The sequence below is a fragment of the Culex quinquefasciatus genome, chromosome 1 (assembly GCF_015732765.1).
Source record: "Culex quinquefasciatus strain JHB chromosome 1, VPISU_Cqui_1.0_pri_paternal, whole genome shotgun sequence".
Classification (NCBI taxonomy): domain Eukaryota; kingdom Metazoa; phylum Arthropoda; class Insecta; order Diptera; family Culicidae; genus Culex; species Culex quinquefasciatus.
In genome coordinates, this window is record NC_051861.1 from 110,307,850 (window position 1) to 110,379,938 (window position 72,089).

General features: G+C 36.2%; 1 protein-coding gene across 1 annotated transcript; it reads right to left on the minus strand.

Annotated features, from left to right (window-relative positions):
- Positions 1 to 9,494: 9,494 nt before the first annotated feature.
- On the minus strand, positions 9,495 to 37,692 carry LOC6051486 (probable ATP-dependent RNA helicase CG8611). Its single transcript, XM_001867886.2, has 4 exons — positions 37,529 to 37,692; positions 35,698 to 37,474; positions 9,881 to 10,109; positions 9,495 to 9,819 (listed from the first exon to the last, which is right to left on the minus strand). The coding sequence occupies exons 1-4, from the start codon at positions 37,580 to 37,582 to the stop codon at positions 9,633 to 9,635; spliced, it is 2,247 nt and encodes a 748-aa protein (XP_001867921.2). The 5' UTR covers positions 37,583 to 37,692; the 3' UTR covers positions 9,495 to 9,632.
- Positions 37,693 to 72,089: the final 34,397 nt, after the last annotated feature.

Consider the following 72,089-nt stretch of genomic DNA (forward strand, 5'->3'; position numbering starts at 1 on the left):
CTAAAAATCTAAAAATCTAAAAATCTAAAAATCTAAAAATCTAAAAATCTAAAAATCTAAAAATCTAAAAATCTAAAAATCTAAAAATCTAAAAATCTAAAAATCTAAAAATCTAAAAATCTAAAAATCTAAAAATCTAAAAATCTAAAAATCTAAAATCTAAAAATCTAAAAATCTAAAAATCTAAAAATCTAAAAATCTAAAAATCTAAAAATCTAAAAATCTAAAAATCTAAAATCTAAAAATCTAAAAATCTAAAAATCTAAAAATCTAAAAATCTAAAAATCTAAAAATCTAAAAATCTAAAAATCTAAAAATCTAAAAATCTAAAAATCTAAAAATCTAAAAATCTAAAAATCTAAAAATCTAAAAATCTAAAAATCTAAAATCTAAAAATCTAAAAATCTAAAAATCTAAAAATCTAAAAATCTAAAAATCTAAAAATCTAAAAATCTAAAAATCTAAAAATCTAAAAATCTAAAAATCTAAAAATCTAAAAATCTAAAAATCTAAAAATCTAAAAATCTAAAAATCTAAAAATCTAAAAATCTAAAAATCTAAAAATCTAAAAATCTAAAAATCTAAAAATCTAAAAATCTAAAAATCTAAAAATCTAAAAATCTAAAAATCTAAAAATCTAAAAATCTAAAAATCTAAAAATCTAAAAATCTAAAAATCTAAAAATCTAAAAATCTAAAAATCTAAAAATCTAAAAATCTAAAAATCTAAAAATCTAAAAATCTGAAAATCTAAAAATCTAAAAATCTAAAAAATCTAAAAATCTTAAAAAAAAATTGTTAAAATGTTAAAATGTTAAAATGTTAAAATCTTAAAATCTTAAAATGTTAAAATGTTAAAATGTTAAAATGTTAAAATGTTAAAATGTTAAAATGTTAAAATGTTAAAATGTTAAAATGTTAAAATGTTAAAATGTTAAAATGTTAAAATGTTAAAATGTTAAAATGTTAAAATGTTAAAATGTTAAAATGTTAAAATGTTAAAATGTTAAAATGTTAAAATGTTAAAATGTTAAAATGTTAAAATGTTAAAATGTTAAAATGTTAAAATGTTAAAATGTTAAAATGTTAAAATGTTAAAATGTTAAAATGTTAAAATGTTAAAATGTTAAAATGTTAAAATGTTAAAATGTTAAAATCTTAAAATCTTAAAATCTTAAAATGTTAAAATGTTAAAATGTTAAAATGTTAAAATGTTAAAATGTTAAAATGTTAAAATGTTAAAATGTTAAAATGTTAAAATGTTAAAATGTTAAAATGTTAAAATGTTAAAATGTTAAAATGTTAAAATGTTAAAATGTTAAAATGTTAAAATGTTAAAATGTTAAAATGTTAAAATGTTAAAATGTTAAAATGTTAAAATGTTAAAATGTTAAAATGTTAAAATGTTAAAATGTTAAAATGTTAAAATGTTAAAATGTTAAAATGTTAAAATGTTAAAATGTTAAAATGTTAAAATGTTAAAATGTTAAAATGTTAAAATGTTAAAATGTTAAAATGTTAAAATGTTAAAATGTTAAAATGTTAAAATGTTAAAATGTTAAAATGATAAAATGTTAAAATGTTAAAATGTTAAAATGTTAAAATGTTAAAATGTTAAAATGTTAAAATGTTAAAATGTTAAAATGTTAAAATGTTAAAATGTTAAAATGTTAAAATGTTAAAATGTTAAAATGTTAAAATGTTAAAATGTTAAAATGTTAAAATGTTAAAATGTTAAAATGTTAAAATGTTAAAATGTTAAAATGTTAAAATGTTAAAATGTTAAAATGTTAAAATGTTAAAATGTTAAAATGTTAAAATGTTAAAATGTTAAAATGTTAAAATGATAAAATGATAAAATGTTAAAATGTTAAAATGTTAAAATGTTAAAATGTTAAAATGTTAAAATGTTAAAATGTTAAAATGTTAAAATGTTAAAATGTTAAAATGTTAAAATGTTAAAATGTTAAAATGTTAAAATGTTAAAATGTTAAAATGTTAAAATGTTAAAATGTTAAAATTTTAAAATTTAACTTTGTAAATTAAATTTTCCCCCAAATTTTTCTTCAAAGGGTCATCAACAAAATCCAGCACACGCATGTGGAACCAAAGTGAAATCGAATGGAATCGAAAATGCCTAGAATTCCTCTGTTGTCCATTTTTTCTTCTTTTTTGAGGAATCAGCAGACCCATAGAAAAAAGAAAGGCAAGATCCGGAGAACAAGTCGGAAGCAAATTGACCACTCATTAACCGCTTTCAATTGAAAATTAAGAATTGGCCGCTGGCCACTCTCCAAGGAGAGAAGAGAAGAGAAGAAACCATGTGGAAGTTGGAAGTTTGAGGCTGATGAGCTTGGATTGATTGAGTTCTGGCCGGGGCTGGCCTTTTCGGGATATCACTTTGGATGTGGCGCCAGGCAACGTTCCCGAATGGATGATGATGCTGAAGATGATGATGCTGCTGCGGTCCATCACAGAGAGACAAAAGAAGCGAGCAAAAGAAAAGTTTACGCAAATTGAAGAAAAACAGCTTTTTCCGATATAATGACGATGGCGGTGGCGCCGGTCCCGGGGAAGCTGGATGGCCACTAAATCGAGATTGTGCGGGTACGGAAAACTGGAGCTAATTTCAAGAAGACGCCGCCACCACCACGATACTATGCGGTTTGTACAACTTGGAAGCAATTTGAAGAGATTTGATTTGCTATTTTTAATTTTTTTTATGAAAAACGTCAATTTCTTATTTTTTTATTAAACAAAAGTGGAAATACTTTTACAATTTCTTTTTTAGAAAATTTTGTAGTTAATTTAGCATTCTTTTCAGCTATTATTCCCAATCTGACATTCCACTCTATGGAAGTAATCTAGAGGGAGAGCAAAATAAATTAAACAAACCGCTAATAATGATTTGTTTTTCCATCGAAAAAAGCCAATAAACCGACAAAGTAAGTACCTGACGGTGCGCGGCCTAATCAAGCTGTTAAACTCATATTCTCACTTACGCGTAACTACTCGCCGTATAACCGTCGAACCCCTCGGTCTGGGCCCACTTCAAAGGCTTTCAACTGGAGCCCTGTCCAATTAGCAGACAGCCAGGCCACATAACGCCATTTGGTGGGTGCGTAAATAACCTTTTTCTTTTCAATTTTCTTCTCCTCTCTATCATCGGCGAAAGCAAAAATTCTCATTATTAACTTCAATTCGAGCCAATTTCCTATGAGCTCTTTCCTTCCTTCCGACTTGTTCTTCCCTCTAAGCAACTTTCAATTTTTCAACGATCGATTTTTTTTCGTTTGTTCTCACAGACATCGGACGCAGATATCGATCACTACTCTGGCGAGGTCGAACAGTTTAGAATTCTTTCACCTGAAAATATCTTGATTGAGCGGCCGACCAGATCGGTACACGTCCAGCTTTTTTTTTCTTTCATGAAATTGATTTCGGATGAAGGATATGCTCCAATAATGGCTGAAAATTAAGTTCAAATTATTGAGATCGTTTGAGAAGATTTTACTCACTTTCAATAAAATCAATTCTCACAGTTTAGATGCACTTATTTTTATTTTAATGTTTTTTTGCCCCCTGGTTTTTCGAACCGATTTTGAAGGGGGGAGGCGACATAAACTTTGAAAAATATTTGCAATGGCCTAATGTTAAATTTTCAATGCTTTCTCTAAGAATATATTTTTTGAAATCGCCGTACTTTTTCGAAAACACTAAAATTTTCAAAATGCGAAATGTTCATACATACATTCTAAATGCCTAAAAACATTTTGAGTCTTTTAATACCCATATTGCATTTTTTTACAATTTGAGTAGGTAATTTCCAAAAAAAAAACAGTGAATTGTAAAAAAAAATTGTAATATTGAAAAAAAATACGGTAATTGTGGAAAATTTTGTATATTCAAAAATAAACACGTTATATGCGAAAAACCAAATTTGACTTCATTTGACACCCTTATTGCAAATTATGAAAAATTTCGAAAAAAGGTATTTTGTGAACAATTTTGAAACTTATTAGATTTTCAAAAATATAATCTTAGTGAAAGCATTGAAAATTTTACATGATATGGTTGAATCAGTCAATAATCAATTTTAGAAAGATTTTAACGTCCATGAACGGCGATAACATTATCGCCGATGGAATTATCTAAATAACGATAACGATAACAATAGATTATCGTTATCGTCCCGATAATTTGATGTATGTGTTTATTTTACATGATTATTAGGCTTAGTGGTTTTTCACGATCAAAAATTGGAAATTTCACGAGGACCTTAATTTCAAAACATTAAAAAAATTTAAAATATTTTTATTTTTTATTTTTTTTATTACAGAAACTCCTTTTTATGTTTCATAGTAGGGGAACAGCATCTAATTCCAGCGTGCCTCTAATGTTGGCAGGTCAGAACTTTGACATTAAATTAAAGCTAATTAAAAGCGTTTTCAACTGAACTCGAGTGATAAATAGCTCTATGAGGAAGTGAGCAAGCAAGTTTCTATCAAAAGTTTTGTAAAACTAGTTGTTTGAATAGTTAAAATCAGCAAATTGGATGGAGTTAGGAGCGAGTGCTTAACCTGCCAAACATACGAGAATATCCCCCCCCCCCCCTATTTTATTTTTCAATAAACAAAAATAAAATAAAATAAAAATTTAAATTACAAGCCATGGTATCAACATTTCAATGAAAATAGTAATTTATGCAACAAGTTGCAAAAAGAAGATTTTTTTAGCACGAGTCGTACATTTATCCAACGAGGTTTACCGAGTTGGATACATTTGACGAGTGCTGAAATAATCATGTTTTGCGACAAGTTGCTTACAACATTTTTTTGCAATTTCGAAAAACGCTTCTTGAATGGAATTTTATGTCAAACGTTAATGTGTTTAGTAAATTCACCATTCAAAACAAAAAAATATTGAAAAATATTACTTTTCGTTACCAGTGTTGAAAAGTTCAACTTTTCAGCACCCATTTCAGTAAACGACATAAACTTTGAAAAATATTTGCAACGGCCAGTACCTTTCAGATAAAATAGTAGTCAAATTACAACGAATGAAAATTTCACTTCATTTAGTTAGTTTAATAAGAAAAACTGTTTAGTTTTTATTTACACTCTTGTTTACAAAAGTTATGTGCCCTTTTGAAATGTTAGGCTCCAATTCTTCAAATGGTTCATATCACACATACATGTAAAAACTAATAACATTTACTCAAAAAGTCTTTATATAAATATTTATTTACAAAGAATTGACTTGAGCAATTTCACGAATTTAAGCTGTCCGCGACATCGTGAAAATTCACTAACCGTAATAATTATGTAAGGGAATAATGAAGTAAGAGAAATCACAAATTTACATAACTTATTTCAAGATTGGTCAGGTGAACACCAAAAATGCGATCAAAAATTAAAGTAAGCTCCAAAACTTAACATTTTTTTTTTTTTTCGAAAACCCATTTCCACTTAATTTTGCGTTCTGGACCACTGTGCAGTGGTGTTCAACCCTAGTTGTACATCTGTTCTCTGTGCCAAAGCGTTCTCCGTCTCAGATAGTAGTCCCAGATGTCACCTTTTCAACCAATTTTTGATCTTTAAAAAGCATTGGAAAGAAGATCTCTTAAAATTTTAGAAAATTTCTGGGTTGGAAGTTTTAGTTACTTGTTTACTGTGACTTGCGAATGTTTTTAAAAATGACATTTTCTTAGGGGTCAACTTTGGCTGTGTTTTTTACAAACATCTTCTTCTTCTATCTATCTATATATATATATATAAAAAATTTCGACGGTTTTGATCGAACGCGAATCAGTTCAATACGGAGCGTCGGATCGAGGTGCTTTTTGTTGCGTTGGGTTCGTATAAGCCCAAGGAAGGTTCTTACGCTAACTAGGGGAAATCTACCCTTTCCAATCAAACACCTATCTTCGTCATATGGAGAGTTTGATGCTCGATTAAAGCTCCAAAAATACTATTTGGGCTATAAACTTACCAGCAACAGCACCGCCTCGAGTAAGCACGCAAATGTATGCCACTTACTGGCCAAAAAGATCACATTTAATGCACTTTTGATCATAATTTGTATTTTGCGAGACCACTTCTCATCATTTTGTTGGCACACACAGTGACACACACGAGAATCCCTCAAACGCTTAATGAATATCGCCAAAATTACCTTTTCACTTTCGCTTACTTTTTCACGGCGCTTAAGATATGAAATTGCTTCCAACTACCGGCAACATGTTCTTTTGATCATTAGTAAGGCACTCACTTGAAGAATAATCCCGAAAAATGTAATAAATTAGCAAGCGCCATCAAAAACAAACGCGTCAAGTCGTTTGACGTTTCAATTTTCACTTTGCATTCCAACCGAAGGCTGAAGAAAACCGAGCGAGAGACGAAGGCAAAAAAGAACAAAGGCTGGCCGTCAACACCACCAGCAGCACAGCCAGCGATGCCAGGAAACTTTCCCTATAAATGCCACTTTTCGTGAGTGTTCGTTTGAACTGTCAGCGCAAATGGCAACACTCGACAGAGTGTTGGAAGAAAAAAGAACTAAGCCGATATTAGAAAAATGGGCGTGGCCCAATGCATTCGCCTCGATTAGAATACCCTTGAGGATTTTTTTTTGTTAAATGCTTGGTAAAGAAATAGAATAACTTTTAGTGAAAGTGAAAATAAACAGAAATGTTCACAAAAACTTGCTCTACTCGTTGGTGTACTTGGTTTTAGTAAAATTCAAAGGGAGACTAGATCAGTGTTTCTCAACCTTTTTCGTTCCATTCCCCCCTTGACTAACTTTCATGAACTTCATTCCCCCCTTAAATTTGGAATAAATTTAAAACATCATATCATAAATTCCCATTATGATAAGACTGAAGTTTCAATAAAAAAAAAAATAAAAATCATGTAAAACATACAAATATGCAGTTTGCGAAATAAACTACAATTGGTAGTCCAAAATTGTTTGAACTTTCTTCCAGAGATATTTTATCAAATATAGTTAAATTAATTTGGCTGTGAAAGAAACGTTTAAAAAGTAAAAACAATGATTTGAGCAAACTGGAATTAACTGATCATATGTATGATTATGAAAAAAAAATTAAAGACATTAGCGGTATCTTCAAAAATTGTATTTTTTATAATCTAACTGTTCCTGATTGAATTATTGCAAATTTACATTTATGTTTCCCTGAAGAAAAAAAATCCAGCAATTTCGTGTATGAATTTATATAAAACTGGCGATAATCAAAATACTTGCAAAGAGATGAGAAAATTCACAAATAAAATCTGCTTCTAAAATTCAATGCAAAAGCATCCACAATTTTTAAGTTCAATTTAGTTTTTCAAAGAACTCTTGAATTTTAGGAGAGTTTATGAATCTCTTGTAAATAGAGCAAAAACTAATAAAAATGTGTTAAAAAAACATTGCTTTTTTAAAAATAGCTGATGTTTGAAAGGGTATAAAAACTTAAAGGACTTTTATTTTTAAAGTTGAAATTATTTTTCCAATTCGATAGATTGAATGAAAGTTTCAGACATGGATTATTTTTACAAGCTTGTTCAAAGGCATTACATTTCTATTGCATCCTCATTCCCCCCCAAGAATGGCCAAATTCCCCCCCAGGGGGGAATTCCTCACCGGTTGAGAAACACTGTTATAGGTCCTAACCAACTCTGAAAATTTCAGGCTGATTGGGGAGGTCCAAACGACGTTCCATGAAAAGGGGCAGGCCCTTGTTCTTAGATTTGTTTTTGTTGAACATCTCTGCGATAAACTTGACGCAGTAGGCCTGACTGCTTTGACGTTTGTGACTTGTCAATGCATTGTAATGCAATGGCACACGGAAAATATTTATAGGTAAATGACAAGAAGAATCTAAGGTATCGTCCAAGATTTTGATTACGATTTTTCTTGAAAATCTTTTTTATTAATTTTGTAATTGACTCAATTATTTTTTTCAAAATTAAGAAAGCACTTGAAATGACAGAAGAATCTTCAAAATAAGATTTTCAATTAGCATTTTATTCGAATTTGGGTGAACAATTTTGATTTTAAAATAAATGTCCAAAAGACTTTGAAAATCCCTGGGCCTTGTAAAGTCAAGGGGCATGATTTGATCCTAGTGCATTAGTTAAAATTTGGGTATTCATTCTTTTTTATAAGCACTATGGACACCACTTCATGCTACGAGAACTCGCTTTGGCGTAGCCCCAGGGCTTAAGCGTTGACCGATAAGCTGTCTTCGTGAACTAGGTAGTCCTCCGATAGTGAAAATATCACAATTGCACAAGACACCGCTACTTCTGTGACTTTTTCACTATCACAATGTGGGATTTAGGTTGGTACTTCAGGATAGTACAATTGATTTGTTGCTTAGCATTAGCATTTAAAATAAATCTGTATGCTTTCCAAATCTATGTGATGATAAATTTAGTTGCAATTGTTAAGTTAGAGTAATGCTGTCAATAAACTTTGATTGATGTAGAATACTAGGCATTCTTTTATGTCAAATTGTCCATAGAGTCTCGATCAATCAATAATGTAATGATATCGGACAAAATTCGTTGATCTGTTGAACTAACGGTTTTCGGATTATGGTTGTATTGACCATTGTTGCGAATCGAGGAACTACCGATTTTTTGACGTAAATGGTCATTTCTTTTTCAAATCGCGATTTCTATCCTATTTGTATATCAGTTCACAATTTTTTATTGTTTTTTGATAGAAGTAGTACTACAACAGTTCCTTTACGTTTAGTTTTGAACATTAAGTTTAGAGGATTTTAGATTAAACTTTAGATTTTCAATCCAAAGTAGTTAGCAAATGAATATTTGGACTTGAATGAATAATTGAATAAGTTGGACTTATGAATAACACACAACTGTGCATTTATTCTAGAGTCAGATCCATACAGCGTCAGTGTTTATTTGGTCGAAGTGTACTAATTCATTGGCAGATCTGATTCTAGTTGTAATGTACGACAAGACTACTGACGGACGTGACAGGACGAGGGCCCAGTTTAGAGGTTTCAACATCAACGATGTGCGGCTGGACCACCCTCCCAAAAAAAAAAAAAAAAAAAAAAAGACTTTCAAAATCAAAATAGATAAAAACGAGAAATGCTATACTTAAACTCTGCAACAAAACAAATTCAAAAGTCCAGACATTCTTCCCAAAATCGGCCACCTCGACAGACGCTTCTACCGGTTACAGTTCGCTGCAGTTTTGCGTAATCGACTGACCGCTTATCCAATCTTCTCCAGGCATCTCCGGCACCGCGCTGCAATGTTCCGTTCTTACCACAACAGTCGTGATGATGATGCCTTCCACAACCACTGCACTGACCTTCATTATTAGTTTATTTGCTCTGCGACCTCACCCGGAGGCCGGGCCACGCGGACCTCCTTTTCGGAATCAACAACAACGGCGGCATCAATTTGCGTCGGCGGTTTTCTCAATGCAAGTGGCGGCGCCACAATAATCGTAACAACGTTTTTTTTTTGTTTTGGTGTTTGTTTGTTTTACCTTAATTTATTTCTGCGAATGCGAATTTACTACCCGGTTTGGTTTGAACAAAACAAAAGTAAGACACTCTTGTATTTACAAAGAAAAAAGAAACGTAATTTGTGGTCAATGTTTGCGGGGTTTCTTCTTGGCCGACGGCGTCAACCCGCTGGCGAACTCGGACGTGTTGATCATTCGGGACGTCTTGGCGTAGCTGGCCAGGTCCTTGTGCAGTTGGCCACCTCCGGTGGCCGGTCGCTTCCGGGAGTTTGCCATCGGGCCCGAGTTCGGGCGTCCTTTGGAGAAGTTTTTGCTGTAATTTAAAAAATCTCAAATTAGAAATCACACTTTTCAACTTCCCCAAATTAACCCACCCCTTCTGAGGACCGCGCCCATTCTTTCGGTCCCACTGCTTTCGATGGCCTCCCTCCTGCTCGCCCCCGTCATCGTCCTTGGGTCCGGTGTGCGCCCGCACAAACTGCTTCGGTGGATCGCGCAGGCCCAAACACTTGGCGTAGTGGCCCATGTTGACGGCCCGGATCGCAAACATCCGGCGCAGCTCCTTCGGGAAGTTGGAATAGTAGCGAACCCACGAGACGAAGGCTGAAAAAACGAGGAAAGAATGTGGTCAAAATCGTGGTTCAGTTAGTGATCACTAGATGGCAGTGATAAAATTGGGGTGAATCGCATCAAACATTTCATGCAAGATTGCTTTCAATTTGAGTAATGAGTGCTAAATTTAAAATAAAAGAGCCATAGAATTATTTAGTTTGGTTCAAAGGTTCTAGTAATTTCTATGACATGGTATCAATTCAAAACCCAATAAAAAAATCGGAAAATTTAACTAACCTCAGTTATTTGAGCATATTGTTTCAGATAAAAAAAAATAAAATAATAATGTAAACACAGCAGTTGCCCCGACCCCTCTTCGATTTCCGTGAAACTTTACTCTAAGGGGTAATTTTGGTCCCTGGTCACGAGACCGAGGTCCATTTTTCGATATCTCGTGACGGAGGGGCGGTACGACCCCTTTCATATTTATGGATTTTTACTAAGACAAGTTTTTCAGTGATTTTTATCTCGAAACCTGAAGAGATAGAAATTTGATGGAGTACTCAAAATTCCGAAAAAAACGTATTTTTCATTAAAAAGATGTTTAAAAATAGTTTTTAAATCGCTGCCATTTTTCATTACTTAACTTCAACTGTAAAAAAAATGGGGCATGTCATTTTATGGGAAATTTAATGTAATTTTCGCATCTGAAAAAACCCCAGAAGGGTAATTTTTTATTTAGTACAAACATTTACATTTAAAAAATACTTGTTTTTTTGTAACCTTGCAGGGTTACTTTTTAAAGTTTAACAATGTTCTACAAAGTTGTGGAGCAGACAATCACAAAAAAATATATAAATGATTTTAAGAGGTTTGAACCCAAGTAACATTTTAGGCTTTATCAATGCTATCACAACCGCTATAAAACCTATCAGTCAAAACCAACATTAAAACTACTTAGTCGTAGCAAACTCCCCAGAACCTTGATAAACCCAACTTAAAACCCAAAAGGACCTCCGCAACAGGTTGTTACGGCCTGAATATAAAACCTACATAGGAGTTCACGGCTTTACAACTGAATGCTAAAAACCTCCTTAAAACCTTAATAAAACCTTTGTCAACATGCGTCTTATGAGAATCAGATTTTATTCTGGCAAAAAATAAGTCTTCGTCTTGCCAAATTAAATAATGGAGATGATTGTCAAAATTTTCGATGATTATATGATAGATATTGGAGGTAATTAAAATAATTTCTAAGCTTATTCCACGCAACTCGCTTCATCAAAAATCTTTATTTTGCAATCACAGTTTTTTTAACCCTCTACAACCTAACCCCGCCTTTAGACGGGCTTCGATCTAAAAAATCGCCAAAAATCAATTTTCCAACCGATTTTTGATATTTAAAATGCATTGGAAAGAAGAACTCTTAAAATTTTAGAAAATTTCAGGGTTGGAAGTTTAACTTGTTTTATGTGACTTTGCCATTGTTTTTAAAAATGTTATCTTTTTAGGGGTCAACTTTGGCTGTGTTTTTTACTAACATTTCCTATATTTTCAGTAAAAAGAAGTATGCAGTAATTTTTGTAGTGTCCCAGACTATGCCTCTACGCATTTTTTTGCAATTTAAATGATGATGGTGCGATTCTATGGCAGAAAATGTGAAAAACATGCAAAAAATTGAAAAAGTGACTGTAAAAACATGAAAAAATTAGATAGGCGAAATGTAATTATATTAGATGGTAGAGTAGGCCAAATACACGGGGATGCTTCGGCTGTCATCTGCATACAATGTCACTGAAGCCTAAAAAGTACCAAAGTTTTGGTGTCTAGTGTCAAAATTATGGGGAGTAACATGACGAAAAGGGCGCAAATTCGAAAGGACGAAAATATTTTTTTTCTTTATTTTTGTGTCGTTAGTTAAAATGAAATTAAATGTGTTCCATTATCCGGGCCAAATCGAGACACATGGGGTGAATTGAGAAGTGATTTTAGCAATGGTTTTGCACAATATTTGAATATTTTTTAATTTGTTTCAGTAGGAATAGACACAAAACAACAAAATTAGTTTCTAAATTTGAACTTTTATGTCTAAAAACAGCTGTTCTGACTTTCTTGTCGAAAATTTACCAACACATTCAAACCACGGGGTACCATAGAAGTTGGTTTGTTTGACCCAAAAACATGCTTTTTTGTAAAGCCCCACAACGTCCCTAACAATGGGCTATGCCCTGTTCGTGGACTCGCTCTTAAGGTTTCCCAACAACATGGTTGAGCTCAACCGCCTCAAATTGTAGATTTAAATTAACATTATGATGATCTGTAAGTTCATTGGCCAAATAAGAATTTGCGGAAGACATTTCAGAGGATTTGAAAAAGACACCTGCTGGGAAGCTTTGCCTGAGACCTGATGCTAAACATATATTGTTGTTGGCGGCATTTATGGTTTATTTTAATGAAAAGAATCAATATGAGCAGCAACAGGATTATTTTCCACAAAATTAAATAAGACTTATTATATTTTGATTTGTGACCCTCTGAAATGTTATTACCGAAACAGCGCCACCAATCATTTGGTGGCGGCTTCAGCAAGCTACGTCAGTATCACGGGCCTGGCCAAATACTACCAAAAACAAACATAAACTAAACAAGATAAATGCAAATTAAAATACTAAAAATGAAACAAGAAAAACATAAAACAAGAGAAGTAAAGTTTTTCGTAGAACAAAAGTTGCTCAAAATGACCTCCTGAACACGGGAAAAATAAATATTTTCGAAAAAAAAATTTGGGCAGTAGAGGGTTAATGACACTTTATTTTTTTGAAGAAAATGTTCAAATTATTTTTAAACTTTTATGGCTATGCTGACGATGCCATTTATTAATGATAAATGTGTGTTTTCATCAAATTTTAATAAAATTTATGCTTTTTCATATTATTTCTGCCAAGATCACCAAGATCAATCACATTCAATCAGACCACGCGTTTAGCGCCATATTTGAGCATTGCTATTTGGCTGCGATAAATGCTCTTTTAGGAGCTTATGCTTTTGAGTGAGCTTTTTGCATGCCTTAGGCACTTGACAGCTACAACACCCTTGGTTTTAAAGAAGCATGCGATAAAACCGTTTGGCATGACATTGCCATCTAGTTTTCAAGCCTCTTTTAAAACTTTCATAAAACCTTATAAAAATCCAGTCGGCTTTTACTTTTACCAGGTTTTATGTCCGAGGCAAAGAACCTTATTAGAACCTATTAATTAGCTTTTGCTTATTGGTTGTGGTAAGTGCCCAAATAAAACTATTAAGCAATCAAGATGCTACCATAAAACCGTAATAAAACTAGGTGGTGGCTAATTGGTGAAAAATGTTACTTGGGCATGTTCTTTACGAGTTATTAGAATTTTACGAAAAAGTTTGTTGAAACACGATTACACCTGTTCACCTCAATTATTATGACAGATCTAAAATTCGGCATTCAGCCTTTTTTACCAGGTTTCATTTGAGTTATTCTTAAGAGGCAGTATTTGTAGATTCTGCTCGGTTTGTTCTAGAGGTCGTATCGAGGTGCTCCGATTTGGATGAAACTTTCAGCGTTTGTTTGTCTATGCATGAGGTGAACTCATGTCAAATATGAGCCCTCTACGACAAAGGGAAGTGGGGTAAAACGGGCATTGAAGTTTGAGGTCCAAAACACATGAAAAATCTTAAAATTGCTCGCATTTCCGTAAAATTTCATCAATTCCAACTCTCTTAGATGCATTCGAATGGTCTTTCGAAGCCCTTCAAAATGTGCTATAGACATCCAGGATTGGTTAAACTTTTTCTCATAGCTTTTGCAAATTACTGTTAAAAATGGATTTTTTTAAAACCTTAATATCTTTTTGCAACAGCCTCCAACACCCATACTCTCATAGGTCAAAAGATAGGTAATTTCATGGACTTTAAGCCTACGGTATCAACTTTTGGCCAATCGCAGTTTTCTCATAGTTTTACGATTTTTCTAGAACAAACATTTTACAACGTTAGTTTTGCCCTGTAGGCCAAGAAGACGGCACTTTTGGTCTCAATTTTGTCATATTCGGAATCCTCGGTCAATTTCACGTAAGTTAGAAGTATTGGAGTTGTAATTTTGATTTTAAAAATAATTAAATAAAACATTTTTGAAAAAAGAAATAGATCTTATTTACCCTATGATCAATACGTCAAATGCTGTATCAAGTAGGCGAAAACTTGTTTTACCCTTAATCCGACAAAATTTTAAATAATATTTTAATTAATTCTAAATGGCATTTTTTCCAATCAAATTCAAAATTCCAACACCTCAATCTAATGTAAAATTTTCTGAGGATTCCGAATATGACAAAATTGAGACCAAAAAGTGCCGCTATGGCGGCCTACAGGGCAAAAACTAACGTTGTAAAATGTTTGTTCTAGACAAATCGTAAAACTATGAGAAAAACTGCGATTGGCCAAAAAGCTAATACCGTAGGCTTATAGTCCATGAAATTCCCTAACTTTTGATCTATGGGAGTATGGGTGTTGGAGGCTGTTGCCAAAAGTTATTAAGGCTTTAAAAAAATCAATTTTCAACAGTAATTTGCAAAAGCTATGAGAAAAAGTCAAACCAATCCTGGATGTCTATAGCATATTTTGAAGTGCTTCAAAAGACCATTCGAATGCATCTAAGAGAGTTGAAATTGATGAAGTTTTACGGAAATACGAGCAATTTTAAGATTTTTTATGTTTTTTCGACCTCAAATTTCAAAGCCCGTTTTACCCCATTTCCCTTTGTCGTAGAGGGCTCATATTTGGCATGAGTTCATCTCATGTATAGACAAACAAACCCTGAAAGTTTCATCCAAATCGGAGCACCTCGATACGACCTGTTTCACATCGGTGAAAAACTCGCTCTTAAAAAAATACTTTGAGTATTGAAATTTTCCGATAAGGCCGTTGCAAATATTTTTCGAAGTTTATGTTCGCCCCTTCAAAGTTGGTCTGAATAATCAGGGGGCAAAAAAATATTTTTTCGGAAACCTTTGAAATTTTAATGAAAATTAAAGTTTAATCAACTGAAAACCAGTTAAAATGCATTTTCCCGCGTTTATAATCATATTTAGCATGTTTGAACTCCTTTGAAAACATTTTAAATTTTTATGAAATACCAATGTACAGTCTCACGTAAAGTTTTTTTTTTTGCGAAAAAAAATCCGTCAATACCTCCATATTTTCAAAACTAATGATTGGAAAACAACTGTACGCCTGTAAAATGCATTTTAGAACACCTTTTTCATCCAAATGTTGTAATTTCAATTTTTATATTTTTTTTTGTTTGCCTCGGTTTGCGAATTCCCGGCTTTTTCCCGATTTTCCCGGTTTCCCGACTTGAGTGGCCACCCTGTTACATGTCAAAAAAGGTGTTTTAACCCTTTCAAAAAGTTTTTTTGAATAATGTCATAAATGAAGTCGCTTTTGACATGTATTGCCCTTCCTGGAATTTTCTGAAACGATGACATAAAGAAACGTATACCGTCATCTGGGGTAACATTGGGTCTGAGGGTGAGATTGGTTTATACAAAGTGTTGAAATTTCTATGAATCAATCTCACCCCCAGACCCAAATGAAAATTAGATTATTTTTTAAGGCATGATGGCCTACAGTAGCAGAACGTTGGACCATCTAATCACAGCACAAAAAAATCTAAATCTAAATCGTTTAATGAGTTATCATTGGTTACTGCAAAAACATCAAATTTTTAGCAGAAAAAAAATCATTTAAATTTTAATGTAAAATCATTTAATTCTAGCTTAGTGACCTTTTTTTCATTGTCCAGGTTTGCTTTCAAAACATTGATGATTGAATAAGTATAAGTTGGAAAACAACTTCTGAAGAAATCTTTAAGAATATAAAATAGTAAAAATCAAGTTTTCTGAGTTTTACTAAATTGCCTTATGATAAAAATTGTTATTTTTGAGTCATTCGAACTACTTCCTTTATTGTAATAAAATTCGAGAAAATCAAACAAAATCATCACTCAAAATCTTCACATGTAATTGAAAAAATAAGAAAACTGCAGAAATGACTCATTTCATACAAATTTGTAAGACAAGTACTGCCCATGTTCGCATAAATGTCCCATATGCAAAAACAGCAAGCTGAGAAAACGCAAGGCAAGTTTGTCCCACACATAAGGCTACGTGTTAAGTTTTCACGAAAAAACTGGATTTCCTCCTGATTTCTCGAACAAAGTACAGGATGTTATAGGCTCTTTTGAAAGAGCACGATTTTGAACCAAACCGCATTAATAACTCAAAAGTGATGAGAATGCATATGGGACATTTATGCGATCATGGGCAGAGTATGCGTTTAATGTGAATTACAATGCAAATATTTTTCAAGGTTTTTGTCCCTAAAAAAATAAATAACAAGCCATAGTTTCAATATTTGAATGCAAAAAGTGCTTTAAAATACATTTAACACTAGTTCAATGATTGCAAAATTAGTCTTAAAAAATGTAAAATTTGACGAAAACAAAATTTTCAACGAAAAAATTTTTTTTGCGATACTAAAGAGCGAACATTTTCAAAAAATCAAAAGATTTTTAAATCAACCCAAACATGCTAGAAATGATTCTGCACGCAAGGGAATGCATTTTTAATTGATTGATTGAATTTTGAAGCTTTTTGAAAAAAAAAAACATTTTTTTGCCCCCTGATTTTTCGGGCTAACTTTGAAGGGGGGGAGACAAAAACTTTAAATAAAATTTGTACCAGCCTAATGGTCCAATAAATAAAAAACGCTTTTTGGGTGTTTTTGAAACCGCTTTGAGTCAGGGGCATTTAAAAACACGCAAATAATAAAAGTTTTGTTGATAATTTCTGACCTTTGAAATAATACTTTAGAATTTCAAAACCAAGTAAAATTTTTCCAAAAAATATTATTTGAGAGTTAAAAATTTTCTCACAAAAAAATCCTCTCTCCAATCGTCACCACAATCCCACAAGAGTCAAGTACTAGGCACCACTCTCTTCAAGTGTGGAAGTCAACAAGTTCAAGAGACCCTCCAGACTTCACCCCAACCCAGACGACGACGAAACCTCAAGAATCGGTAACAATTATTTTGCCATTTGGCCGCCACCGTCGTCGATTCCTTCAAGGAGAAGACTCTCAAAACAGATTAATCAAACATTTGAATTGAATGTAAATTTTCCCCCTTTCCCTGCTACTGCTGGTAGAATAGAGAAAGATGAGGGGTGCCGTAATTAATGGAAGTTACATTTAATGAAGGGAAATATTTTTCCACTTTGGCACCGACGACGGCGACGACGACGGTCGGACGGAATATCGATAAATCGTCGCCGTCACGGATTTGGTCATTTGACGGTGGTGGTGGTTTCCTTCAAGTGGTAATTGAATTTGAATTCTTGGGGAGATTTTGAATTGAATACCTACAGTTTCTTATGGGAAAATGTCGGGAGTTGATTTGTGAATTAAAGTCGATCTCTTCGAAGTGCGTTCTCTAATGGATCGTTAATGACGCTAGGAAATGAATGGGCGATTGAAAGGATTTTGTGGCCAATTTTTGGTGTTTGAAGTGAGATTGTGTGGTTTTTGAATCGAAACTTGAGAAATTCGATTCTAAGTTGAATTTAATGTTTCCAAAAGTAGCGTGAGAAAGTAATGAGAAGATTTTTTATAGGAAACTTCTGTGATTTTTTAAACAATGTAAAGATTTTAAAATTATGATTTGTTTTAATCTTATCAAAATAAATTTTTCAAATTTGTTTTTGCGCGCGACGCGTCGAAAACCCCGGTTTCATGTTAAAAAAATTATATCTCCGAATCGGAGCGGCCGTGGCTGACTGGTTACGGTGTTCGCTTTGTAAGCGAATGGTTCTGGGTTCGATTCCCATCTGCTCCCAACGAGAAAGTTAAGAACACATAAATTTGAAATGATGAATATGAACGAAAAATCAAAGTCGCTCGAGGCGGGGTTCGATCCTCCGTCCTTTGGATTGGTAAGCAAAAATGCTAACCACTAGGCCATGACGACTTGGTGAGCGTGGACTGGAATTAGGAATACTGTTACAGAGAGCGAGTTGTGACGCTATAACCACGGCAAATAGTGTCCAGGGCATTCGTGGAAATACAATGTCCCATCCCAGAGGGTCCCGGAGTACCAAACCTTCTTAGCATGGTGCTCCCAACGAATACAACCAAAATCTCGGAGCGTATGGTGGTGTGTCCCCACGCTTCTTCCTCCCTGTCGATTCAGAATTGTGTTGTTGTTCGAACACTCAGTGCTCAAACTCAACCCAATTACGAGTCATCTCTGCGAGACGGCTTTACGCAGTAGGCCTGGCCGCTTTAACGCTTGTGATGTTTCAATGCATTTCAATGCAATGGCGCACTACAAATGTTAATAAATGACAAGAAGAGTGATAGGCGTCATCTAACCTAAGGCACTCTCCAGGATCCCTTCGAAAGATTGGCTGCGCTAGGGTCTGATTAGATTAGATTAGATTAGAAAGGTCCTATAAGCTTTTGTGTTTCATAAGTTTATAGGACCTAATCAAAAAAAGTCTAGAAATGTTATTAATCAATTTGGCAAAAAAAGACTGATACAACTTGTTTTGTTAATACAATTCAAAAAATTGTCAAATAGTTGAAAATTAGGTAAATTATGGTTTAGAATTATGGTCCCCATGCATATTTCAATATTTGAGCGTGAAAAATCCCTAAATCTACTTAGGACTTCTAAAAAAAATAGTTACACAATAAAAAAATATCCACTTTTTTGTGTGAAACAAAAAATGGATTTAACAAAATAACCATTATTTTTAAATCTAATTTTTGGATATGTTTCGATTACAAAAAATGTCAACCTTTGAGGCATGGCGCAAGGTGATCAAAATTAATTTGGCAGTGTTACCATTTAAAAAAACATTTTGTTCAACGTGAAAAAAGTCGAATTTCAATCAAATTTTCAATACATTTTCCAGGATGCCCTCAAGAGACTGGCTGCGATAGGTTTAGATTAGATTAGAAGTAAAATCAAATTTTCAATCGAAAAGAACTTCACATAAATGTTGATATCGTGCACCAATTTCAAGTTACCTGTAGTAGTTATGCTTGATCTCTGAAAATATATTTTTTTAGAAAAGAACGCAACATTTCCTGTAAATTTGCACCAAATGCATTAAAGGTTAGAGCTGAGATACAGCCTCTAAAAAAATCCACAAGAATAACGAGATAAAATGTATCGTTAGTTTTTTCCTATCTCCCAAGTAAAAATATTTTCTAAATTTTCAAATCTCATTGAACATTAGAACAGATTTTCTTCATTGGATGTGAGACAAAAGGTCAAAAATGAAAAAAAGTCTTAATCGAAACTTTTGTTTTGAAAGATTCAATATTTGACTTTTCTTAGACAGTCATAAACAAATCAAACAAACCAGGACCGTGGTGTAGGGTAAGCGTGGTTGCCTCTCACTCAGTCGGTCTGGGTTTGATCCCAGAAGGTCCCGGTGGCAAATTTTGAGACGAGATTTGTCTGATCACGCCTTCCGTCGGACGGGAAGTAAATGTTGGCACCGGACTAACCTAAAAAAAAAGGTTAGGTCGTTAGCTCAGTCCAGGTGTAGGAGTCGTCTCCCTGGGTCCTGCCTCGATGGAGTCGCTGGTAGGCAGTTGGACTAACAATCCAAAGGTTGTCAGTTCGAATCCCGGGGTGGATGGAAGCTTAGGTGTAAAAAGAGGTTTGCAATTGCCTCAACAATTAAGCCTTCGGACACCTAGTTTCGAGTAGGAATCTCGCAATCGAGAACGCCAAGGCAATGCTGTAGAGCGAATAATTTGATTTGATTTTTTTTATTTTTTGTAAAATTTAAAACTTAAAAATTCTAAAATGTAAAAATTTTATTCTCAAATTTCCGGAAGAAAATAATTGTATCTAAAAAAAATAAATTATGCATTATAAAAATCTGAAATTTAAATTCATATATTCTTTATTTTTATTTTTTTCTTGTATAATTGTAGAATTTCAAACCATAAAATATAAAAATTCCGAAATGTAAAAATGTTATTCCCCAAAATCCCGGAAGTTTAAAATACGAAAAAAAATATCTAAAAATTCTAAATTATTAAGCTATCGAACTCCTAAATTATAAAAAATCTGGTATTAAAATTCTAGTATTCTTAAATACTCATACTGTAATTGTAAAATTTCAAACTACAAAATACTGAAATTTTAAAATTCCAAATGCAAAAATACAATTTCCCAAAAAGCCAATAATTTTTAAAGTCCAAAATAATTTAATCTTAGAATCCTACTCTATTAAACTCTCAAACTCCGAATTTATAAAAATCTGTAATTATAAAACTCTGGACTTCTTAACTTCTAAAAATATCAGATTCCTTATTTTAAAATTATGAAATTCCAAAATTCTATTATTTTAAAATTGAAAACTCAAAAATTATTGAATTCTGAATTGTGAAAATGTTATTTCTAAAAAAAAATCCGGAAGTTTAAACATTATAAAATTTATTAATTTTAAACCAAAAAAATGAGTAAATTTTTATAGTACGGAAACTCTAAAATTTTAAATTTATTAATTTATTATAAATTTAAAAATTCTGTGTTTCTTAAATTTTTTTTTTAATTCTGAGATAATTAAATTCTTATTTTTTTTTTGGTTCATAAACTCTAAAATTAAAAAAAAGTTCAGTTCTGACGCACTTAGATTTTTAAACTGTGAAATTAAAAAATCGAAATTTCTAGAATTATAAAATTGAGAAAATCTTATTTTGTATAAATACGGTACAAATAAGTCGTAAATCACTAAAATAGTTTCATTTCTGGAAATAAATTTTGAAAAGCTTAAAATTTTGAGCACAATCGGTTTATGGTGCAAGCTTTCGAAAAAAAAAAAAATGTTGGAAAATTGAGTTATTTAAATTTGAATGTGCACAAAACAGTCAAAAAATTGCCCCTAAAAATATTTTTGACCTCATTTACCAGCAGAAATTGTAAATCGATAAAAAAATCTCGTCTCCTACGCCACAACCAAACAAAAAAGTTGCAAAAATGGTGGGTTTGACGAGTTGTTTTTGAATGAATACTAAATTTTTTTAAGAACGCATTCGTTCAAGTATTTCACAAAAAAAAAGAATTTTCAAAAAAAATCAGGTTTTTATTCTCGAGCCAAATTTTAATCGAAAGAGCGCTGAAAAACTTTCACGAATCATTTTCAAAGATTTCCGAGTAAAACGTTTTCCCAGAAGCAAACCTCAAACCTTTCTTTTGTAAGAAAGATAAAACGCGATTTCACTCCGAACATCGCTGAAACAATAGCGAACCTAGCGGTAAAAAACGTCGTCGAATTCCTCAATTGAACAAAATCTTGCATGAAATGTTTGATGCAATTCGCACTTCTTTCATTACTGCCATCTAGTGAGCAATAGCAAAACTAATTATTATAAGTCCAAGTTTTGAAATCTCATGCTTTTAAAATTTCAAAATAAGGCAAATGATTATATCATAAAAGTTTCCTAAAAAAAAGTTTAACTGCTTTTTTCGCGGCAATACCCATCTAGCCCTTATGTTTTCAACAGTAATTAAATTCACCAGAAACAACAACTGCCCAACAATACACGCCGGGAAGGGTGTCACATAATTCGTTTGTCACATTTGCTAGAGGAGGAAATTTGACAAACGAAAAAAATCTCCCGCTGCGCGGAAAGTGCCAAAGCGAAAAATGGAAGGAATTATTATCAATTGTGTTTCGAAAACAAAAAAAAAGTTTGGACACTTTTGCAGGGTTGTTACGGGAAAGTTGAAAAAAAATCCGCGCCAGATCCGCGCCGATCCAAAACCAAATCCGCGCGAAATTCGCGCCATATAAAAAAAGAAATTTACGACAAACATAGATAGAAGAGAGTAACAAATACTCAGAAAGCATTTGGATCAGTACCGTTGATCAGTTGTGGATTCAAATCCCACCTGCACCATGTGGAACCTTTTTCGCCATTTCTGGAAGATTACTAGCAGTTGTTGTAACATTTTAAATATCTTTAAAAACAAATTCAGGAAAAAAATTAAATTTTAAATTCAAAAATTTTAACACCATAAAATATAACAATCGCAGCATTTTAAAATCAATTGATTTTGTACTCGATAATTCTCGCCAAAAATTTAATCCCGAAAAACAAAACACGAAATTCCTATTATTTTCTTATCTAAATTTCTCTAAATTAAAATATGACTCCGAAAATGATCCGAACTAAGAAAATGGCAAAAATTGTGGTATTTAAGAATTTGAAAATTAAATAATTTAATAATTTAATAATTAAATAATTAAATAATTTAATAATTTAATAATTTAATAATTTAATAATTTAATAATTTAATAATTTAATAATTTAATAATTTAATAATTTAATAATTTAATAATTTAATAATTTAATAATTTAATAATTTAATAATTTAATAATTTAATAATTTAATAATTTAATAATTTAATAATTTAATAATTTAATAATTTAATAATTTAATAATTTAATAATTTAATAATTTAATAATTTAATAATTTAATAATTTAATAATTTAATAATTTAATAATTTAATAATTTAATAATTTAATAATTTAATAATTTAATAATTTAATAATTTAATAATTTAATAATTTAATAATTTAATAATTTAATAATTTAATAATTTAATAATTTAATAATTTAATAATTTAATAATTTCGTATTCGTATTTCTTTTTGCGTTTTTGAGTGTGCAAGTTTTGGAAATTTCAAATTATGAATTCTATATTTTTTTTATTTGAATATGTAAATTCCTGAAATTTTCAAATAATTGAAAAATAATTGATTTCTTATTTTTTTTTAATTTTAAAATTACATTTCGCTTTTAGACGGAGATTTTGTCAGATTGCTAAGTGGATTTCGTCATGTTGTGATAATTGGGAGTAAAACAAATTCTACCTGAATCAGAGTGGCAACAGAATCTTTCAATTTTTCTATAAATCAAATTTCAAAATTTATATTTTAGATTGATTTTTTTTTAAATCTAAAAAGTTTTATAGCTTCAATTTTTTTAAATTCTGTAATATTTCGAATGTTGTAATTTCGATCTTAATAGAATTGTTATTAATGTGATCTTTCATGATTTATTGTTTGCTATATTAAAAAATGCCGAGCTAAAAAAAATCTAAGGGTTAAATCCTATCCGAAACATACCCTAATGTGTATATCTTTGGAAAAAGTTTAAAATATTATTCTGAAGAGAAAAAAATTAATGTATCCTGTGAATGATAAGAGAAAAATATTTAAACCAGGTAAGCAAATGTTTAAAAAATAATGAGTTGTAATGTTATGTAAAATTGATATAAGAAATCTCAATACATTTAAAAAAATAAACGCTCCTTGATGATTATTTCGAAGTTTCGTATTAAGAAAAAAAAACAATCAATAATTTTCAGAAGAAAATTTTCTACATTAACTTCTTAGAAATTGATGTTTTTGCACTTAACGAAAAAGATTTAGTTTATTTAATTGCTTATAATATTTTCCTTTGTAACTTTAAAGAAATTCTATCGTTCTCAATTATTTTATTTATCAAAATTGCTATCCGCGCGAAATCCGCGCCTGAACAAAATTAGCCAGCAAATCCGCGCCAGATCCGCGCCGTCCGTAACAACCCTGCTTTTGCCCTCCGGCCAGAACCGCCAAAATCCATTCATTCATTATTATTAGCCAAAATTGAACATTTGAGCACAATCGGAGGCCGCCCAACTTGGACGGCGCGAATTTCGCCTCTGGTCAAATTCACATTTTTGCCAATCAAAATAATAACATTTCGTTCCTAAGCTCGACGGGGGAGGACCGGGTCGGTTCGTTTAAATATCGGATTTCTTAGTGGTGATGGCTCGTGCCAAACGGGGCTTCTTTTTGTTGACGCTACTTTGCTTGTAATTTTGGTATACAATAGTGGGCAAATCAGCAGGAGGGGTAGCAAGATTGTGTCAATAATTTGAATAATGGTTGGATTTATAGATCAATAATGGGTTTGGATAATTGCCAAAAGATGGCAGCAGTTTGAAATGCAGGAATTGCATCAAACATTTCATGCAAGATTGCGTTCAATTTGTAATTTGAGCTTCGAATTTCAACTAAAATGACAGTTTTAAGCAAATATTTTATTAAGTATCAGAGTCAACATCCTCTTCCAACCAAAAACCAGAACGAAGTTAGTCAAACAATCAGGACACAGCTTGAAACGGTACACAACAATAAAAACCTCCTTTTCTCTTTCCCCCTTTTCCGACTTTAACCGACAGGACCCTTCTTCTTCTTCTCCCTTGCACACCAAACGACACATTTTATTGTCGTGTATTACAATTGGTTTTATGCATTATACTCTTAATTTCATTTCCTCCCCTAATTGGAAGAGATATGTGGCCCAAACCCAACCGAACTGCACGACACGACACGACATCCAAATCCTGCAGGATGGAACATTTGCGCAGGACGAGAGATGTAGAGAGAAATCTGGCACCCCCTTGTCGACGGTGGCCAATTGAGAAACAAATCCCACTTTGGTGTTTATATTATCGTCCCCGGGTGGGTAAAGCAAACTTTCGAAAACGAGGGTGGCAAATTGTGGTGGTGATGGGTTTGAGAGGGAAATTAGCACCGTAATTTGTGTTGGTCAAGTGGGACATGGGAAAAAATGTTTGTTTTTCGAATAGTTTTTTTTTTTTTCTAGGCCAATGCAAAATTTATATCAAGTTTTATCTAAAAATCAATCGGTCAAAAAAAATGATTGCTAAAAATTTTCTGATTTTTTTATCGATTTGGTGTCTTCGGCAAAGTTGTAATGGCCTCTTCGGGAAAAAATAGGTACAGTCATGCCTCGGTTAAGCACGGCCCAGTGCTTAACTGAATCACAGAGCTTATGGGATTTCGGCTATATGGGAGACATTGGCTTTAATCGTATGAAAAATCGTGCAAACATCAAAATATTATAGTGTTTTGGAATCGCGATGATGTCAGCTATCCATTGAAATTATAATTTCATGAAAATTTTCAAAAAATACTTATTTTTCCTGTATTTTGAAAATACATTGTTTCTCGAAAAAATACTCAAAATTATTGTTATTGCAACATGGGTATCAAATGATTGGATTTTTTTCATACATTTCGAATGTAATAACAACATATTTTGAAAACACTCAGAATTTTCACAAAACTACGATTTTTCGAACAAAAATCTCAAAATTTATGTTTTCACAATACGGTTATCAAACGATCAGGATTTTTTCATACAATTCGAATGTAATACCAACATATTTTGAAAACACTCAAAATTTTCACAAAACTACGTATTTTTGAAAAAAAATACTCAAAATTTCAGTGTTTACAATATGAGTATCAAAAAAATCATTTTTTTTCAAAAATACGTAGTTTTGTGAAAATTTTGAGTATTTTCATTTTTTTCATAACTTTCGAAATGTATGAAAAAATCCCGATCGTTTGATACCCACATTGTAAAAACGGAAATTTTGAGTATTTTATTCGAAAATACTTAGTTTTGTAAAAATTTTGAGTATTTTCTAAAAATGTTGTTATTACATTCGAAAAACCTGATCATTTGATACCCATATTGCAATAACAATATATTTTTGGTTTCTTTAGAGAAATAAAATGCATTTTCGAAATACAGGAAAAATACGTATTTTTGTGGAAAATTTCATGAAATAATAATTTTAATGGATAGCTGACATCATCCCGATTCCAAAACACTATAATGTTTTGATGTTTGCATGATTTTTCGTACGATTAAAGCCAATGTCTCCCATATAGCCAAAATCCCATAAGCTCTGTGCCTCGGTTTTGCATCCCCCATATGCGGTGCTAAACCGAGGCATGACTGTATACGGAAAAAAAATCCAATTTTAATATTTGACTTTTAATCACTCAAAGTTAAATTCCCAGAAAAAAAGGCATCTCCTAAGCCATAGTGTGTGATGGTTAGAAATCAGGTTTAGAACGTATGATTTTTTGAGAAAATCGTGGAAAAAATCAAAAACCTCGACAAACAAATTATCAAAAATCATCTTTTAAGCAATGTAAAATTTGCAATCGAAAAGTACTTTACATTTTTTTATAAAATGTACCGTTTTCAAGTCATAGCTCTTAATTTTTTTTGCATTTCAATAATACTTCTTAAACGAAAAGCATACCGGAAATTTTTTTGTGGAAAATCTGAGATTTTTTTTCTTTCTGAGACTTTGAAAGATGGGGAATTAGTTTCTCAAAAAAAATCCATAATGTTATTTTCGACAGAAGATAAGTAAGTTACAGACGATTCAAGTTGCAAATTTTGTCATGCACAAAGCGAGCTGTCAAACTTTGCGAGCGTTTTTCTTTGAACACCGAGTTGATTTACAGGTGCCACGATATCTCGAGATAGGATAGACCAAATTGGCCGAAATTTGGGGTGAAGACTCGAAAGACATATCCCGTGTGCATGACGTGTGCCCGATCTTGAAATTTTACATTTTCTCAAAATACAAAAATAAAAACTAACTTAATCCACCTATGTGGATGGAGCCTTCCTCACTCATTACCAACAATGGCTGTACACAAATTTCATCTATTATTTAGATCCGGCTTCGAAAAAGTACATCAATATCACTTAAGTGGCCATATCTCGAGACAAGGTTGCCAGATCTTCAACGTTTTGGAATCATTGGAAAGGTTTTTTGATAACCTAACCAACGATGGGTCGGATGATGGATCCGGACATAGTTTACATACATTTAAGTGAGATCCGGCTTCCAAAAAGTACAAAAATATCACATAAGTGGATAAATCTCGAGACAGGGTTGCCAGATCTGCAATGTTTTGGAGTCATTGGAAAGGTCTTTTGATTACTTAATCAACGATGGGTTGGATGATGGATCCGGACATAGTTTATATGCATCTAAGTGAGACCCGGCATTAAAATTCAAGCACTCGATTCGCAACTTTGACACTTTTTTATACGTAACTTTTGAACTACTTATCGGATCTTCAAACAATTTTAATAGTGCAGTATGGGGCACCAAACCGGAACGAATGCAACTTGTTTAACTCAAATCGGATCAGCCAGTGCCGAGAAAACTTGGCAAGAATTTTGAGCACCAAGGAGAATACGCACACACATACACACACACACACACACACACACACACACACACACACACACAGACATTTGTTCAGTTTTCGATTCTAAGTTGATAGGTATTAGGGTGGGTCATTTTTTTCGAAAGTGCTCGGATCCGACTGAAATAAGGTTCATCTTGTAGAGGGTACCCATAGGGACTCTCACACCAAATTTGAGCTCATTTGGTTGAAAACTGGCTTGTCGCTCGGGGGTTAAAGTTTACATGGAAATTACTATGGGAAATGAGTGATTTTGCTTCAAACGCTCCTACAAGCTAAGCGACAAACTTTAGCCCATACTTACACTAGGTAGCCGTGTCGGGGTGGTCCAAGGAACATTTTTCTCTAAGGGTTCATGGTCATCCGTTCAACCCTGAGCTTGCGCAAAGCCGAAACATCCGGCGACGCCGGAATCCTTCAAAATCCCAATTTTAACGGTCGACGCATGCTACGAAACTATGAATGAAGCATTGGAATCACGACGCTAAACGTCAACATACTAAAATGGAAGCACAGAACAACGGCTTGCCGTCGATTTCGCTGCCCACCGGCAAATGCATTGCAAGTCGGTGTCCGGAAGTGCGCTACAAAAAAGTGACCTGACGAGCTGGCCACGCCAGAGCGGCAGAATCTGAGTGCGTACCCGCAGACGCCAGTTGCTGTTTCAGCCGAGAAAGCTTCAAGTTGGGGTAAGGAAATGCAGCAGCTGCAGGATGCGAAAAAGAAGGTCTTAAAATCGGTAAGTTCAATCAAATGAGAACATGAGAACCTTAAAATAACCGTCAATTTCGCAGTTACAGATTGGCGAAATTTTACACATTTTTTAAGGAAACACCTCAGCCGGAACGGGTCACTGAACCATCACCTTACGGACCTCCCGGAAAGAAGGCAGAAAAAAAGTATTTTCAAAATTGACCGCTCGCTGCCTAACATCGTGGACAAAATGCGCGAACAACCGGCAGCGATCGATGTCCAGAGAATACTGGAAACGTGTGTTCCCGGGACGCAAACCGGCTGTAGCTAGGACTATCGTGTACCGTGCAGTTATCTTGGTCAAACCCCCCTACATGATGGCCATCAACATATCCGTGCGGGATGTGGATCGATAAGAGTAACTTCCAGGACGAGGATCGTGAACCGGTGATGGAGGTTTTGATTTTGTCGCGTTACACACGGAATAGAAGCTACGAATGTAGTTATTATTTTTTGGTTAAAATAAAAAAAAAAAAGCTGAAGCAGTTTGTCCAAGAGAAGCGATTTATTTTATTGTCTTTCAAGCGGATCAGTTTCTAAACATCTTCCTCGACTTCCCCCAACAGTTGCATCTGCTCTCGCTTGACCTTCTGGATGGCGGCATTCGTGGTCGATTCTCGTCAATTCTCACACGGCACATTTGCTCCCGGACTCGTTACCATTCTGCCGGAATTGCATCGACGTGTGATAAAAGAGGTCAACTGTCTGCCGACGGGTTGAACAAGGCAGAAGGTTCCTTATTCTTCCATTGATGGATCTTGTCCAATCGCCATTATCCACTCCTTATCTTGCACAGACATTCCTCGCAACAAACACTTCCCGTGCCACTGGCCTCAGTCCAAATTGTTCCGGAACGTACCACCTTATCCCGCTATTTACCGGAACCGGAATGCACGCAATGATGCGAACTATTCTCGGTCAACACTGCGGCCACTAGCCAATGGCTGAGCTCCAACAGGGGATTCGCAATTTTGTGGAAAGTGTGTTGACGTTTAGCGTCGTGATTCCAATGCTTCATTCATAGTTTCGTAGCATGCGTCGACCGTTAAAATTGGGATTTTGAAGGATTCCGGCGTCGCCGGATGTTTCGGCTTTGCGCAAGCTCAGGGTTGAACGGATGACCATGAACCCTTAGAGAAAAATGTTCCTTGGACCACCCCCGACACGGCTACCTAGTGTAAGTATGGGCTAAAGTTTGTCGCTTAGCTTGTAGGAGCGTTTGAAGCAAAATCACTCATTTCCCATAGTAATTTCCATGTAAACTTTAACCCCCGAGCGACAAGCCAGTTTTCAACCAAATGAGCTCAAATTTGGTGTGAGAGTCCCTATGGGTACCCTCTACAAGATGAACCTTATTTCAGTCGGATCCGAGCACTTTCGAAAAAAATGACCCACCCTAATAGGTATACATGAATATAGGTCTACGAGCTGTTTTTCAAAAGTTTATTTTTCGAGCAGGCTTATAGCCTTACCTCAGTGAGGAAGGCAAAAAAATCGATTTTTTATATGAAAAACATATTGAATGTTTGACCCTTTTGAAATGTTAGTCTTGATTTAAAAAAAAATATTGTTTTCGAAAAGGTCGGAAAATTTCACGAATGTGTTAACATTGAAAATCGGATCAATAGTCGTTGAGATATCGAAATTAGAAAATGGTGGATTGTTTGGGTAGGACTCAGAAAACTTCAATTTTCCTGTTTCTTTTCCTTTAAGCCGCTGTATATCAGCAACCCAAGGTCCAATCTTCAATGACAATCTTCAATGAATCTAAAAATTTCAGTCTTCCACAATATGGGTATCAATTGATCGGGATTTTTCCATACATCTCAAATGTAAAGACAACATTTTTTGAAAATACTCAATTTTTTTTCACAAAAATACGTATTTTCGAAAAAATACTCAAAATCTCAGTTTCTCACAATATGGGTATCAAATGATCGAGATTTTTTCATACATTTCGAAAGTAAAACCAACATTTTTTTGAAAATACTCAAAATTTCCACAAAACTACGTATTTTCGAAAAAAATACCCGAAATCTCAGTTTTTCACAATATGGGTATCAAATGATCGGGATTTTTTCATAAATTTCGAATATAAAACCAAATTTTTTTCGAAAATACCAAAAAAAAATACGTATTTTCGAAAAAAAACTAAAATTTTCAGTTTTTTACGATATTGGTATCATACCAGCGGAATTTTTTCATACATTTCGAATATAATAACAAAATTTTTTGAAAATACTAATTTTTTTCACAAACTACGTATTTTTGAAAAAAAAACTAAAAATTTCAGTTTTTTACGATATGGGTATCAAATGGTCTGAATTTTGTCATACATTTCGAATGTAATAAAAAAAATTAAATACTCCCTTTTTTTCACAAAGCTACGTATTTTCGAAAATCAAAACTCAAAATCTCAGTTTTTCACATCAATCATTGGGTATCAAATGATCTGGTTTTTTTTTCATACATTTCGAATGTAAAACCAATTTATTTTTGAAAATGCTAAACATTTTCACAAAATTACGTATTTTTGAAAAACTACTCAAATTTTCAGATTTTTACTTTACTTACTTTACTTTTACTGCTCGTACAACCTCCGGGTCATGAGCTGTCTCCAGATGCGTTGCCATCTAACTCGGTCCTGGGCTGCTTCTCTCCAATTCCGTTGCGGAACTCCCACACTTTCCAGATCTTCCTCCACTTGGTTCAACCACCTTGCACGTTGCGCCCCCCTCCGCCGCGTTCCAACCGGCTCCGAATTGAACACCAACTTCACCGGATTGATAGTCTGGTTCGGTTGGCGCGCATCCAGCGCGTCCGGCATTCTCGCGACGTGTCCGGCCCACCTGATCCGGCCAGCCTTGGCGACCTTCCGAATACTTGGCTTACCGTAGAGTTGCGCCAGCTCGTGGTTCATCCTTCTCCTCCATACAGTGTTCTCACGCACGCCGCCAAAGATCGTCCTAAGCACTCGCCGTTCGAAAACTTCAAGCGCTTGCAAGTCCTCCTCGAGCATCGTCCACGTCTCGTGCCCGTAGAGAACGACCGGTCTTATCAGCGTTTCGTACATGGTGCACTTTGTACGCCGGGAAAGATGACCAGACCGTAGGGTCTTGTGGAGTCCGTAGTAGGCACGACTACCGGTGATGATGCGCCTCCGAATTTCTCTGCTGCAGTTGTTGTCCGACGTTACCAACGATCCGAGGTACACAAACTCCTCCACGACCTCGAACTCGTCGCCGTCGATCGTCACGCTCGGTCCTATGCGAGCCCTAAGGGACTCGGTTCCTCCTGCCAACAGATATTTCGTCTTCGCCACATTCACCTTCAATCCAACCTTTTCTGCTTCCCGCTTCAATTCGGTGTACCGCCTGGCCACCTCCTCGAACGTCCTGCCGACAATGTCCATGTCGTCGGCATAGCAGATGAACTGGCTGGACCGGTTGATAATCGTGCCCCGCATGTTGAAGCCCGCTCGCCTCATGACACCTTCAAGCCCAATGTTGAAACAAAGGCCGGAGATACCGTCGCCTTGTCGCAGTCCCTTGCGCGATTCGATCGGGTCGGACATAGCACCCGAAATCTTCACGCTGCACCGTGCACCATCCATCGTTGATTTCACCAGTCTGATCAGCTTCCCGGGAAAGCCGTTCTCGTGCATGATCTTCCATAGCTCATCGCGATCGACCGAGTCGTACGCGGCTTTGAAATCGATGAATAGGTGGTGCGTCGGGATCTGGTACTCGCGACACTTTTGGAGGATTTGGCGTAGCAAAAAGATTTGGTCCGTCGTCGATTTCCTCCACAAAACCGGCTTGGTACGTCCCAACGAAATCCTTTGCTCGCTCCGACAGACGACAGAAGATGATCTGAGACAGCACTTTGTAGGCCGCGTTGAGAATAGTGATGGCTCGATAGTTCTCACATTCCAACTTGTCCCCCTTCTTGTAGATCGGGCATATTACTCCCTCTTTCCACTCCTCCGGTAGCTGTTCTGTGTCCCAGACCTTGACTATCAGCCGGTGTAGACAGGCCGCCAGCTTGTCCGGGCCCATCTTGATGAGTTCAGCACCGATACCATCCTTACCCGCTGCTTTGTTGTTCTTCAGCTTCTTGATGGCATCCTTAACTTCCCTCATCGTGGGTGCTGGCTCGTCCCCGCCGTCCACCATACCGCTGACGTCGTTTCCCCCGTCGCCCTGGTACTCCGCCTCTGGGCCGTTCAGGTGCTCGTCGAAGTGCTGCTTCCACCTTTCGATCACCTCACGCTCGTCCGTCAAGATGCCTCCGTCTTTATCCCGGCACATTTCGGCTCGCGGCATGAAGCCAGTCCGGGATTGGCTAAGTTTCTTGTAGAACTTACGCGTTTCGTTGGAGCGATACAGCTGTTCCATGTCCTGGCACTCCAACTCTTCCAGGCGGCGCTTCTTGTCCCGAAAGAGATGGGTTTGCTGTCTTCGCAACTGTTTGTACGACTCCTTGTTCCCACGGGTGTTGTGCAGCAGCCACTTGTCCCGCGCTGCTTTCTTCTCGTCCCAAATCGCCTGACATTCCTCGTCGAACCAGCCGTTCCGTCGAACTCGGTCCACGTACCCGATGGCGCTCGATGCCGCTGCGTTGATGGCTGCTTCCATATGGCTCCAGCAGGCCTCCAGAGGGGCTTCGGCGAGCTCGCCCTCGTCAGGCAACGCAGCTTCGAGTTCCCGCGCGTACTGGGTAGCGACCTCAGGATCCTTGAGCCGCTCCAGATTATACCGCTGCGGGCGACGGTACCGGATCTTGTTGACCTCGGACAGGCGTTGGCGCAGCTTAGCCACCACCAGGTAGTGGTCCGAGTCGATGTCCGCGCCACGGTAGGTTCTGACGTCGATTATGTCCGAGAAGTGCCGACCATCGATGAGAACATGGTCGATTTGCGTCTCCGTATCGTTTGGTGATCTCCAGGTGTACTTGTATAGGGAGGTGTGCTGGAAGAAGGTACTACGTATGGCCATGTTTCGAGAGGTAGCGAAATCGATGAGTCGTAGGCCGTTCTCGTTCGTCTGCTGGTGGGCGCTGAACCTCCCAATAACCGGTCTAAACTCCTCCTCCTGGCCGACTTGAGCGTTTAAGTCGCCGATGACAATCTTGACGTCGTGTTTTGGACACTTCCTGTACTCGCGGTCAAGAAGCTCGTAGAAAGCGTCCTTGTCATCGGCGTCGCTTCCCATGTGCGGGCTGTGCACGTTGATGATGCTCAGGTTGAAGAATCGGCCCTTGATTCTCAACCGGCACATTCTGTCGTTGATTTTTACGATGTTGGAACCCGATTCCCGATTGATTAATTGATCGGAATTTTTCATACATTTGGAATGTAAAGACAACATTTTTTGAAAATACTCAAAATTTTCAAAAAACTACGTATTTTCGAAAAAAATCCTATAAATTTCAGTTTTTCACAATATGGGTAGCAAAAACTGAAAATTTGAATTTTTTTCAGAAATACGTAGTTTTGTTAAAGTTTTGAGTATTTTCAAAAAAATATGTTGTTACATTCGAAATGTATGAAAAAATCCAGATCGTTCGATACCCATAATGTAAAAAACTTAAATTTTAAGTATTTTTTCGAAAATACATAGTTTTATAAAAATTTTGAGTATTTTCAAAAAAGTCAGTTTTACACATCAATCATTGGGTATCAAATGATCGGGTTTTTTTCATACATTTCGAATGTAAAACCAATTTTTCTTTTGAAAATGCTAAACATTTTCACAAAATTACGTATTTTCGAAAAAATACTCAAATTTTCAGATTTTTACGAAATTGAAACCCGATTGCGATATTGATTAAATGATCGGAATTTTTCATACATTTGGAATGTAAAGACAACATTTTTTGAAAATACTCAAAATTTGTAAAAAACTTAAATTTTAATTTTTTTTCGAAAATACATAGTTTTGTGAAAATTTTGAGTATTTTCAAAAATGTTGTTATTATATTCGAAATGTATGAAAAAAAATCCCGATCGTTTGATAGCAATATTGTAAGAAATTAAATTTAGAGTATTTATTCGAAAAAACGTAGTTTTGTGGAAATTTTAAATATTTTCAAAAATTTGTGTTATAACATTCGAAAGGTATGAAAAAATCCCGATCGCTTGATATCCATATTGTAAAAAAATAAATATTTAGTTTTTATTTTGGAAAATACTTGGCTTTGTGAAAATTTTGAGTATTTTTAAAAAAAATTGTCTTTACATTTCCGTCTTTCAGATTTAAATTACAGCAAATTTTCCAAAAACTAGTAAGGCCGTTGCAAATATTTTAAAAAGTTTATGTCCCTCGACTCTGACCAAAGTCGAGGGGGGGGGGGCAAAACAATAAAAAAGTATAAAAATTGAAATTACGAGCCATGGTTTCAACATTTTAATGAAAAAAGTGTTTTAAAATGTATTATACGCCTGTCCAGTTGTTTTGCCATCATTAGTTTCCAAAATATCTAAGTATTGACAAAATTTTTATTTTTTGCGAAAAATAAAATTTTTGCGGTGCTGTACATTGGAATTTCATAAAAATTCAAAACATTTTTAAACAAGATAAAATATGCTAAATATGATTATTAATGCAGAAAAATGCATTTTAGATTGTTTTCAGTTGATTAGACTATTATTTGCATGGAAATTTTGAAGTTTTTTGGAAAAATATTTTTTTTTGCCCCTGATTTTTCAGACCAATTTTGAAGGGGGGGGGGGGGGGCGACATAAACTTTGAAAAATATTTGCAACGGCCTAATGCAAATTGTCCCTATTTTCGGGCTAGATGCAGAATATTGTAATTTTTAATGTAAACACTATTTTGCGATTGCTTTGTTAGTTATTTTTATAAATGAGCATCTTTTTTGTACACTTTTCAACGTACAGTAGTTGTTCGGTAACTGGGCGTTGTTTAACTGGGCTGCTTTTTAACTGGGCGCTCGATAACTGGGCCGTAGCCCAGTTAAAAAACAGACAAACGTCAAAAAACCAAAACAAACCCTAATGACCGAGGGGTTAATGGATGCAAAAATCATGTACAACAAATAAAAAAAAACTTTTTTCAAACTTTTATATAATTTCAAGTCACAATTGAAGAAATATGAAAACTAAGCATTGTTAATAAATTCGATTAACTATTATTTTTATATTTCATCAGGAAAATATTAAGCATCGGTGGTCCCCTCGTTATTTTTCGTTCAGCCCAGTTAGCGAGCAGCATTCGGTGACTGGGCTACGTTCTCAGCCCAGTTACCGAACAAGTACTGTACATAGGATAAGTGTTTTTTTTATCTTGCAATTTCATGATCTACACTAAGAAGCTACTTACTACTCCAGTAGGGTTTGTTCAGGCCCAACATAGGGATATCTCCTCTATTACCAACTCATTAGCTTAGAGCACGCCGAGCGAAACTATCTCCAGAGGCAAAATTTATTCAGATTACCCCGGGCAACGAGACCTCCTCGTAAGGGGAAATCCATTTACAGACCCACCCAAATTGCAATCCCATTCCGGCAGTGAAATTCTCTTCTCTATACCAGAGGACAGAGCGCTCGAGAGTGCGAGCCTCATCAACCACCCACACAAATCGCATTACTGTTAGACTGCCATCGTCGTCCCAAATTCATCGAGGCCATTCGCAATAATATCAATTAAACTCACCCTTCGCCGCCCCACTGCTCAGCTCCTTCTCTGCGGCCACCAACCGCTCAAACCTCTGCTGCAACTCCTGCGCCGCCTGCTCCCGGTTCTTATTCCTCCCGTGCCCACCCGGATTCATCAGCACCCCAATCCGTCCAAACAACGGCTCCGGCCGCTCTTCCGCCAGGCTAATTTGCTTCTCGCCCAGGTGCTTCACAAAGTCGGTTTCCGCGGGGTCCAGGAAGAGGACGGCCTTTCCGGACTGGCCGGCGCGGGCCGTTCTCCCCACCCGGTGCACGTAATCGGCCAGGAGCTGCGGGGCGTGGTACTGGACGACGAGGTCCACGCTCGGGACGTCGATGCCGCGGGCGGCCACGTCCGTGCAGAGGAGGACGGCGGTGCGGGCCGCGCGGAACTCTTTGAAGACCGAGCTGCGCTCGATTTGGGTCATTTTGCCGTGCAGCTTGAAGAAGGTCACCTTGGGGAGGAGGATGGCGGAGGTGGGGGAGGTTTCGGGTTCGCTGGAGGAGGATTCGCCGTCGGAGTCGGAGTTTTCGGCGTCGGAATCGGGTTTTTGACGAGTTAGGACTTCGACCATTACGTCGTAGTGGTAGTCGACGAGGTCCTGCGTGGCCATGAAGACGAGGGCCTTGTTGGTGTTGCGGTTGAGCTCGTACGCGATCAGGCCGGAGAGTGAGACTAGGCGGAGCTTCGGCGGGATGACCAAGAAGCTTTGGCGGACCGTGGCCGGGATTGTGATGCGCTCTTCCAGATCTTCGACGGTGTCGAAGCGACGCTCGATGGCCACGTCGCTCGTGTCGACGTACTCCGGGTTCTGCAGCGTCATTCCGGCAAGTTCCTTGACGGAACGGGTCAACGTCGCGGACAGCAGAACCGTCTGCAGGCTCTTCTCCCCGTCCACGCCCTTAATCGACTCCACAATCTCCTTAACGTCCTTTTCGTACCCAAGTTCCAGCAACCGATCAGCTTCATCCAAAACCAGGTACTTCACCCCGCCCAGCTTCATCGACTCCGTGTTCTTAATGTGGTCACAAAACCTCCCCGGCGTCCCAATCAAAATGTTCAACCCCGCCCTCAACCTCGCCTTCTCCGCCTTCCGCTTCTCCCCACCACAAAGATATCCACTCACAATCCACGTAAACGGCTTCAGCAGCTTCAAAAACAGCTCATACGTCTGCAGCGCCAACTCCCGCGTCGGAACAATGACCACCGCCAGTATCCCGTCCCCCCGGCTCACCCGCACCTCCGCCGAGTGCAGCTTCTCCACCAGCGGCAACGCATAAGCCAGCGTCTTCCCCGAACCAGTCTGCGCCCGAATCAGCACGTCCCTCCCCGCCAACACCTTCGGAATGCCCAGCTCCTGCACCACCGTCAACCGCTGAAAGCCCAACAAATCCGCAACGTTCTTCCGCGAGTGCGCGTGAATGTCCTCCAACGAATCGAGCCTCGTCTCGCTAAACACCCGCTCCGTAAACGGAACCACCTCCGGCAGCTCCACCTTCGGCACGTCCCGCTTCATCTTCTCGAACAAATTAGACTTCTTGAACTTTTTAACGTTCCTAAACTCCTCACTCAATTTAAAGTCCGGCTTCTCCTTCACCGCCTTCGGCGGTACCGGCGCTTCCTTCGGTGCTGGTGCCTTTGGTGCTGGCGCCTTCGGCGCCACCACCCTCTTTCTCGCCACAATCGCCTTCACCGGTTGCGTTTTGTTGAACACCATGGAGAACTTTCCGGCGGCTGCGCCGCCGCCGCCGCTGTCAAGCGTTCCGGATTTCTTCTAAAAAAGAATTTTAGTTGAAAATTTGCTCAAGTTGAAACGAATGAAACGTACCTTTTCCGCCTTCGGCGGCTCGTCCACGATAAAGTTGCTCAGCATCAAGTCCATCGTGACGGTTTTTGGTCGAAATTTAACGAAAAATCTAACTAAAATCAACCCAAATTGCAAACGTAAACAACGTTCCTGCGGAACCGGCGTGCACGCGCGAGATTTTTGAATGAACGGAGAGGAATCAAAACAAAGGCACGTGTGCGAGCGAATGGATGCGAAGCAGAGGAGAAACGTCAGGAAATGCCGAAACTGCCCCTGTGGCTGAAGTTGTGGTGAGTTGGGCGAGCGGTTGTGTCGTTGAGTGGTGAGTATGGAAAGCGCGCGTTTTGAACTTTTTCGTTTCGGTCTCGTTCGTTACGCGAAGAATTAAAAAATCATTCCTCGATTTAATTAATTGGTTTCCTTTCAGGATTAAATTAATAAAATAAATGGCTGGCAAAACTGATTTAAATTAGTTGTGTTGAAACCTTTCATAATTAAATCTTAAACCCGAAAATAATTATTCTTGAATAATACATGGTGTCGATTTCTGGAAAAGTCAGGGAAAACCTGGAATTGTCAGGGAATTTTATTTGACCTGGAAAAGTTAGGGAAAGTCAGGGAATTTTAAGCTGGGTCAGGGAATTTCGATGATCTTAAAAATATTACTACAAAATTTCATTTCTTTTTGAAAATTCACCCTTGATGATGTATTTAAATGTCTTCCTGGCCAAACTTTGCAACATTGATAATATTTAATTTTTTATATTGGTCAGTCCGGAAGGAACGCAAAACTTGATATAAAAATGCTTAAGAAAAGGGTCACGATGAAAAGCGCGTAGCTTGTTTGCAATATGTTTAGGTTTAAAAATCAAATAATGAGGATTTGCTTTGGGTTTGAGTTCAACTGAAAATTACAAATTACTAGCGCTCACAAGGTGGGACAATATGAGGCAGTTGCCACACCATCCTCAGAGATTTGTTCTAAAGTTGGTCGTTTGCTCAGCATATCATACATGTCAAAAATTGAATGATTAAAAAAATCAAAAGTTAAAAAAATCGAACATTTGAAAATTTAAAAAAAATCTAAAATTCTAAACCATAAAGATTATAAATTTTAAAAATTCAGGAATTCTGATGTTTTGGTATTGTTGATTTCTTAATTTTTAAATTCTTATTCTAAAATTCTAAAAAAAATGTAAGGTTAGAAAATTTTCCAAAATTTCACTTTAGTATTCGTTACTTAAATTTTAATTTATCTCGAAATTAAACTGAACTATGATTTAAAAATGATCCAAAGTTATCTAATTTTGTGTAATCTAAAATGTAAGCAAAATAGTGATGGTGAAATGAAATTAAAAATTAAAGAATTAAATTCGAGAATTAAAGAAATAAAACAAACATTTATGGAATAAACAGGGTTGTTACGGACGGCGCGGAATTCGAGCGGTAGCAATTTTAATTTAAAAAAAATATTGAGAGAGATAAAATTATTTTCAACTTATAAAGAAAAATATTATCAAGAATCAGGATAATTTTGTTATTCGTTGAGTGCAAAAACATCGATTTCTTATTAATTGAATCCGAAAATTTTTGTTTGTATTTTCTCATTAAGAAACAACGAAAGATGAAGATTTTGTATTACTACACTCAACTCATTTTTAAACATACGGACTCTGAATATTGAATTTCTTTAAACAGCTCCAACATTTAAAATTGGATTATTCTGAAATTAGGAAATAAAATTATGAAAAATAGTATTTAAACCCAAAAAAAAATCATATTAAAAAAAATAACCGATCCGATTTTTAAATTAAAAAAATATGAAAAAAATCAAAGATATCAATATTTAAAAATAAAAATTAAAATAAAACAATGAAGATAACAAAAAAAAATATTTTTTTTCAATTCTTAAATTCTTAAATTCTTAAATTCTTAAATTCTAAAATTCTTAAATTCTTAAATTCTTAAATTCTTAAATTCTTAAATTCTTAAATTCTTAAATTCTTAAATTCTTAAATTCTTAAATTCTTAAATTCTTGAATTCTTAAATTCTTAAATTCTTAAATTCTTAAATTCTTAAATTCTTAAATTCTTAAATTCTTAAATTCTTAAATTCTTAAATTCTTAAATTCTTAAATTCTTAAATTCTTAAATTCTTAAATTCTTAAATTCTTAAATTCTTAAATTCTTAAATTCTTAAATTCTTAAATTCTTAAATTCTTAAATTCTTAAATTCTCAAATTCTTAAATTCTTGAATTCTTAAATTCTTAAATTCTTAAATTCTTAAATTCTTAAATTCTTAAATTCTTAAATTCTTAAATTCTTAAATTCTTAAATTCTTAAATTCTTAAATTCTTAAATTCTTAAATTCTTAAATTCTTAAATTCTTAAATTCTTAAATTCTTAAATTCTTAAATTCTTAAATTCTTAAATTCTTAAATTCTTAAATTCTTAAATTCTTAAATTCTTGAATTCTTAAATTCTTAAATTCTTAAATTCTTAAATTCTTAAATTCTTAAATTCTTAAATTCTTAAATTCTTAAATTCTTAAATTCTTAAATTCTTAAATTCTTAAATTCTTAAATTCTTAAGATCTTAAATTCATAGGTTCTTGCATGCTGCCATTTTTGTTACCATCTTAGATTACAGAAATCCTGATAAAATTTGAAGTATTTTTGGAGTTTTTATTTCGGTTAGAGAAATTTTGAGAAGAAGATGTAGGAAAATTTGCTTCGATTTTTCTAAGTGACGCTTTGGTAAGATCAGCTAGCATGAACTGTATCTTTAATTTAAAATCTCATGATCGAGAATTTATTACAATTTTGAAATTTTATTATTTTGTTATTTAGATTTCTTTCAGTTTTTAGATCCAAATTTCCATATGTTGAAATTTTTGATTTTTTTTGCCAACATGTTTTGGCTTTTCCCTCTAGTTTACCTAATCATAGCAAAAATACATTTTCAGCGTTTCAAGATTCTGCGTTCTGAAATTACAAAATTGAAATTATTATAAAACTCTTTTGTTTGTCGCAAAATTTTTATTCTTAAAATGACGCGGATTGGGTTTTGGGATGGCGCGGATTTTTTTTCGATTTCTACGTAACAACCCTGAATAACTGAATTCGTAAAATATGGTCTCTTCGGAAAAGTTGTTTCCAGCATCCGAGATTTCATAGGGATTGTACAACTACATTTTACATATTTTTCCCAAAAAAATATTCAAGGGGTTACAAGGAGGAGCTCCCGTGGTCAGATCCACCTTAAATTTGGAATCTATTCCAAAACACCCAAATATCTAAGTTTGATAAGTAATGACTTTTTGAAAAACTCCAGCAGGTTGTATTTTGTTTTTATTTTTATAAAATGTATTGATCGTGTGAATGATCGTCTGTAGGCTCTGATCAAAGTAGAAACCATTTTTTTTTTATAGCAAACATGTTTTTTTTTGTAAAATTATTTAAGATGTTTTCTTCAAATATCCAGAAAACCGTTTACTTTAAATACAATCATTGTTGAAAAAGACCTAGATCTTTTTTTAAAATCGTAAACATGTACTTGAAAAATTCACATTTCATTGTATATTTTTCATAGTTTTTCAGTTTTGTTTTAATCTTTCTTAAGGTTCTACAAAATTACATATTTTTTCAAGTTTTTGTCTCCAAAACCTTTAGTTTTTTTTTCTATAAAAACACAATCAAAAATGGCATCGGCCTAGTTCGTTTGAAAATTCGGCAAAAGGCAACAATTTCAAAATTAAACATGTCTTCTTACTTTAATTCAAATTTTCAACTGATCGAATCGCAATTTGAAATTTGCAACAATTGTAATTATTAATTATTTCTAGAGTTCTGTAAGCTATTGTGTTTCATATGTTTATAGGACCCATTAAAAAAACTCTAGATTTTTTTGGTAAAGGGCAACATTTAAAATGGCATCACCAGATATAAAAACATAGGAAAATTTTATGGTTACTCATTTTGGATGTTCGATAAGAAAAAAATGATTGACAAAATAAAAAAAGATTTTAAGTTTTTGCAGAATCCATCGTTAAAAAAATAAAATAAAAAAGTCATTGAAGTTCTTCAATATCTTAAATTTCCAAAAGGAAAATGCATGAAACCATAAAAACGCTCCAAACAATATGTTAGTAAAAAATAGAAAATAAAAAAAATTGGTGGTCTGGAGAGGTCAGGGAAAAGTCAGGGAATTTTATTTTGGGATTTGGATCGACACCATGTAATAGTGTATAATTGAAGCGCGAAGATTTATTAAGTCTAGTCCCAAATTAACATACATTTAGCAAAGTTTTCTTGGTTTTCTTTTCCGCGCGGTCTGATGGTGAGTGGTGCTAGAGAAGAAAAAGCGCTGACAAAAATTTCTAAACGTGACCTCGAATCCCTTCAAACTTTGTTAGCCGCAGTGTAATCACTGACGGTGGTGTAATATCATGAACAGCCCTCTGAATGTGGTGGACTCGAGTTCCGGTTCCGCCGACCGGGAACCAGTCCGGGACTCGGCCGACAAGATGGTCGGAGAGCAGGTAAGCCAGAGTTATACTACACTCAAACCCCGATGGTTTGACACATTGGTTTGACTTGGTGTTGGTTTTGATGAATTTCCGAACACAGTACTATATTTTATATGTTTTTCTTAAATAAACATAAAAATCTCAAAAAGTTGAAATCGTATAAAAATGACATGGGACAATTATGCGTAGAAGGGCAGGTTCAGCGAGTACCGAGGTTCAGCGTGCCTAAAACTTCAATGTTATATTGTCCGTTTCTCTCGAAGGTATACGCCGCGCGGCATTTCAGAATGTGCCGCAGACACTGTTGCCAGCGATGTTCTGCACTTTTGGTGCAATAAAAAACATTCCCGGCGACAATGCCATGCAATTCGAAGAAGAAGATCAACAAAAACAAAACGAGCAGTATGGGATTTGACAGCGCGCATTTGCCGAAAGTGCGGCGCGTCGTTTCGAGGCTGGTATGCCGCGTGTCTTTTTCGGGAATACGCGCAATATTTATATCCAGATTTTTAAGCGAAGATGGCGTTACGAATAGAGAGCCTAGAGCTTATTAGAGAACGGACATCTCAAACCAAAAGTACCAATCGAAGCACGAGAACTGTCAAACGGAGGTACCAATCGAGCATAAGACAAAGGATTTTGCTCGATTGGTACCTCCGTTTGACAGTTCTCGTGCTTCGATTGGTACTTTTGGTTTGAGATGTCCGTTCTCTAATAAGCTCTAGGCTCTCTATCCTAAAGCCCTAGGTAAATATTTATGTATAACGGTAAAAAAACACGATTATAAACCATTTCTGATAACTTTTTTTTTCATTTTAAAGCAAAAAAAAATAACTTGACTAGACAACATTTTTTCGATGAATCAACTACGGTCCTCTTGGAACAAGCTGTCAAGTAGGACATTTTCTGTCAAAAAGGACCGCGAATTTAATTTTTAAAAATTGATTTAAAAATCCATGTTAAATCCTTTGCAGTCGCACAAACAGTCATTGTACTCAGAAAAATAAGCTTCATCGTTGTGAACAATAATATCAAAAATTTAGGCTTTATTTCAGGACCCAATTTGCGATAAGCCGATAATAGAAATGGGTCAAAAAAGGGTATATTTCCTCAATGCCGATAGGTAGTAATGATGTTCAAATCCTTGGTGTGACCATTTTTTTTTCAAGCAGGTAGTCTGCCCGTCCCTGCCATTCCTTCCGCCGGAGATATGGACCATGGTGTTCCGCCATCTGGGACCGTTCAGCTTGAGCCGGGTTCGTGCCACGTGCCGCACCTGGAACCGGATCGTGTGCAACTGCCGCGCCCTCATGGACAACTTTTGCATCCAGCTGGACGGCAAGAGCTTCGTCAAAAGTACCGAAAATGTGCGCGCCTTGGTCACTACGGGTGACGGCGGCTTCACGCGGGTCCGATTCCACGAGGTTAGCCTGGTGATTCCCGAGCTGATGGGAGTTTGTTGGGCGCCAATGGCCGAGAATCTGCACACGCTGTCCATCGTCAAGTGCCGGTTGCTGTTTAGCTTCGTGGTGCAACTGCTGGAGCAGACGAGAAATTTGCGGGTTCTTTGCTTTTGCGACCTGGAACCGCGGAAGGAGCTGGAGGACGTTAGCTGTAGCTTCCGGTTGGACGGAGTGAGGAACTTGCGGCTGGCGTTGTTCGGTAATGGGTTAGACGCGAAGATATTGAGAATTTTCCGCGAAATGTGCCCTCGACTGGAGGCGTTGGAGATCAAACCGAAGCCATGGACGCAACCCAGTGCGGAATTCAGTCACGAGGTTGTTTCCTTCGTGAAGGCTTCGCGTGACACGCTGGTAGAGCTGACGATCAATCCGACGAAAGATTTGATCGAGCAACTGGCTGCCATGAATGGTTTAAGCCTTGCGCGCCTTAAACTGGAAGAAATAAGCATTCCTATGCGAGAGTTGGTTTGCATCATCATGGCTCAGAAGTCACATCTCGAGTATTTGGAACTTAATGGTTCAGTGGGCTATGACGCGAGATTGGTAGGTTTACCACAAATGGGTTAAACAATTAGTTCCTAGATTTTAATCCTAATTGATTCTAGTTTCAGGATATTCACAAAGGCGGATACACTTTTCCGAAGCTAAAAAACCTTCAACTGTACATTCAGGACATCGATATGGAGTGTATCGAGATGAACTTTCTGCACACTATGCCCAAGCTGGAAACACTACAGATTCATGAAATTGATTTTGACTCTCTGGAGGAGGAACTGCCAAACTTGAAAGAACTTATAATCATGAACAGTTTATATCGGAACAGCCTTGAAGACATCATCAAATGGTGTCCGAACGTTCGGAAAGTCCATCTGAACGACATTTCGATTCTTTACCTAAAAGAAATCCTGGAAATGGTGCGCCTGTCCGAAAACATTGAAGAACTAACCCTCACGGAAATATTTCAACCGGAAATAGAAAACGGACTGTACGACCTGCACCAGGAGACGGGCGACTACAGCCTAACCTCGGAAGACCTGGACCTTGGGATGGACACGGTCAGTTTCCAAACGCACAGCTCCACCACCATGCGCATCCTGGACTTACAAACTGACATCCCGTGCCAACTCTTGCGAACCATGGTGATGGTCTACCCTAACCTCGCCGAACTCTACCTCAACCATGAGCCACGTTGCGATTCGGTGTTTTTCGTCATCTGCCGCAAGTTGCCACTGCTGAAGATCCTCGGAATGTGCCACTGTGGCAAGCGCGTCAAAAGCCGTGTCACCGAATCGCCCCGGCCGTCGGAACTGCTCGTGATTACGTGCCAACGGGACGATAGCAGGGTGGTGCGCTTGTTGCAGCTGTTCGCGGTAAACGAGTTGTCGTATGTGCCTTGCCGTTATCTCAAGCAAGACGATTACATTTGTCTTCACAGGAAAAACTGCAGCCATAACCGATGTGTGTAAAATCAACCCAAACATAACGACCGTGTAACAGTAACTCAAAAAAAAAAGATTCTTCCATAAGCGTGTTTAACACTTTCCCAGACGGAAAAGGGGGGCGCCTGGCGGGCGTTTTGTCTTGGGCGCTGCACTTACCCACTCAGCGCGTTCCGTTTGAATTCCGTTTAGAATTCCGCTTGAGCGAAAAAAGTTCGATTCGAATTCTAAACAGTGTTCGTTTTAGATTCTAAACCGCATTCCGTTTCAAACGCAACAACCGGTTCCGTTTGAGTTTTCGCCGCAAATCGGTTTAAGCGGAATTCAAACGGAATCGAAACGGAATGGACGGGTTGGTTTTGACAGCTGCTTCTTCTTCTTTTCTTTCTGGTTTTCTTTTTTTGTTTTGGTTGAATTCAAATTAAATTGGAATTCAACCAGAAAGGTTAAATCAACTGTTATTTTTAATTTAAAAATCATTTTATTTATTTTCCATAAAATAAAACGCGTCCCAACCCGAATCCCCTTACTTTTATTTGTTGTTTCTAGTTTAACAGAAAACTATCCCTCGAGGCGGTTTAAAACTTCATTCTTGGCGGCACCGGTCGACACTTCGGATCCCTTGCCATCAGCTTCTTCCGTGCAGCTTCTTTCTTTCGCTCTGGCCGCCACGTTGGGCTTCTTGTCGTGGTTCTCCAGCAGCAGGGCACCCAGCGAACGATTCATGTTCAGGTCGATCAGCTTGACAGCGTCGAATATGTTGGACTTGCTCTCAAACAGTTGCTTCAGGAGACCTCTTGCAGCTGCTCGATGATCAGTCCGGGATTTTCAACGGCGGTCGGATCCAGGTCGCGGATTTGATCTTCATAGGGTAGTCCGGCCGGTTGCAGATGAACCCTGTGGAACCATACAACTTGTCCGTGGGGAACGTTTTGATGGAGCCGTTGTCCAGATCTAGGACTTTGACGACGTTAGCGGAGACGATCTTCAAGACTTCGTTTGGCTCTGACGGTGTCGAAAGCTCGGGAAGAATCGTCAGCAGCAGCTTGGAGTACACATTGGGACAAACGATCAACGTAACCGCATCCAGGACAAACGTAATCCAGACGATGTTTTTGCCCCGCGGGATGTGCGGCCAGTAGTTGACGTCGACCTGCTTGAGGTCGCAGACTAAATTCCGTAAGGTGACATCGGCAAGTTGACCCTTCTTCTCAACGTCCGTGAGGGTGGCCTTCTCGATGCAAGCCTGCTGATCGTACGAAAGCCGAAGGCAGCTTAACAGCCAACAGTAAGAATTGCTTCGGAGCCTCCGGTTTGTTGTACAGCACCTTCATGACCGGCTTCACCGCGGCACTGTTCAGCATCACCAAATTTGTCAGCCACATCACTCTGTACGTCCAGCAGGATCGGCGTCACCGGTGGCTGAATGATTTCCGCCAGCTCACGGTTAACAATCCCGCAGGGTTCTTCATCCGAATCCGGATACGCTCGTTGACCTCGAGCGGATGGCGATGGGAATTGACGATCTTCACCTGAAACGCGTGCAGATTCTTCTAAGATTTTTATCAACTGCAGCGGTGGTCGCTACTCCGTTGACGCATTAACCAACTCGTTGCCATAATCGATCAGGCGAACCTTGAGCGAGATCTTCGATGGGACGGTCTGAAAAAGAGAGAAGAGGGTGGTCATTCCAACTCTAGAAACAAGTTAAAGTAATCCGGCCAGACCTTTTCCAGCACCACAGCCCGGTAAAAACAGTTCTCGAACGGCGCCGCTTAGATGCCTTCGACCTGAATCTCCTCATACTTGACCGATTCGTATGGAGCTTCATCGCTGTCCTCCGGCTCGTGCATCCCCGCATGAATGAGTGTAACAGGCCGTGTTCTGTCGGCGTGGTGCGTGTCATCTTGCTTTTTCTGGGACATCTGCATGACCTAATTCTGCACCGGGACCAGAATCTGACCGCTCTCTATGGTTGTAGATCTTGAAGAGGGCATGCAACTTTTCTTTGGCTGAAAGAAAAATCTCATAAAAAACGACCAAGCCTAAGACTAAGATTGCTAAACTTACCAATGACTTGACGGATTAGCATAATCAATACTGAGTCCATTCAGCGTCAGCAGCCAAAGCGGGCCACTTTGGCTAGCTCCGGCTAGCCTAGATTGGAACCTTCAGTAGGAACTCCCGAACAACAACAACCAACGGTGATTCATTTCGCTGCTTCAATTCTCAATTTCCGTGCTATCTTCCTTATCCGGAACTTGCAGTACTGATTTGGTCGAATCTCGGCGTACATGGCCATCGCCTTGTCGATGCCGGACGAGTTGACCCATCGCCATCCGCACCTTGATCACATCCTCGATCGTGGCGTGCTGAAACCACCGTTCCTGTTCATTCTCAAAGAAATTTAAAGGTACTTTGGTCGGGTCGTGAAAGGTCGAACTCGATCCGCCGACGCTTCGGCTCGAAATGGTCGTCGTCGGGCCGTTGACTGAACCTGCTCGAGACCGCCGTCGCTGTTTGGTTCCATCGACACTACCGGATGTTTGCTGGAACTGCCAATAGCTACGGTCCGAATCGTACGCCGTTGGACGGCGAAAGAACGTGAAGCTTCACGCCTGCTGTTTGGAAAACGAGCTGTTTCCGGGGAGATAGAGGCGGTAGTAGAGAAAGCGGTAGTAGAGGTATCGCTCCCGAATTCTTGTAATCGCCACCGACGCCGTCGTCTTCGACGACACTTTCCTGTCGGCTTCATCAACCCCAGCGTACTCCTTCGTCACGCTCGTGATGAGCTGACCCTTGAATCTCGCACTCGCCTGCTCATCTTGGACTTGGAGAGTCGCTTCGAGACGGTTCCCGTACTCGACGTTGGGATGATACACGTGAGATTCTTCGCTTCGACGATTACAAGCGGAGGAGCGTTTGGCGCCTCTCAACCTCGGTTCCAACAGTGGTGAACGCGTGCCGGCGTTGTTCGCCGGTTGGTCCGGAACCTGATTCGGTGGCGGGGTCGTCCTCGTTCTGCGTTGTCGGCCTCCGTGGAGATGTCGATGATGATGGTGATGCCGATGAGCGTAGATCGTGTGAACGCCGCCGCCAAGCTGCTCGATTCCGTTTTGGCCGCCGTCATCATCCGTGCCGAATGATTCCGTCGACTGGAACGTGGCCGGTTGGTGCAAGTCGAACTCTGTGTCCTCGTCATCAACCGAGGTTGTTGCGGTCGTTGTTTTGACAAGAGTGCTTTCGTCGGCTTGAACTTGAGGGCTGTACTCAGGCAGCCGGAGCTTCTACAGATACTGCTGTGGCCGCCAGCGTCTCATACTTCCGCTCCAATTTCTCAACCACCCCGCAGGCCTTTGGTACACAGGTGGGAATCCATCTACGCAATATTGGAGCGACTTTTCTTAGGACCTGCGCGAGGTGAATAGGCGTCGCGACGCTCCGAACGCTTGCAGTTCTTTGACTCCTGAAATGAGAAAGTCGTTGAAAAAGGTGCGGTGTTTGGTCAATCCAAATCACTTAGCTTCTCCGTTGGAGCTTCGCTTGTGGCCACTGGAAGTTCCTGGTTGTTCGCCGAAATGTTCGTTTGCAATTCTTGTTGTCAAACGGCAACTGCTGGGACGAAACAATTTAAGAAATGAGGAATTAAAGAATTGAAACATGTTAATTTATGCGCCGCTGATCATCTGCTCTACTTCCTTGTGCTAAATGTATCCGGTTTCTTCTCCTGTCCACGCCTTCTTGCTTGCTGCTGGTGCTGACCAAGATGACTGCGTCGGTTTAACGGCACCGGCACCGCCACGGTCCTCCTGCGCTCACATAGGCCCCCGGTCATCTCGTCGATAACCTCAGCGATCTCCAACCGTCACGCCGATCTGCTTTTCCGTCCCGGCGTTCACCTTGATCTTCATGACGAATTCGGGGGCCGCTACGTCCAGAAAATTGCTGAAGCAGCCTCCGTTTCGGCTGTTCTTCTTGCGCCCTCGTTTGGCCAGAGCTGCTGCTGCTGGATTTGGAAGGGGAAGCTGCATCTGAAAAAAGGAAGAAATAAAAAGGTTTAATGCTACACCAAGTTCTCTCTCTCTCTCTCTCTGCTCTCTGTAAAAAAATCAACTCACCAGTTTCTCTATGGTTTTTCACCGGTGCCACCGTGGTCTTCATTGCCTTTTTGTGGCCACGTTTGGGCTGCGCCGCCACCACACTCACTTCAAGTTCCAGCTGCTCCTTTACCAACTCCTTAGCAACGACCTCAAAACCCAGTACCCGTACCATTTTAAGCAGGCTTCTAGCTCTGGTTCTGAGCGGCGACCGCAGCCGCGGGTTGGCGTTTTTTTCTTTTTGAGCGGCGGCCGCCGGTTCCGGGGGCTATCCTCTCTTTTCCGGTGAGGCAGCTGCTGCAACACCTTCGGAGGGTCACTTTTGCGTCTCGCCATTTTCCCCAACTATGGGTTTTCTGCGGCCGGATCTTCGACCTCGGCCGGCACTGCTGCTTTCCAGCCTGGACGGCCTTGCGACTCCCATGGTCCTATCGGAAGACAAACAAGAATCGCGTAAGTCATTTCCCTACTTTTTGGCACATTGCATCATCCGGGTGATGTTTTCATCGTGCATATTTCTAACCTTATTAAGGTGAGTTCCGCGGCAGTTACGGAAGGGCTGAACGAGACGGTCGATGGCACAGTCAGTCAGTGAATCGTTCCGGAGGCCTCTGCAATAGCATTTTTTTAAACACCGGCTAGTTGGGGACATACGGACTGAAAGGAGGAGACGCCGTTTTTCACCGCGACGGTTTAAATCACACATAAATATCGCGAAAACTTCGAAACACATTCCAATTACAACTTCCGCGAAAAATGCAAGATCGAACAAGTTTGACATTTCTTGGGAAGCCGCTTCACTCACACATTGAGAGAAAAACCGCTTCGGCGAATCGCGGCGAAATGTCATCGAGGTTCCGCCGTACACCAGCAGGTGTCGCCCTTGTGCAAAAATGGTTAAACGGAATCGAAACGGAGTCCAACCGGAGATTCCGTTTAGAAAAATTCGAAACAATTTTCGAAGCGGAATTCGAAGCGGAATGAACCCGTCATGCGGAAAACCGTTTGATTGGGTAGCTGCGCAAGACGTCTGGCAGATTTTCCCCCCGACTGGCCCAAGAATGTTGCCAGAATTCTGGCGAATATGCAACAAACCGGTCGTGCACGGTTCAACCGATTGAACCGATTGGTTTTTGTGCCAGACAGCTGTGAGTTATCCCGCCAGATTTTCGCCAGATTCGTCGGGCGTCACGCAAAACCTGGCTAAAAGAAATGTGCCAAGTGTGTCTGAACTGCACGACAAACGTCCGCCTGCGCCAGACACTCAAATTTACCAGATTTTTTTCCGACCGGGTTCCCAGACGAAAAAGGGGGGCGCCTGGCGGGCGTTTTGTCTTGGGCGCTGCACTTAGCTGCGCAAGACGTCTGGCAGATTTTCCCCCCGACTGGCCCAAGAATGTTGCCAGAATTCTGGCGAATATGCAACAAACCGGTCGTGCACGGTTCAACCGATTGAACCGGGTACCCGGTCGGAAAAAAATCTGGTAAATTTGAGTGTCTGGCGCAGGCGGACGTTTGTCGTGCAGTTCAGACACACTTGGCACATTTCTTTTAGCCAGGTTTTGCGTGACGCCCGACGAATCTGGCGAAAATCTGGCGGGATAACTCACAGCTGTCTGGCACAAAAACCAATCGGTTCAATCGGTTGAACCGTGCACGACCGGTTTGTTGCATATTCGCCAGAATTCTGGCAACATTCTTGGGCCAGTCGGGGGGAAAATCTGCCAGACGTCTTGCGCAGCTAAGTGCAGCGCCCAAGACAAAACGCCCGCCAGGCGCCCCTCTTTTCCGTCTGGGTAGTTGACCCCCTAGTAGAGCCGAAGCACCTTTTTCACAAATTTTCAATATTTTAAGCACTTTTTCAAAACCCTTTGTACAAAAAATAAAATCTGAAGTCTTTTGAACAAATTTTGACTAGGTATTTGTTTCATCATTTAATTGTTTTTGAGCAGAAAAATTGCCATTTGAAAAAAAGTTTTTTTTTGCCTGTTATGGACCCCCTTTTCCTTTAGTGGACCCGGGTCCACTATAGGAAACCTGTTATTTTTATATCTATTTTAACCGATATTTGATTTTTTGATGCATGGTTTGGGTCTAATGACAGATATATAGAATAAAAGAGGGCATTTGCCAATTTTTCATTGTAAACAAATATATTTTGTTAACAGATATGGCTTAAAACAACGTAAAAACCTAACAGACTTTTAAACACATTTATTTTCAAAAAAATATCAAAGAAAACGTGTCAAAAACCACTGTAAACATAAACATTATTAAAAAGAAGTAATGTATGTACATTTTTTTCAAATTAATTACTTAGATAGTTGACCAAATCAAAACAATAGATTTGTTCACAGTTGCTGATTAAACCACGCGTTTTTAATTTCAAAAAATGTTTTGTTATTGATTTATTATTATAAAATATAATTTCAAAATTCCAGTGCGTGGCCGAATGGTTACGCTGTCCGCTTTGTAAGCGGATGATTCTGGGTTCGATTCCCATCTGCTGCAACCTTCCATCGGATGAGGAAGTAAAATGTCGGTCCCGGCCTTGGTTGTTAGGCCGTTAAGTCATTCCAGGTGTAGGAGTCGTCTCTATGCCATAAGTACAAACAACACACCAAACCAAGCCTACTCCGGTGGAATCGCTGGCGGCGGTTGGACTCGCAATCCAAAGGTCGTCAGTTCAAACACTGGGGTGGAAGGTTCCTTGGAGTAGAAAGAGGTTTGGGTGCTCTCCCCATTCAAGCCTTCGGACTCCTAGGTTCGAGCAGAAACTTGCAATAGAGACCACAAAAGACCCGGGGGTCGTTAATGTGGATGGTTTGAGTTTGATTGATATGATATTATTATTTTTTTATATTTTTTTATTTGAAAAACATGAATTTTTATAATTTTAGGACTTTTGAACTGTTAGATGTTAGAATTATGAAAAATTGAAGTTATACTATTTTGAATTTTAAAAATTTTATAGTTTAGAATTTTGAAATTTCAGAACTTAAGAATTACAGATTTGGAGAATTATTTTAGAATTTTATATTGTTAGAATACTCACTCTTTTAACTGAATTGAAGCTTTATAATTTAAAGATTATCGAAATTTTAATGTTGTCAATTTTAGAATTGTAAAATCTCTAGATTTTAGAATTTCCGAATCTCTTTCACAGCAGTGGATGTTTTCATCAGGAATGAGCAGGATTGATTATTTTTTTACAAACCCTCATTGGCCCATTTACAAGTTCTGCGTAATTTTATATTTTTAATTCAAGAATTTTAAAATTTTAGAACTCAAGAATATTTTTTTTGAATCTTAAAAATTTTAAATTTGAGAATCTCAAAATAAAGATTTATTAAAGTTTAAAGTATAACAATTTAGATTTTAGAATGTTTTATTTTATTTTTTTTTTAACTTTTTCAGATTCAGATATTTTATATTTTTTGTATTAGATGCTTTATTTTAGTGTATGTTTAAATTTAGGAATTTTAGAACTAAGGAAACAGAAATCTTTAAAAAAAAAATCTAGTATTTTGTTTTACTAGGTTTTCAGATTTTTTTTACTTTGTTAAATTTTAAACACTATTGCTAAAAAATAAAAATAAAATATAAAATTCAATTTATGTTTTATATGATGCAAATGGATAATAGCTGTTTCTTCTATGATGGGTAGTATTGGCGAATCTTTTTTTTACTTACTGAATAAACTGTTAAACCAACTATCACTTTTATGTCCCCTAATCGATCCAACTAGCCAACAACTGGCCGAGCAAATTGTCAATTTATATGCGAAAGTCTGCCCATAAATCAGGCGCCCCGTCACGGACGTCCCTCCAACAAAAAAACCAGAACACCGGAAACGAAGAAATTTTCTCCAGTTGAACCAAATTTCGGCACTATCCCATCGCTCTTTAGCTGTATCTGAAACAGATTTGCGAACCCAAAACACTACACAAAACAAGCTAATAAAACATCTCTTTCCTGGCGGCGACAAAGAAGCAGAAGAAATCTGCGCTTTAGGGGACGAACCGGAAATATTATCGAAACTGCACGTTTTGTTGGGCCATTTTCGGCAATATTTGCCTGGACCAGATCTTCCTACGGTGGCGGCGCCGCCGCCGACGCACTTCCGGTCCTAATGTCGCGTGAAACGAATTTGAGGTTAGAGGAGAGGCTGCCATAAAATTTTAATATCGAGCCCCGAGGAAAATTCGTTTTTATTCTTTCAAAATGTGGCGATGATTTGCATTTTACGATGGGTCCTTTCACTTATTTTTCTTTTTGGGCATGAAATCGTAAACCGTGATCCGGTTTGACGGAAAAAGAAAAGGGGAAGCTTGGAAGTAAATCCCTTTGAGAAGTCACAATGTGAGAGGTCGAAAAAAGGAGCAACTCACCCATAAAGTCCCCCAGAATGCGTCGTCATAAGTGTGTAATGTTATACGTCAATCCCCTTTTCCGGCAAACGTGTTCCGGTCCCCGGATAAACACATCAATCTGTGTGCGAGAGCGCAGATTTATTCTGTTTACCTTTTAGATTTGACCCCATTGACTCCGGTTGGCGTCAGGCGACAACTGTCAAACGAGGGGTAGCTCGACGGATTTATGGCGACCGCCATTATGGCGTCGAGTGTCACATTTTGAAACTCAAAACCGAACAAAAGCGAACATTTGGCGCACTTGTCACGTTTGCAAGGTGAACCTGGTCGAAAATATCGATTGCAAACTTTTCCTTTCATTCGTTTCCCCTCCTTCTGTCAGAAAAAAAACGGAGGCCAATAAAATCTCAATTTCCCCCATTTATCATTCTAAACACACAACAAAAACCAGGCCGGACCTTATCGGATTCGCAAATCAGCGAGAAAAAGATGGAAAAAATCGACCCCTCGTTTTGGCCCATTATCTGTCATCATGTTCGCGTGGTGGGTTTTTAAGTTCGGCCCTTTTTGGCTGGATCAAAGGTACCAAACAACTTTCTTTTTGCAAATCAGATAATGGATTGCTCTTTTTTTTGGGTTTTTTTAGAGGAAAAAAATACTTTACAAATGCTTGCATTGATTTATGATAAATATTTAATGGCATGCACGTCATCGTCCGTCGAAATTTGACTTGAAAGCATTTTAAAAGGTTTTTAATGCCCTTCGATCGAATCGATTGGAAAGATTACTCCCCCTCCCCCTCAAAAAAGGGTAAATCTCCGCTCAATTGACCTTTCTCCCTATATACACTTATTTTGGGGTAGCATTTCTTCGCCCAAAAACGTCACAATGACATTATCGGCCATTAGTTCCAGCTAGGCTGACGCGCACAATGAAAAACATAACAAATAAGCCGGCACGCGGCTCTTCATTGACTCTCGGGCGCGGCATAAAACGCCGCCACGCGTCACTAAATTATGGTATTTATTTAACTTTTCTTCGTCGGATTGACCTCCTCCTCCTCCCAACTATACCCAAAAATGAGTACAAACAAGTCGCGACAACAACTGGAACGACGACGATGTCGTCGGAATGGCAGTGAAAATAAATGTTTATTGTTATTTCTTTGACTTCCCCTTCGGGGTTGGTCCTTTCTGGCGAAATCATCGCACGGATTCCGCGATTCGATCCGCTCCGTACGGGGACAATCGAACTTCCTCCGGGAAGTGGGTCCAATCGGGAATGGAGCGCTGACGAGTTGTTTGCAATGGGTAAAATCAACCCCCAACTTTCCAATCCCTTTTCTCAGTGTATTTGACAGGGTTGTCAATGTACACGCTGGTTGAAACTTACTCAAAAGTAAATTTTAATTCAAATCCCACCAAAACTTCGGGGAAGCGGTGCTGTGTGACAAATGCAAGGAGCGCGCGTGCCGGCTCTAAAGTGGCCCCGGATTTGCCAGCGTCACCGCAGCACCGGATCAACCGTGACAAATTGCCTAATGGTGCTGTGCGTCATCATCGGCTCGTGCACGTTGTCACACACCGACCTAGAGGCAGTGGATTAATATTTATATGCTTTTTGCTGGGTTGGCGGAGCATTGTCATGGGAGTTTTACGCGATTTTGGGAAGTTTATTTGGTTTAGAGGAAAATAAAGGAGGGAGATTTTAATTGTGGTTAAAATACGATTACATGTTTGCGGATGCTGGGATACGGTGAGTGATAATTTGCTGAGTAATAAAAGCCGCAAAGTAAACATTGCGAGCTGTGGATCAAATGCAATAAACATGGCTGGATAAGAAATCAAGAATCTCATTGTGAGGTTGAAAATAATTCACTGTTTTTTCATCGTACATTTTTAAAAGTATATAGTAATGAGCAATTCTCTGAGATTTCGTTCATCCGTTTTTTTTGTATTTTTTTAATACGGCTGAAACTTTTTTGGTGCCTTCGGTATGCTCAAAGAAGCCATTTTGCATCATTAATTTGTCCATATAATTTTCCTTACAAATTTGGCAGCTGTCCATACAAAAATTATGTATGAAAATTCAAAAATCTTTATCTTTTGAAGGAATTTTTTGATCGATTTGGTGTCTTCGGCAATGTTGTAGGTATGGATAAGGACTACACTGAACAAAAATATACACGGTAAAAAAACATTGCTGATTTTTCATTCAACTTTTTGGCACTAAAACTTAATTTGCAAAAAAACTTTTTTATTTTTTTTGATGTTTTTTAGGGGACATCAAATGCCAACTTTTCAGAAATTTCCAGGTTGTGAGAAAAATCTTTGACCGAGTTATACATTTTTGAATCAATACTGATTTTTTCAAAAAAATCGAAATATTTGTCGCAAAAAATTTTCAACTTCATTTTTCGATGTAAAATCAAATTTTCAATCAAAAAGTTCTTTAGCAAAATTTTGATAAAGTGCACCGTTTTCAAGTTGTAGCCATTTTCAGGTAACTTTTTTGAAAATTGTTGCAGTTATTTTTTTTAAATTAGTGCCCATGTTTGGCCACCCCTGAAAAAATATTTTTGAAAAGCTGAGAAAATTCTCTATTTTTGCAGTTTTGGACTTTGTTTATACGATCCTTAGTTGCTGAGATATTGCCATGCAAAGGTCCGATTTTCAATGTTAACACTCAAACGCTCGGGTAGTCATTTGACCCCTATTTTTTTTCTTAAAAATCTCATAACTTTTGATAGAATTGACCAAATTGGATGCTTCCGGTTGCAAAAGATCCAGATTTGTCTATATTTTGAACTGTCAGATGGGGGACAAATATGGTCCACTTTTACCGGAGATATTCCGGAATCCGTTGGGGTACCTCGGCCCTCCTATTTGGGATTTTGGTCAATAGAACAAAAACCATTGCACAGAACAATGCCGGAAATGATGCAAAACTACAAGGCATCATTCTAATATATCATCCAGCATAAATAATTGACATAGTTAAGTACTACGGGGCACCGGAACCGGTTCCATTTGGGCACCAATCGACATCAGCTCAGTGAACCGTTTCCGGTTGGAACCTTTTTCGGTGCCCCAAGGTCTTGACCATGCCATGTATCTATGCAGGATGATGTATTAGAATGATGCCTTGAAGTTTTGCATCATTTCCGGCATTGTTCTGTGCAATGGTTTTTGTTCTATTGACCAAAATCCCAAATAGGAGGGCCGAGGTACCCCAACGGATTCCGGAATATCTCCGGTAAAAGTGGACCATATTTGTCCCCCATCTGACAGTTCAAAATATAGACAAATCTGGATCTTTTGCAACCGGAAGCATCCAATTTGGTCAATTCTATCAAAAGTTATGAGATTTTTAAGAAAAAAAATAGGGGTCAAATGACTACCCGAGCGTTTGAGTGTTAAAATATGAAACATTCAAACAATTAAAACTTAAGATAAAGACTGATTTCGTAGAGAATTACTCTAATCAAATTCAATTAATAACATGACGTTTTACAATGATAACAGGGTGGCCTCCTCGGGAAAAAACCGGGAAAACCGGGAAAAAACCGGGATTTTTATCCACCGGGAGAAAACCGGGAAAAACTCGGGAATTCGACTGACAAACCGGGAAAATATTTTTAGTTTAGTTAAAATTTGACAAAAGCCTCTTTAATTTATTCAATATGTTCTTTTCTCAATTAGAATATTATTCCTGTTATTATAAATGAAGAATTCGTGAAAACTATGTTTGAATTTGTGTAGTAGACTCATGCTTCTTGGTTATGGATGTTTTTTTGTATCCTATTATATTTTTACATGGCGATTTTTTTTTCATAATGCAAAATGTTTACTCTACCAGCGATTCTCAACCTGGGGTACATGTACCCCTGGGGGTACCACGAGCGGTCTCAGGGGGTCCGGAGGACAAACCCCGCAATGGCGAACATTTGTCACAAACAAAATATTTGAGAGAATAAAAAAACAAATTGCTTTGAATCAAAAAAATAACAACCATGCTTAAGGTGCAATGAATTACGGGCGAATTGTTTTTGACCAATCAGAAAATGTTTAAAAAATATTTGAATGATAAATCTATAATTTGCATTCGTTTAGAAATTTTATGAATTTGAAGTAAAGTGCACCGTTTTAGAGTTTTTTTGTTTTTTTTTTTCTACAATTATTTGTTTCAAATTTGTATATGCAACAAAAGAATGGATCAAAAATGTTCAAAAAAGAAAGCAGAAAAGATTTTTCTCAACCATTTAATAGAATAATTTTTCAATTGAAAATAGCTACAACTTCAAAAAAATACTATTTACAAAATTAAAATTTACATAAAAATAAAATTTAAAAAAATATGGGGGATGTTTGTAGAAATGAAAAAGACAGGGTGGCCACTCAAGTCAGGAAATCGGGAAAGTCGGGGAAAAGTCGGGAATTCGCCAAAATCCGCTAAAAATCGGGAAAAAGTCGGGAATTTGTGATTTTTTGTCAAAAAGTCTGGAAAAAACGGGAGGATTTTTTTTCTAATTCTTGAATAATTTTGTAATATTTTGAACAATTTTCAAATAAATTCACTCAATTCTTCTTTAGTAACTAACTTTAAAATTTTAAGGTTTCTTTCACTATTTCAATCTATTTGAGAATTAAAAGGTTTTATTCATTTCAAATATTTTTTTTCCAAATGATTCCCTTGAATTTTTGTGAGTATGGGTAAATTACTTAAGATAAAGCTTGATTATCAGTTATCGGAAAACTTAAATATAAAAAAAAAATCCATTCGATGTTCGTTCTGAAAGAATAAAAAGTATTTCATTTTTTTCATTCAGAACGAACTTTTTTTTTATATGAAAAATTATTGAATTTGTTAGAAAATAAATCCAGCAAATTTTGGTTTAAGTTATTGTAAATATGTGAAAAGATTTTTTTCTTTCAAACATTTAACATAAAATAACTGTTTTTTTTTCATTTAAAAAGAAAGCAGTTAAATACTGACAACTAGATAAATAAACATTAAGTCAAAAAAATATTAACAAAATTATCAAAATTCAAAAGGAAACTGAGTAAAAACTTTTTTTTTTTGAGAATTCCTAGATATTTTCAAAAGTATTTAAAATAAAATAAACAGCAATCATATTATAAAATTAAAAATAAAATTTTAAATTTTGTTATCTTTAACTTTTTTCATTTTCAGTTGAAACGAAGTACAAAAAACTATACTTTTGCCTATTTTAAAAAACATTGAAATTACAAATATTATTAGGCATTGGGCTATTTTTCAAAGACTAATTGTTTATGTTTCGGAATCAAAATAATGAGTGCTTCAATTTAAAAAAATGTTTTTTTTTCGAGGAATTTGTTGTTAAATTTCAGTTTTTACGAAAATTGTAAATAGTTTCAGATTTTTTTAATGATTTATATTGGCTTTTTGTAAAGAGTTTTTTGTTTGAAATCATTCTTTGAATAAGAAATGCCTATTGTTAAAGATTCTGGAAAAGTCGGGAAAAAGTCGGGAATTTCAAAATGGGATTTCAGTGGTCACCCTGAATGATAATAAATTAAGGCGAATATGCCATACTTGAGAAAATACTAGGGAAATACCTGACTTCCAAATTTTTTTTTCAAAAATGTTCAAAGAAAACGTGTCAAAAATCACTGTAATCATATGAATGAGTAAAAAACAAGTAATTTTGATGCATTTTTTCCATATCAATTACTTCAATAGTTTACCAAAAACAAACAACACACACAAAAAATATTACTGTAATGACAAAAGTAACCTAATTTTAATTTAAAAAGCTGGCAAAATTTGCTCGATGGAAAGTTTTTTTTCTTGTGTTAAAAATTATAACTTTTACTGGTAAAGTTTTTTGAAATCTCTTCACTAACTGATTTAAAAGTCTTAACTTTTAATACGACTGTATAATTTCTTTCATTTTGACGTTCTCGTATAACCGAGTACGCCTAAGTCCCAAATGTAAACAAACACTTTGGTGGGTCCGGTGCACCGCGGTGGTGCTGGTGAGTCTAGCCGACGCGGAAACCTTTGTGAGCCAAACAGCAGCAGCGGAACGCCTTCGAAGGAGGTGGTGCGGGTGCAGGACGGGGTCGAGTGCTCGAAAAGGACAAGGCCAGCTTCCTGCAGGAACTGCAAGCTGTTCCGGGACCGGAATGGGTAAAGGAAGCTTGGGTTCTTTGTGAGGTTTGTGATTAATTTTGTTTGTTTTTGTAGGATGGAAGGTAGGAATGTGGATTCGCACTGGTTGTATTCGATGGTGGTGGCTCGGGATTGGAAGTTGAAAGTCAATTGGGTCCTAAAATAAACCTTAAATTTGTGATATTATTGATTACAGTGATAAAGCTTATTTTTCTGCGTACAATGACCCTTTGTACAACTGCAAAGGATATAAAATGGATTTTTAAATCAATTTAAAAAAATAACTTCGCGGTCCTTCTTGACAGAAAAAGTCCTTCTTGACAGCTCGTTCCACGGGGACCATAGTTGGTCCGTCGAAAAAATGTCTTGACTTTTTTTTGATAAGGTCCAATAAACAAATGTAAACATTGAGTGTATCCCGCTTACTCCGATGGACTTTGACATAAGGTGTGAAAGGGATACACTCAATGTTTACATTTGTTTATAGGACCTTATCAAAAAAAAGTCAAGATGTTATCTTGTTAATTTATTTTTTTTGCAGTAAAATGAAAAAAAAATATCAGACACGGTTTTTAATCGTGTTTTTACCGTTGTACATAAACATTTACATAGGTCTTTAGGACCCTATACCCGCGAGGACTGGGGCGAGATTATCGAGGAGATGGCGCTGCCGCAGCGATGCATGAACAACAAGTTTGCGTTGAAGAAGATTAACGTCTGGTTTTTGGACAAGTACGAGAAAGTCAATTTTTACGGTGAGTTGACGGATCCGACGAAAAGGAGGACACCTAGCGGCATAATCTGAGGTGGTCTGCAGATGTGTTTAAACTTGCTGATAAAAACATGTATTTTTATTTCCAAAAAATATTTTGTATGTGTTTTATAATGAAAAAATATCATTACAACATCAATTGTGATGTTTGAGTTAAGTGTAATAAACAATAGATTTATTTTAAATTCTTATGATTTCAGAAACTTTGGTACTTTTAATATAAAACAGATCGAAAAGCTTAGTGTGAAGAAGTGGGTATATTTCCTCTAAAATCTCTTTAAGAAAAAATCTGCAATTTAAAAATTTGCCATTTTTGCACAACCTGTTTTCCCTTAATGTAAATTCGTGAAAAATGAGTTTTTTTTTTATTTCGGAGCAACACAGGCTTGAAAACAAAACAATATTTTCAGTCGCAGGGAGGTTTCATTAAGCAATCAAAACCCAGACGGAAAAGGGGGGCGCCTGGCGGGCGTTTTGTCTTGGGCGCTGCACTTAGCTGCGCAAGACGTCTGGCAGATTTTCCCCCCGACTGGCCCAAGAATGTTGCCAGAATTCTGGCGAATATGCAACAAACCGGTCGTGCACGGTTCAACCGATTGAACCGATTGGTTTTTGTGCCAGACAGCTGTGAGTTATCCCGCCAGATTTTCGCCAGATTCGTCGGGCGTCACGCAAAACCTGGCTAAAAGAAATGTGCCAAGTGTGTCTGAACTGCACGACAAACGTCCGCCTGCGCCAGACACTCAAATTTACCAGATTTTTTTCCGACCGGGAACCAAAACAAAAGCTCGCTGAAACTCACCACAAAAGCGCGAAAGTCTTGCATGCAACGTTGAATGCAAGTAAGCAAAGCTCTTTTCGTTAGATAAAACGAAGCTTTTGTTTGGACACTGCCATCTGGCGGCGAGCACATTACACACTGCACTTTATACACTGTTTGTAGTGAAAAGGTTACTGTTGAGCTTTTATCGTAGCATTATTAAAAAATATTGTTAAATTTTCTTTGTTCAGGGCAATTTAAATTTTTGGAATAGTACTTCCAAACCACGCGAACAAAGTCTAAACAAATGAGAGCTGAAAACTAAATTATAGTTCTACGAATTAGGCAAAATTTTTATATGTTTGACAGATTAAGGATTCTGTCCTATTTCCATCCTATTTTGAACCAAATTTTGGTAATAATTCTAAACTAACAAATGCCCCGATAACGTCATAATTCATAAATTTCCCAAATCAAGTACTTGTCCCGAGCCACATCCTGCCATCTCTTCCCATGCACCGCTGGCAGCGAAGCGTAACAAGTTGATGTGAAGCTCCACCGCAAAACCTAACCATCAAATTCAGAGAGTTTCCTCCATCTCGTCCTCTCCTCTTTTTTGACAGCCCACACACCTGTGTGCATTGCGGTGGACACAGACGGAATAAGGCAACTCTGCCGCACGTGTTCCCACCCACGCGGGTTTGAATTTCGAGGGTGTAGGTTACAAACAAGTTGGGGCTAATTTGAGGTTAGATTGGTTGGATTTGTTTGTTTATACAGGAACATAATAAGTTCATTTTAAATTCGACTCAAATTCGCTCCAATATCACAAAAAAGTCATAAACGTCAAATTATTCCCACCTTTTTCGAACAACCTTTCAGCGTGGGGTGGAAAAACCGGGTTCTTTCACCCACAAAACACCGCAAAAAAAGTTTTCCCTCCCCCCATTCCTTCCTTCCTGTGAGCTGTGTTCATAACAAATTCATATACATGCAGCTTATTAATGCCACCTCATGGCTGCGGCCGGGTTCCGAAACAGCTGTGTGAGAGCAACCTTGGTACACCGAGAAGGATCTTATCACGGGGGTCTTTAATGTGGTAATGGTGGGACCAAGTTTGCCTTGTTTCCTTTTTTTTTTAGTTGCGAAGTTGGGTGGGAAAGCCGGAAAAAGCCGTAAAAAGAAAAATTATGCATTTTCATGAGGGTCCAGCTGCCAAAGCGGTGACGATTTCAAAACATTTCAAATTGGCACGTTCTGCGCGGTTGTGATTTGGGGAATGATTACAAGTGAGATTTACTAACGTTTTATTGAATTCAAAACATAGTTTTTGAAGGACTTAATGCAAGCGTGTACAATTTAATACACACACAACTGTAATTTTCAGTTAACCCTAAACAAAATCATGATTGGCTGAGTTCTATAAGGCTTTCTAGGCCCAGTGAAAAAAATAAAATTTAACCCAAAAATGACGAACTTCTCGTCACAGTGTCCTGATGCAAACAATGATCGAGCTCGAGCTGTCACAGCCCTGCGAAGTATGTTTGCTGACATATCGGGCGGCCAGTCAAAAAAAACAGCTAGAAGTCGCCTGACAAAAAACTTTTGCTAGAAAGAGATAGGAAACCTGATGCAAACAAACGTCCAGCTATAATTTAAACATACTTTGTTGGTAAATTTCTGACAAGAAAGCCTTATTGCCCAGTTTAACATACGTACTTGTCAGTTAAACCCATATGCTGCCGATCTTCTCGATATCAATATTGCTCCATATGTCAATAAATTTGTCAGTCCCTTCAAAAGCATGCTTTGATTTATTTGTTCTATAATTTGATACCTACCGCTCTCGACGGCCCTTTCAATATCGACAGTGATAGAGTTCTCTGTAACATTTTTCATAGTTCAAGTTCTTTAATCATTTGAAATAAAAAGATATCACAAACATCAAGATAAAAAAAAACGTTAAATCTAAGTTTAAGACAATTTCAAACAATATCAACGACAAAAATCTTCTCAGCTTAATTTTTAATATTAAAAATTAAAACTCAAATTTGGTTAGATTTCATTTCAAATGCAGAAGACACCATTTTCAAACAATGCAAACAATTTAAATAAAATATTTGAGAGTTTTGTCGACTTTTCTAAGCACACACACTTAGAATTGCTTACCGAATTCGGTAGTTTAAAATCGAAATCGGTGGTATTATCTGTCAAAATGAACTACATTTTACCGAAAATTGAACGATGAACAATAACTGGTAAAATCTTACCGAAATTCGGTAAGATTTTACCGCATAGGTACTTTTTGGTTTGAACTGTACAGCAGTTGAAAATTTGGATAATTTACCGAAATTTGTAAAAAATCTTAGTGTCACAATTGTTTTTTTTTATGTTCAAGCAGAGTTTTGTTTTTTTTTGTCAAACTGTCAAACTTTCACACACTCTCAACTTTGACAGTTTAACAACAAAAAACAAAACTCTGTTTGAACATAAAATAACAGTAATAGAAACGTCAAAATGACAACAGTGATGCCAATGGAGCACCCGATTTGAGTGGTAGAAATGACAGTTCCCTCATAAGGAATACATTGTAGAAAAAGCAAAAACTGCTCGAATGGAAATTCTTAAAATTTGCTTAAATTGATAAAATTACAAAAACTGCTAAAATTGCTAAATTGCTAAAATTGAATAAATTGCTAAAGTTGCTAAAATTGCTAAAATTGCAAAAAAATGCTAAAATTGCTAAAATTGCTAAACTTGCTAAAATTGCTAAAATTGCTAAAATTGTTAAAATTGCTTAAATTGCTAAAATGGCTAAAATAGCTAAAATTGATAAAATTGCTAAAATTGCTTAAATTGTTAAAATTGATTGAAAATTGGCTAAAATTGTTAAAATTGCTAAAATTGCTATAATTGCAAAAAATCTGAAATTGCTAACATTGCTAAAATTACAAAAAATGCTAAAATTTCAAAATTGCTAAAATTGCATAAATTGCTAAAATGACTAAAATGGCTAAAATTGCAAAAATTGCTAAAATTGCAAAAATTGGAAAAAATGCTAAAATTTCTAAAATTGCTAAAATTGAGAAAATTTCTATAATTGCTATAATTCCTTAAATTGCTAAAATTGCCAAAAATTGCAAAAATTGCTAAAATTGCAAAAAATGCTAAAATTGCTAAAATTTCTAAAATTGCTAAAGTTGCATAAATTGCAAAAATTCAAAAGTTGCTAAAATAGAATGGTTAAGACCTGGGTGCTGAATAGTGGTTCGCAAAACGGCCTCAATTTTGAACTGTCAAAGTGGAACCAATTTACTGTTCGCCAAAAATAGAGAGTATATGAATGAAAAATTTGTGGCTTTTGAGGACCTGGAGTTGAAGTTAAGAAATCTTAAGAAAGTTGAAGGCGAGATCGTCATTTTTAACTATTATGAATAGAAGTTGTTTAGGGAGTCGAGTCGGTAGTATCCATCTAGAAGCTGTCTTAATTGTTTGATTCCGTTCTGTGACATCGCAGAATGACACTTTCGCAGCAGTTCTTCGTCACCCGTAAAAAAGAAATAACCTCTTCTTACCGATCGAAATCGAAAGCACACAATTTTCCAGCAAAAAAAAAGTCAAGAGAAAATATATCACATACAATCGATTATAAAACAGCTCATTTACCAGCAAGAAAAAATTCATGCTTGTGCTTGAACAGTATCCTACTTTGCAGATGTAAACAATTTGGGATCATTCGAAAATCACTTTACGCATTCTCTCTATTCATCACCCAGGTTAAGACTGCTGAAATTGCAGAAATATTGCATATTTTGTAAATGGCGCATTAAGGGAGTGTTATTTTATTACGTTACGCAATGGAGAAGGAGGGGGAGGGGGTTGAAAGAGGTTTTACGCTCCATACATTTTTTTTAATTTTTTATGTATTTTTTCGAATGCGTGACAAATTTATTTTGTTGCGTTACGTAATAAAAGAACGCTCGCATTGTAGATAGCGTGTACACTTCAAATTGAATTTACTTATCCTTTAATATTTCAACATATTCCTGTTTCACATCAGACTTCAACTTCAAGCACAGACTCAAACAAACAAAACCCCGCAAAAGGATAAGTACGCGAACAACAATCAATTTTCGTGCAAAACTTCATCGCAAACATGCTCAATCCAGCCTACGCACACGTGTGTATGTCTTCGTACAACTTTTCGCTCCACATGGTTTACCTCACGAAAAGAAATGAAGGCAAAAAAAAAGCGCCCCGCACATGAACTCGCAAAAGCGTAGAATAAATGGCGAACGCTCCTCGTCGGAAGCCGCGTGTAAAATATTCTTCTCCGCGTGGTAAATCCAACCTCCCCGTCTTCATCTCAATTTCCAACCTTCAACTTTTTTTCCCTCTTTCCAAAACCCCCCGCGAAAAGTTGCATAAATTGACTTTGCAACACCGCAGCGCCGTCACTTTCCGAAGGGGGGAGAGGAAAAAAAGTATTTTACAAAACGAGGAAAAATTACCGGTTTGCGCGGGAAACCGGATGCACACATACATCCCTCCCGCGCGCCAAAGAGTGTTGATGGATGGTCCCAGGGTGGCTCCAGACACCTTTCTGAAAGAGAACGGGAGGAGACGATGTGTCAAGTTTGGATCGTGGTAGGCGGTGCAGCTAGTTTGGACCTAACCTTGAAGTTTGAGCTGTCAAAGTTGCACGGTTAACCCTCTACAACCCAACCCCGCCTCTAGACGGGCTTCGATTTAAAAAATCGCCAAAAATCAATTTTTCAACCAATTTTTGATCTTCAAAAAGCATTGGAAAGAAGAACTTTTAAAATTTTAGAAAATTTATGGATTGGAAGTATTACTTGTTTAATGTGACTTTGCCAATGTTTTTAAAAATGTATTTTTTTTAGGGGTCAACTTTGGCTGAGTTTTTTACTAACATTTCCTATATTCTAAGTAAAAAGAAGTATGCAGTAATTTTTCTAGTGCCCAAGACTATGCCTCTACGCATTTATTTACAATTTAAATGATAATGGTTCCATTTTAAAGCAGAAAATGTGAAAAACATGCAAAAAATTGAAAAAGTTACTGCAAAAACATGAAAAAATTAGATAGGCAAAATGTAATGATAGGAGGTTGTAGAGTAGGCCAAATACTACCAAAAACAAACATAAATTAAACAAGATAAATGCAAATTAAAATACTAAAAATGAAACAAGAAAAACATAAAACAAGAGAAGTCAAGTTTTTCGTAGAACAAAAGTTGCTCAAAATGACCTCCTGAACACGGGAAAAATAAAAAAAATCGAAAAAAAAATTTGGGCAGTAGAGGGTTAAGCTGCAAGAGTTTTATTGCGATCTGTCAGAATTACACGTTCGATAAGATTACTCACTTTTGAGTTCAAACCGCTTTTGCTGCAGGGGCTGCCAATTTCTTCCAAGTTAGTCGTCGTAAAAGTTCGTTTACGATAACTCCAATAAAAGGTGTGTTCATCTCACCATTTCGCCGAGAACTTTTAGCTTAATTCAGCACTCTTTCCTGCATAAATAAACCCGACAGCGGGAGGACGAAGTCAGGGAAAGCGAGGAGCCCCAAAACCACCTACCTCGCAGTACCTTGTAGCATTTAGATTATTAGCTTCATTACAGTCGTTAAAAATTCTTCTGATATGTAAAGCAGTCCTGGATGGTGTTCGGTGGTCGGCAGTGTTGCCAGCCCAAACCCAGGAGGTCCTCGGAAGAAAGGGAAGAACCGGGGAAATCTCGGGTAATTCGAGAAAACGAGTCAGCTTCCAAAATGAGAAAAAGCTGAAATTGGTGAGGTATACGATGAAAGTTGATACAGAGTGTCTCTCGAGGGAACAGCCAACGAAGGAAGGGAAGGGAAAAACAGTTTAAAACTTTGGCACTTTTGGATGTTCCGGAAGCTTTATCCGTTCCGAGAGAGGTGATCAAACGGCGATAGACACGTTCCACGTGGCATCGATTGATCCACGTGGGAAACATGAAAACTTTCCCACCACCACCACTAGCAGCTAGACTAACACTAATAAAGTGTTTTAATGCTCTACTTCTAAGGGCACCCCTGTTGAATAACCCCTTTAATTTGCGCTAATTTCGGATGGTGATTACAAATTCCGGGAAGGGCTCCCGCCGGGGCACGGTGACAGTGACGGGACGAACTTCGTGGTGAAGCCACCGAGCCAAGGATTAAAGACATTCCGGTGTAGAACGAGCGGTGTTTTTGGAGTGGGAAAGGATGGAGGACTTGTAAAAAGGCAGTGTGTCCAGAGAAAGACACGATGCAAACTTTTTGAAAAAAAGAAAAAAATACGAGATGATATGATTATTTAGAAATTTAAGCAGTTTTAAGCAATTTATCAATTTTAGCAATTTTAGCTTTTCTTTTTGCAATTTTTGATCATTTTTTTAGCATTTTTTGCCATTTTAGCAATTTTTGCAAGTTGAGAAATTTTAGCAATTTCAGCAATTTTAGCAATTTCAGCCATTTTAGCAATTTTAGCGCTTCAAAAATTTAAGCAATTTCGGTAATTTTAACAATTTTTGCATTTTTTGCAATTTCAGCAATTTTAGAAAATTTCAGCAATTTAGCAGTATTAGAAATTTTAGCAATTTTTGGCAATTAGCAATATTAGCAATGGAAGCAATTTAAGCAGTGTTAGAATGTTTTGCAATTTTAACAATTTTAGCAAACTTAGGAATTTTAGCAATTTTAACCATTTTAGCAATTTTAGCCATTTTAACCATTTTTGCAATTTTAGTAATTTTAGCATTTTAGCAATGTTGGCAATTTTAGCAATTTTGCAATTTTAGAATTTTTTGCCAATTTTAGCAAGCTTAGCTATTTTAGCATAATATCGACAATTTTAGCAATTTTAGCACTCTTAGCAATATTAGCAATTTATGAATTTTATCAATTTTAGCAATTTTAGACATTTTAGCAATTTTAGCAATTTTAGCCATTTTAGCAATTTTAGACATTTTAGCAATTTTAGCAATCTTTGCAATCTTAGCAATTTATGAATTTTAGCAATTTTAGCAATTTTAGCCATTCTTGCATTTTTTGCAATTTAAGCAATTTTAACAATTTAAGCCATTTTTGCAATTTAAGCAATTTTAGCCATTTTAGCCATTTTTGCCATTTTTGCAATTTTAGCAATTTTAGCATTTTAGCAATGTTGGCAATTTTAGCAAGTTTAGTAATTTTAGAAATATTTGCCAATTTTAGCAAGCTTAGCAATTTCACCATTTTTTTAATATCGGCAATTTTAGCAAGTTGAGCAATTTTAGCAATTTTAGCAATCTTAGTTATTTTTACAATATCGGCAATTTTAGCAAGTTTAACAATTTTAGCAAGTCTAGTAATTTTGAAAATTTTAACCAATTTTAGCAATTTCAGCAATTTTAGAAATTTTAGCAATTTTCACATGTTTTGCAATTTTAGCAATTTAAGCAATTTAACCAATTTTAGCATTTTAGCAACGTTGGCTCGTGGCGCAGGGGTAGCGGCTTCGGCTGCCGATCCCGATGATGCTATGAGACGCGGGTTCGATTCCCGCCTTATCCACTGAGCTTCTATCGGATGGTGAAGTAAAACGTCGGTCCCGGTTTCTCCTGTCTCGTCAGAGGCGCTGGAGCAGAAATCCCACGTTAGAGGAAGGCCATGCCCCGGGGGGCGTAGTGCCAATAGTTTAGTTTTTTTTTTAGCAACGTTGGCACCTTTAGCCATTTCAATAAGTTTAGCAATTTTAGAAATTTTCTTCAATTTTAGCAATTTTAGCAATTATGGCAACATTACACGGAAAAGAGTTCTATCCAAAATTTAACAATTCAAATTAGCTGGCTTCAAATTGGTGAAAAAGTGATTTTTTTGGTTGAATCAGCTAAAATTACAGCTAAATGTACCAACCTGGGATTGGTGAAATAGCTAACCCTGATTGCTGATTTGCTTTCCAAAACTGACAGCCCAAATCAAAATGACAGGAGAGATTTTACCAAAAATAATGGTGTTTCAGCACAATTTTGCGTAATTTTACCGAAAAATTAGCTGGAACCGGCAGCATGGATTTTTTGACAGGTCATCAGTTCAAGACCAAATCAAAGCATCGTCTTGTATCGTGTTCGATCCTGTTTGAGCCGCTCAGTTCGCGAAGTTTTTTGATGGTTATGTGTGCTGTTTGAGTGCAAGTGCAAAAGGTGATAGAATGTGTTGTGTGAGTGAATAAATCAAAAGCCTGGAAGGTTTTCTGCGGATCGACACCTGAAGGTAAGTTTCAGTAGATAAGGTGAGAAGTTTTTTGTGTTGAGGGAAAGTGGTTAGAAGTTGAGCCTCTCGTTATTGTTTGGATGATGCGTAGGTAAAAACATGTACTTAACATAAAGGGGAGCATCCCTAAACCACGTGAACACTTTGGCAGGGGAAAGGGAGGCTGGCGATTGTCCACAGTATACTTTTTTGTATGGACATCTGTCCACCTGGAGGAGCGGCGGGTACAGAATGTCTAGACATAGATTGGCCAATGTTTGACAGCTCCGAACAAATAGGGTACCTAATGCCTTTTAAGCACATCCATCAATATTGTTAAATATTGTTAGAAATGAAGTTAAATTAAGTTCAATTAAGTTAAATTAAGTGAAATTAAGTGAAATTAAGTTTAATCAATTTAAGTTTAGTTAAATTAAGTTACATTTGGTAAAATTTAAATAAAAATGTAGAATTCAGTTAAATTGATAAAATTTAGTTTAAATTAGTAAAATAAAGTAAAATATAAATAAGTTTAAATAAATTTTGTTGAATTAAGATGATTAAAAAAAATAGTTAAATTAAGCAAAAGTTAGTTAAATTCAGATACATTCAGTTGAAATTAGTTATTTTTTGTGTGATTTAGTTGAATTTGCCCAAATTTGGTTAAATTAAGTTGTGTTAAGTTGAATTTAGTAAAATTAAAAAAAATAAGCATAATTAAGTAAAATTAAGCAAAATTAAGTAAAATTAAGCAAAATTAAATAAAATTAAGCATAATTAAGTAAAATTATGTAAAATTAAGTAAAATTAAGTAAAATAAAGTAAATTTATGTAAAATTAAGTAAAATAAAGTTAAATTAAGTAAAATTGAGTTGAAATTATGTTAAATTCAGTTAATATATGTCAAATTAATTTCAATCAAGTTTAATTACGTAAAATTAAATTAAATCAGTTAAATTGAGCTAAAATTAGTTGAAAATGGTTATATTTAGAAAAATGTAGTTGAATTTAGGTAAATGTAGTAGAATATAGGTAAATGTAAGTACATTTATTCAAATGTTATTACATTTGGTAGAATTCAGTTGAATTTAATGTAATTTGGTAGAATTTAGTTAAATTTAAAGTTATTTGGTAAAATTCAGATAAATTGAGTTTAATTAAGTTAAGTTAACTTTAATTAAGTTAAAATAAGTTTAATTAAGTTAAATTAGGTTAATCTAAGTTAAATTAAGTTAAATTCAATTGAATTAAGTTAAATTAAGTAAAATTAAGTTTAATTGAGTTGAATTAAGTTAAATTAAATTAACTTAATTAACTTTAATTAAGCTAAAATAAGTTTGATTAAGTTAAATAAAATTAAGTTAAATTTAGTTCCAATAAGTTATATTAAGCTAAATTGAGTTAAATTGAGTTAAATTAAGTTAATTTGAGTTAAATTAAGTTAAATTTAGTAAAATTGAGTTAAATTAAGTTAAATTATGTTGAATTAAGTTAAATTTAGTTAAATTAAGCTAAATTAAGTTAAATTAAGTTAAATTAAGTTAAAATAAGTTAAATTAAGTTAAATAAAGTCAAATAAAGTTAAATAAAGTTAAATAAAGTTAAATAAAGTTGAACCAAGTTAAATTAAGTTAAGTTAAGATTAATTAAGTTAAATTAAGTTAAATTATGTTAAATTAAGTAAAATTAAGTTAAATTAAGTTAAATTAAGTTAACTTAAGATAAATTAAGTTGTATTAAGTTAAATTAAGTTAAATTAAGTTAAATTTTTGTATTTTTGTATTTTTGTATGTTTGTATTTTTGTATTTTTGTATTTTTGTATTTTTGTATTTTTGTATTTTTGTATTTTTGTATTTTTGTATTTTTGTATTTTTGTATTTTTGTATTTTTGTATTTTTGTATTTTTGTATTTTTGTATTTTTGTATTTTTGTATTTTTGTATTTTTGTATTTTTGTATTTTTGTATTTTTGTATTTTTGTATTTTTGTATTTTTGTATTTTTGTATTTTGTATTTTTGTATTTTGTATTTTTGTATTTTGTATTTTTGTATTTTTGTATTTTGTATTTTTGTATTTTTGTATTTTTGTATTTTTGTATTTTTGTATTTTTGTATTTTTGTATTTTTGTATTTTGTATTTTTGTATTTTGTATTTTTGTATTTTTGTATTTTTGTTTTGTATTTTTGTATTTTGTATTTTTGTATTTTTGTATTTTTGTATTTTTGTATTTTTGTATTTTTGTATTTTTGTATTTTTGTATTTTTGTATTTTGTATTTTTGTATTTTTGTATTTTTGTATTTTTGTATTTTTGTATTTTTGTATTTTGTATTTTTGTATTTTTGTATTTTGTATTTTTGTATTTTTGTATTTTTGTATTTTGTATTTTTGTATTTTGTATTTTTGTTTTGTATTTTGTATTTTTGTATTTTTGTATTTTTGTATTTTTGTATTTTGTATTTTTGTATTTTTGTATTTTTGTATTTTTGTATTTTTGTATTTTTGTATTTTTGTATTTTTATTTTTGTATTTTTGTATTTTTGTATTTTTGTATTTTTGTATTTTTGTATTTTTGTATTTTGTATTTTTGTATTTTTGTATTTTTGTATTTTTGTATTTTTGTATTTTTGTATTTTTGTATTTTGTATTTTTGTATTTTTGTATTTTGTATTTTTGTATTTTTGTATTTTTGTATTTTTGTATTTTTGTATTTTTGTATTTTTGTATTTTGTAT

Coding starts and splice junctions, on each gene's coding strand:
- LOC6051486 (XM_001867886.2), bottom strand. CDS start 37,582: ATGGACTTGATGCTGAGCAACTTTATCGTGGACGAGCCGCCGAAGGCG. Junction 37,475..37,528: donor AGCCGCCGAAGGCGGAAAAG/GTACGTTTCATT, acceptor ATTCTTTTTTAG/AAGAAATCCGGAACGCTTGA. Junction 10,110..35,697: donor GAGCAGTGGGGCGGCGAAGG/GTGAGTTTAATT, acceptor TCGTTTTTTCAG/CCTTCGTCTCGTGGGTTCGC.